This window comes from Castanea sativa, chromosome 1, assembly GCF_040712315.1.
Source record: "Castanea sativa cultivar Marrone di Chiusa Pesio chromosome 1, ASM4071231v1".
Taxonomy (NCBI): Eukaryota; Viridiplantae; Streptophyta; class Magnoliopsida; order Fagales; family Fagaceae; genus Castanea; species Castanea sativa.
This window is the reverse complement of record NC_134013.1, coordinates 73,298,500-73,366,359: the sequence shown is the minus strand read 5'-3', so window position 1 is coordinate 73,366,359 and position 67,860 is coordinate 73,298,500. Positions and strand designations below refer to the sequence as shown.

Genomic DNA, 67,860 nt, shown 5'->3' with positions numbered 1-67,860 from the left:
TATATTTTAAATGAGTGCTATTGATCTCTTAAGTTTAAAAAATGAACTGTCTTTGTCATTTTGTTAATTATTGTTATTGATATTGGTATTGCTTACATGGTTAGCAAAACAAGAACTGAACATTTTTTTTTAATGATGTAGCATTTTTTATTTTACACATCACAAGCCATTAATACCAAAATACTTGATCTGGTCATTCCCTGTTTTGATTCTAAAAGGTTCAATAAGTGTATAAAACACCTATAAACGTTTAGACCCCCAATTTAAACTTAACTGATACAAGCTTATACTCAAACAATAAATGTACGGAATAATAAGTACAAGCAATACCCAAAACAATAAACAACTCTAAACCATAATTAATCACAACACAATAGTAGTTAATATGTAAGAGTATGGGAAGAGAGATGCAAATACAAAGATAACATGGCGATGTGTTATCAAAGAGGAAATCGAAGTACTCGACGAAAAATCTCTCTGCCGCCCTCCAAGTAGTCAAATAATCTACTAAAGAATGAAGTTGGGATACATGAATAGCAATAGACCCTCTAAGCCTAATCTACCCAATGCACCTAAGCTTTCCAAGCTTCTTGCTCCAACAGAGTTACGCCGAACCTTGTCTTCTCTAGCTTACCGGATCCCACAATAAACCCATTGCATCAACCAAATGAAATTGGTCCTCTCTAAAATGCTTCCCAAGCACCAAAATACCTCCTCACTGATATGGGTATGGTTATAAAGATTTGGCAAATGAACCTCCCAAGGGTATGTCAATGAAGAGGGTGAGAGTAGAAGAATTTGGAGAATCAAAGGATTAAGATTGTGGATGAGTCAATCTTGTTTTTCTTTAGGGTTTCTCTCTCAAAATTCTCTCTCAAAGCTCTCTACATTTCTTGAGTATAAGGGTATTTATAATAGGGTACGTGAGAAATGTGACAAGGCATTTTTCATCCAAACAGGGCATTCTGGCGACTCGGCCTCGTGAGTGGAACTAGTTGCAAGTCTGAGTCGTGAGATAACTGCTAGGCTAGACTGTACATTTTGTCCTGTAGTGCTTTAACTATCGTGACCCTTCAACTCCCAGCATGCTTCACACGTGTGTCACTTTGGCGACTTGCTAGTCGCCAGATCCAGTTGCGAGACTCCTTTGAGTGCACATAATTTGAGTTTTCTTCACACACTGCCCTTACATAATTCTCACCTAAATACAGGATATCTAATTGCTAAAATACAAGCAAATTTGGCACGGAATAAAGCAAACACATGATTGAATAAATTCAACCTAACAAATTCTAAATTACAAGAGAGAGAGAGAGAGAGAGAGAGAGAGAGAGAGAGAGAGAGAGAGAGAGAGAGAACAAAGTTGCATGTGAGACCATGATTTTGAAACTCGAACCATTTAATGAACCGAAAAAGGGAGAGGTTCAAGGTTTTGAGGTCGGACCGAGGTTCAACTAAGGTCAAACCGTGATGTGTCATTTAATTTTTGAATATATTTGATACTTAACTTGGTTTATATTTATTAATTTGTCATTCCTAACCAACAAGATGTGCGTGGCCCAATAGTTTGCATGCTAGAGATATTATTTCACTTGCTGAGAGTAGGTTCAAGTCTTGGCACCATTAGCGATGGCATTGCAATCAATCCATGGTAGGGAATTATATTCCTGTTAAATTAGTCCAAAAACTTAAGCTATTAGAATATAGTAAATTTAATCATTTAACCATATACTTCTAACACTCTCCTTCACGTGTGGGCTGAAAATGTCTGTTAATAGGTGAGACCCAACACTTGAGAATTTGAATGGGAAGTAGATTGGAGGAAATAGAGATTAAACTCAAAACCTCTTACTCTGATACCACGACAAACTTTGTTAAGAGTAATTTCTCATTAACTTGATGAATAATGAACATACAGAACTATTTATATACAACTCATTAGGGTGGGAACAGAAACTAACTTAACAGCTAATTAAACTAATTCCTAGCTAACTAAAACACAACTGTATACTTATTACACACGTGCTAGGCACATATTCACTAATAGACTAAACTAAATATAGTTTCACGAACAGTACTGACATCAACTTAATATTACTTGTTGTTTAGTCTGGCTTGATGAACAGCACATGTCCTATAGTCGCGTTTACAAAAACGCAGCTATAGCTAACTTATAGCCATGCTTTTAAGAAATGCGGCTATCTGTTAAGTTTATAGCCGCATTTATAAGTGCTTTTAGCCGCATTTTTAAAACGCGGCTATAGGTCCAACCAAATAAATTTTTCTTTTTAAAAAAGACCTATAACCACATTTAAAAAACGTGGCTATAGCTAACCTATAGCTGCGTTTTTAAAACGCGGTTATAGGTTAAGTCTATAGCCACGTTAAAAAATGTAGCTATAGGTCCAGCTAAATAATAAATATTTTTTAAAGGCTGACCTATAGCTGCGTTTTTAAAAACGCAGCTATAGGTAGCACCAAAAAAAAAAAAATCAAAGCCGAATGGGTTCAAGCGTATTCTACAATATTCCCTAAAAAAAAAAAAAAAGCAGCACGAATGGGTTCTGCGCTTCCGTGTAAACAAAAACTATGGAATATGCCATAAAATATTCCTAAAATATTCTATGGCATATTCCAAAATATTCCATAAAAAAATCTGAATATTCAAATTTCAAAATCATTGGCATTTATGAAATCTCAATCTCTCCCTCTTGTGGTCCTAGCAAAGGAAAAAAAATCACTTAGTCATTCAAGAAAAAAAATATATTAATCTCAAAACTCTCTCAATTCCTCTCTCATTCTGCCACCAATCTATGTCGCCAAAGATCCAAAAAATGTTGACCCACGCTACTGATCTCTCTTTCCTACTGATGTTGTATGAATGGATTTGTGAAAATATTGGGTTTTGTTCATTATTCTTCAAGTTTTGTGTTTGATTTCTCAAAAAATATAGGAAAATATGTGTTGAGTCTTGTGTTTGATTGCATATGGGTACCGAAAATCTGGGCGGAAGTTTTGTATTTGGTTTTAGCACATAAGCACAATATCAGCAACACAATAGCACAAATTCAAGCACAGATCCAAAAAATTCAAAATCAAAACTCAAATCCAAATCAAGACATAGACACAAATATTGCTAGAATATCCACTTCATTCAAATTTTTAACATTTCCTCCATTTTCTGGATTTGTGTTTGATTTTGAATTTTTGGGTTTGTGTTTAATTTTGAATTTTTTGGGGAAAAAAAAAATGCATTTAATTTAATTTTTTTTTTTTTTAAAAAAACCTATAGCTGCGCATGCGGCTAGAGTATGTCCTATAGCCGCGTTTGAAAAAATGCGGCCATACACCCCTCAAGCCTATAATCACTGGTTTTAGGCCATGATTGAAAACAAGGCCTAAAAAAAGGTGGCTATAGGCCTGTAGAGAGGGAAAATTCCCGACCTATCACAAGCTGACACATCATACTACCAAAGTCTACAAAATACAACCAATTACAAAGCGCCACGTACTGCTGCTAGGTTTTGCCATCACTATTCAGGAACCAGTAGAAATTCGCCAAGTGTCATTGAAATGAAGGCATGAAACTGCATCAGCAGGTGTAAGCGATGACACAGGCAGCCTCGCACGTGTAAGCAGTGACACAAGCACTCAGCACGTGTAAGCGATGACATAAGCGGACCAATCAAGCTGTGACAAGTGTCACCAATCAGACTCCGCCATGTGTCGCTCACCTACCCCTAAACTCCTATAAATAGAAGCCTCCCCAAGACATTGAAGGAGGAGACAACACAGACAGGACGGAGACAGAAGGAAGAAGATATCTTGAGTTCAGAAATCCAGAAGCTCTGCCGGAATCAAACCCCGAAGCCTCCAAGAACTTCAAGAACTTCAACCTCGAATACAAACAACATTCGAAGCAAAATCATCCAAACTACTCGTCCAGATCTCAAAGTCCACTGGAATCAAGCTTAAAAGCCTCCGGAAACCTCAACAAACCACAAATTGGTGAAGCTCTACGGATTCAAGCCTCCAAAGCCCCGAAGAACTTCCACCACAAACCTTCAAATACGAAGAACAATCAAAGAGGAATCATCCAAATCATATTCCTAAATCTCAAAGTTCACTGGAATCAAGCTCAAAAGCCTCCAGAAACCTCAACAAACCATAAATCAACGAAGCTCTACGGAATCAAGCCTCTAAAGCACCGAAGAACTTCCACCACAAACCTTCAAACACGAAGAACACACGAAGAACACGAAGAACACACGAAGAACACGAAGAACAAAGAATTTCTAACAAGCTCATAGCCAGAGATTCATTGTAATTCCGTTTCAAAGATCTTCGATCCATTCCTCAGCCAAATTGAAGAATATCTTATGTTCAAATCAAAATCACATTACCACAGTGCCAATCAAAAATCTTTGAAGGAGATCGAATCAGAGGATCACTCTTTTGTAATTACAGAGAATTGTACCACACATTTATCAATACAAATTCGTATTTGTGAAACTATTTTACTTGTTTGATTTATTTCGAACTAAGAAATTTAGTCGTCTACAAATTCTGGCACGCCCAGTGGGACATCTCTGCCTCTCATCTCATTCTCCTTCAAAGAAAAAAAAATCTTCATCATCTTGCTACCAACTTCAATGGCCTCTAGCAAGAACATTCAAGCTTCAACAATAGCTACTTCAATTAAACTTGGTATAGCTACCACCGACAGTTGCATTGAAGCAATCAATTGTAGCCAACCTAAAGCTCACAATAAGCTTCAATCTCAATCAACCAATGAAGCCAAGGTCCAGACAATCATCTCCTTAGACCCTCTTAAAAGAAACAAAGTCATCAACAAGGACATCTCCATCTTGGAACACCTCAAGTATGAGGGCAAATCCCCTTCTTCCTCCACAAGAAGCTGGTCACACGATTTCTCTCTCATCAAAGGGAACCCAAAAGATGAGATTTCACGTGCTCACTTCAATTCACTTCCTTCTCCATCATCTGTGGAAGTTGTGTCAGTCATGATGACTAACACCTCTACCATTGAAGAAAAGATGGCTGAAATGGAACAAAGGGTCGTCATTCTCACAAAAGCACTTGAAGATAAGGACCTCCAAATTGCAACTTTAATGAACAAAATCGAAGTACAAGATCTTGGTGAATCAAGCCATGGTCATAAATTCGCATCTGCAAAGGATGATGAAGGGAAAGAAATTAAAAACACTCCCCGACAAGAACAATCCACCTCAATGGCCTCAATATCTGTCCAACAACTGCAGGACATGATAACAAATACCATACGAGCACAATATGGAGGTTCTTCCACACATTCTCTCATGTATTCAAAACCTTATACGAAGCGCATTGACAATATGAGAATGCCAAATGGGTATCAACCCCCCAAGTTCTTGCAATTCGATGGCAAGGGAAACCCTAAGCAACACATTGCTCACTTTGTAGAAACCTGTGAGAACGCAGGGACTCAAGGAGGCCTCTTTGTAAAGCAGTTTGTTCGTTCACTGAAAGGAAACGCCTTTGATTGGTATACAGACTTGGAACCTGAGTCGATTGATAGTTGGGATCAGTTGGAAAGGGAGTTCCTTAACCGGTTTTACAGCACGCGCCGCACGGTAAGCATGATGGAGCTTACCAATACTAAGCAGTGGAAAGATGAACCCGTTGTTGACTACATCAGTCGGTGGCGTTCTTTGAGTTTAGATTGTAAGGATAGACAATCTGAAATATCTGCTGTAGAAATGTGCATCCAAGGCATGCATTGGGGACTTCTGTACATCCTACAAGGGGTAAAACCCCGAACATTCGAAGAATTGGCAACTCGTGCGCACGACATGGAATTGAGTATCTCTTGCCATGAAAATACAAAACCTCCCATACCTGAGGAAAGCAGAAAGGAAGTAAAGATGAATGACAGGAATGCAAAAGGCAATCTCAAAGACCCAATAACTGTTAACACTACCATAGTTAAGGTTCCAAGGAGAGGAGCAAAGACAAATGAAAAACAACTTGAAGGATGGCAAAAGAACGAAGTGCGTCGTCTGACCTTTAAGGAACGTGAGCAAAAATCATATCCGTTCCCCAATGAAGATGTGCCAAACATCTTAGAACAACTATTGCAATTACAGCTAGTTGAATTGCCAGAATGTAAGCGACCAGAAGACATAGGGAAAGTTGATGACCCTAACTACTGCAAATATCATCGCATCATTGGCCATCCAATTCAAAAATGCTTCGTCTTCAAAGAACAAATCATGAAGCTAGCCAAAGAAAACAAAATTGATCTAGACCTTGATGAAGTTGTTGGGTCAAACTATGTGACCGTTGCTTGTGATGTACCGCCAACTCTCAAGCAGGGGGCAAACACCAATAAGGCTTACAAATTGATTGACAATGATGGCGTAAGGATCGGCCCCATCAATGGGAAGTTCCTCAAACACTTCTCTGCTTGAAAATCGAGAATTGCTCCTCGGTAAGAGCTTAAACTACCCACTGCAGCACTATAAGGGTACATGATGTTTTCCCATTATCTTTGAAAGTGCACAAATAAGGAGAAATTAATCCCACTTTATGTCACCATTTGTGAGTGTGGCGTAGTGGTTGGATGCCTATGTCACCCTTGAGGCCAAGGTCTCGGGTTCGATTAGAGGTGATACCCACTATTGCACAATTGGTACCCATGAAATGCCGTGGGGTGTAGGGCAAGGATTACACACGTGAGCCCTCCCTTTTTGTAAACAAAAAAAAAACAAAAAAACAAAAAAACAAAAAACAAAAAAAAAAATCATCAAAAACAAAAGAAAAAAAAAATCATCAAAAACAAAGCAAAAGAAAAACAAAAAAAAAAATCATCAAAAAAAAAAACAAAAGAAAAACAAAGAAAAGAAAAAAAATCATCAAAACCAAAGAAAAAAAAAAATCATCAAAACCAAAGAAAAAAAAAAATCATCAAAAAAAAAATTTTTTTTGAACTACGTAAATGACTTGATCCCTCTCCAGGGTACGTAGGCAGCTTAGTACTTTTCACTAAGTTCAGTCACATAAAAAGAAGAAGGACTGCCAGTCTAGCTTGAAGAGTTTGTCCAAAGGTCGTCAACATGCTTTCAAGAACCCTTTGATTGACAAGGCGTCGCTTAAGATCAATCAATTGCTCACTATATGATGTTCAAAGATCATTGTGGTAGAAAGTGATAGCTGCAAAGAATTGGTGTTACGTAGCTTTCCTTGAAATAATGATAACTGGATTCTCGGTTGTGGAGTAAAATAAAATCTTCAACCTCTGTTGCAAGGAATGGAGTCTGCATGGCATTGCTCATCTTTTGTGGACATATTCCCACATCTCTGAAGTATACTTTGCATCACTTATCTCCTGGGGGCATCTTTTTTTGTACCTTTCAAGTCTAGGCTATATTGTCTCTCTTCTAGGATGTGCCCCTTCACAACTCTGAAATTTGAACCACATCATCTCCCTTCTGAGTGGTGTTGCTTCACATCATGTCTCTAAAATCTGGACAACGTCACCTTCCTCCAACATCTGAAGTTGATGTTGCATCATCTCTCCTCTAAGGGCATGTTCGTGCAATGTCAAAATCATGGCGGCATTCTTCTCACATCTTCAAGGTTTTATTGGCATCTCTTTGCATCCTCAAAGTCTTGATGGGAGCTTCTTGAAACTTCAAGCTTCATTATAAATGCCAATATTAGTACAGCTTCTGTGCAAATGGAGTGTTGACACGACTTCATGGCAAAGATGAATGTTGGCATAGCTTCTGTACAAATTAAGTGTTGACGTAGCTTCATGGCAAAGATGAATGTTGGCATAGCTTCTGTGCAAATGAAGTGTTGACGTAGTTTCATGGCAAAAATGAATGTTGGCATAGCTTCTGTGCAAATGGAGTGTTGACACGACTGCATGACAAAAATGGATGTCGGCACGACTTCAATATAGATGAACTATTGGCCCAGCTTCGATGCAAATGAAGTGTTGACGTAGCTTCATGGCAAAGATGAATGTTGGCATAGCTTTTGTGCAAATGAAGTGTTGACGTAGCTTTATGGGCGATAGCATTATTGTCTAGCTGAATATCCTTATGGAAACGTCGTTGCAAAGACGAATATCACTAAAAGATTGTTGATGCAAGAAAAGAATGTAATAACATGAAGGCATCCGTTCTTGCAACGTTGCTATCAATGAAATACAAAGTCACCAAATGAAGGCAAACACTTCTATGAGAACGTCAGCGTGAAGTTTGATGTCAAAACCCAAAGATCAAGGAAACTGAGCTGCAAAACAAAAACAAGCAACCAAAAAAAAAAAAAAAAATGTCAGAAGAAAATCTCATTGCATGGGATAAAAGAAAAAGAAAAAGAAAGAAAAAAAAAATCTTAAAAGCTGGAGAGGAAGACTGAAGGCTAAGAATGCCCAAATGAACGAAGCCAATCTCACCTCTTATATAGAGAATTTCTGCTAAACTAGCAGACAAAAAAAAAAAAAAAAAAAAAAAGAAGAAAGTCAGCAAAAATGGTTCTACCAACCGACCAATGAAAAAAACTTATATTCACATTTCAGAAATGTGAAAACAATTGGAATTCAAAGTCAGACTTTGCAAACTCAGATGCACTTAAAATCAGAGAAGTCTGCGCTGAATTTTGAAATGAAAGAGCATCTTCAGCCATAGAGACAGAAGATAATGCAAGTCTGAATTCATGGCAAGTCACGTGGCAAGTCTGAATTTTTACATCTTGTCAGGGCGGCCACCACAAAATTGGACCAAAACGCCATAAGATTCAACAAAGACCCACGACTTTCTCAGCCGAATTTGTGAAAATCCAGACCTTATTTCAGAAATCTGACACTACAGGAGTCTTCTACAACCTTCGATCCACCAAACCTGAAAATTTCAGGCCCAGATACCTCGCCACGCGCCGCCACACATGGCCAAGAATTTTCAGCGACCCGCGAGTTTCTCATTCAAATCTGCGCAAATCTGAGAACAATTTTACAAAACTGATATCACCATTAGAGCTATCGGCCTTCGATCTACAAAACCTGAAATTTTTAAGTCCAAAAGATCAGCCACGCGCCACCACTCGCCGCCACAAGCTCGCGATGACCACCGGTTTAGTCCATCAAAACTGTGCAAATCTGTGCACAATTTCACAAAACCGACCACATAGCAGTCTTCTACGGCCTAATAGCTACAATATGTGAAAATTTCATGCCCAAAAGATGGTCCACGCGCCCCCACGCGCCGCCGGAAGCTCCGACGATGTCACACGCGCTCCCACGCGCCTCCAACAAAGCTCCACGCGCCGGACCTTCGTCACCACGCGCTACACGCGCCGGCACGTCTCACGCGCGTGCACGCGCCAAGCGCTGACGCGCAATCCAGCGCTATGACGTCATCATCCACGACCCGGTTTGACCCGGACCGACCCGGACCGGACCGCCTAAAAAAAAGAAAAAAAAAAGGAAAAAAAAAAGAAAAAAGAAAAAAAGAAGCATTGGCTAGTTGGAACTTTGACTTTGACAAAAAAAAAACAAAACAAAACAAAACAAGGCTATCCCACTCGGTTTTTCGCGTACTTTCCAATTTTGGGGTCTGTTTCTTCAACCGAGGCTCGAAAATTGCACGACAGTCCGATTTCTAAAAAATTGACTTTTGCACAAATTTTGACCAAAAGTCAAAATTTTTAAGATTGACCTGTCTTGCTCAATTTTTCGTGTACTTTCCAATTTTGAGGTCTGTTTCTTCAACCGAGACTCGAAAATTGCACAACAGTCCAATTTCTAAAAAATTTGAATTTTGCACAAATTTTGACCAAAAGTCAAAATTTTTAAGATTGACCTGTCTTGTTCAATTTTTCGTGTACTTTCCAATTTTTGGGTCTATTTATTCATTTGAGAATCCAAAATTGCTCAAATAGTGTGAGTCTACAACTATTGGCTTTGGTGTAAACTTTGACCGAAGATCAAGATATGCAAGCAAAACTTGTCCTATCAGGTTTTCGCAAAGATTTTGATTTTGAAATCCAGGTATTTGTTTTGGACTTAAAAACTACACCCGCTTCTCCAAAGTACTAGCGGTGTCCAAAATTTAAGCTCTCAAGATCATAATTTGAGATCCATCCATTTGGTCTGGATTCCCTCAAAATTATCCTCCAGACTTGATCAAGGCTCCCCTTTCAAAAACAGACGAACTCTCACAAGTATGTCTCAAAATTGAAATTACATTGGGTCACTGCTTCAACCTATTATTTTCATCGGTGCCTACCAGTCTCCAACCTAACGTTCCCATTCGGCGCCTACCATTCTCATCCACCGTTCCCATTCGGCGTCTACCATTCTCATCCACCGTTCCCACCGAGAAGTCTCATCCGCCATTCTTAACTACCCAGCTACCATTCTTCATCTTTTCGCTATAAATAGAAGGGCCGGATCCGCTAAGTCCATCAAGAAAAAAAAAAAACACATACACTGAGTCATGAAATGAAGATTTGCTTCTTTCAAATTTTCAAATCCTCCTTCTCACAGCCAGTTTTCATTATGGCCTCGTCATGCTCAATACCTAGCAACCAAAATCGCTTCATGATCAGTTTGAAATCAACCCCTTCATGGTTCAATAATAATCCTTCTCACAACATCATCACTGTTTTAGGATTCAAACAAATTTTGTTTCCCTACTTAACGACCACATTTGTTCATAAAGTTACTCATAACAAGGTCGGCATCGTTGTTCCATGCTTTCTTGGATTTGGTTCACCAGGAAATCCAAGTCCAGCAGAGACACCCGTTCCTAAGACCAGGGCTTCCGGAGTCTCTCTCCAACTGTTTGGTCTCCCATTAGAAGAAGCGGTTCGGAACAAACAGCAACTTGGTTGGTTTCTAAAACCAGGATCACAAGTTAGCTCCATCTTTCATCTTTTGTGCTTTCCCAACAAAGTTACATTAGGTGAAGGTGGTAAAACGTGTTGGGGTATCCTACAAATTGTCTCCCATCCAACACTTGTGATGACCTCCAAGGTACCAGCTCATCAAAAATTAGCCTTTGGTGTCGGTGAAGGGTTACCAAAGCCTCATCCCATGTTTCCGCCATCATGGGGTCCAAAGGTCATCATTGCCGGTACCACAAAACACACTTTCTGGAATTACTCCAACTTAAGATCAGCTTGAAGAATTTCAGAAAATATACTTCTGAAATTACTTCAACTTAATGTCCGTCAGTATGGTCCAGTCACACAGGCACATTCAATGACTTGCCGTCGGACTTCATTCAGCATGCAGCCAGTCCCACATCTGAAGGTGTACTTCCCAGAGACATCTACGCCAGAGAGTCCCTAACATGCAGGGTCAGGGCCATGGTGTCGTATGTCTCACCCATCCACTTTGCTTCATCACTATCTTCTTCACCATCAACATCAACAAACCCAAAACACTTTTTTGAAATTACCTCAACTTAACCTGAGTGATGCGATAGCACAAGCACATTCAACCACACTCCCACATGTTCTCTCTGTGATCCAAAGTATACCCTTCGGATATAACTTCACCAGAAGTCCTTAAAGATAAGAGGCTAGCTCCAGAGCTCTGCATGCTGTACCCCGCCAACATCCTCATCTCTTCTCCATCTTCAACACTCTGTGATCGCCACCAACGATCCAAAATACTCTTCTGAAATTACTTTGACTTAACCTTTGCTCAGAAAGCTCGGTCATACGAGCACATTCAAATACTGGCAGACCCCTTCTCGATCTCATCAAAGCCTTTCATATAAGTGGGTCTACTCTTCTGGAATTACTTCATCCTGTTAAAAGCTCCACCACCTTCAACTATTTCACTAGAAGAGTCAAGTATAAAAAGATCCATTTTCTTTCAAGACTCATTCATTCCCCACACTCCAAAACTGTGTGCATGAACGAGTCTCGAAGGGGCATTTGTAGAGAGGGAAAATTCCCGACCTATCACAAGCTGACACATCATACTACCAAAGTCCACAAAATACAACCAATTACAAAGCGCCACGTACTGCTGCTAGGTTTTGCCATCACTATTCAGAAACCAGTAGAAATTCGCCAAGTGTCATTGAAATGAAGGCATGAAACTGCATCAGCAGGTGTAAGCGATGACACAGGCAGCCTCGCACGTGTAAGCAGTGACACAAGCACTCAGCACGTGTAAGCGATGACATAAGCGGACCAATCAAGCTGTGACAAGTGTCACCAATCAGACTCCGCCATGTGTCGCTCACCTACCCCTAAACTCCTATAAATAGAAGCCTCCCCAAGACATTGAAGGAGGAGACAACACAGACAGGACGGAGACAGAAGGAAGAAGATATCTTGAGTTCAGAAATCCAGAAGCTCTGCCGGAATCAAACCCCGAAGCCTCCAAGAACTTCAAGAACTTCAACCTCGAATACAAACAACATTCGAAGCAAAATCATCCAAACTACTCGTCCAGATCTCAAAGTCCACTGGAATCAAGCTTAAAAGCCTCCGGAAACCTCAACAAACCACAAATTGGTGAAGCTCTACGGATTCAAGCCTCCAAAGCCCCGAAGAACTTCCACCACAAACCTTCAAATACGAAGAACAATCAAAGAGGAATCATCCAAATCATATTCCTAAATCTCAAAGTTCACTGGAATCAAGCTCAAAAGCCTCCAGAAACCTCAACAAACCATAAATCAACGAAGCTCTACGGAATCAAGCCTCTAAAGCACCGAAGAACTTCCACCACAAACCTTCAAACACGAAGAACACACGAAGAACACGAAGAACACACGAAGAACACGAAGAACAAAGAATTTCTAACAAGCTCATAGCTAGAGATTCATTGTAATTCCGTTTCAAAGATCTTCGATCCATTCCTCAGCCAAATTGAAGAATATCTTATGTTCAAATCAAAATCACATTACCACAATTCCAATAAAAAATCTTTGAAGGAGATCGAATCAGAGGATCACTCTTTTGTAATTACAGAGAATTGTACCACACATTTATCAATACAAATTCGTATTTGTGAAACTATTTTACTTGTTTGATTTATTTCGAACTAAGAAATTTAGTCGTCTACAAGGCCATATCAGGCTGTAACCACCTTTTTTGAGCTATAGCCGCGTTTTTAAAATGCGACTATAGAACCCTTTTTTTGTAGTGGTTTCAACTTCACTCACTTCTCATCTTACTTCTTCTTCCTTTAGTCTTGATTTCTGAAAATTCCTACGATAACTTTCTTTTATACAAAACTATGCAAGACCCTTTGCTAATGACCTAAAATTTAAACCATTATGTTACAAACTCAAACGGTTGACAAATACTTATGCAAAGATAACTAAAGTGTCTATTTAATGATGCTGGAATTAGGTTAACCATATTAATTAGGAAGATCCATTGAGAACGCAACCTAGATTGAGCATGGTGGTAGCACCTTTGTCAAGTGACAAATGTTTTGCTTACTCTGACGTCAATTGAGTCATCATTTTGTATATGGATGATGTGGAACAAAGAAGTCAGTCATACTACATTGTAGGTGGATAGAAACATGATTAAATTCTCACATTTTCGTTTTGTAATAAGTTCGGAAAAAAGAGCAAGTTCAATTCTGCAATGAAATTTAAAATATTATATTGAATTATAGAATTGATTTTGTATGATTTTAAGATTCTTTAGAATTGTTTCTTTATCCTTTACAAGTTTGACTTTACATATATAATCCTCTTTAATTTTCCAAAAAAAAATTCTCCTTTATTTTTTCTTCTTTTTTACACTTACAATGTAAAAAAGTTCTTGATGTTTGTTTACAAGAGAGAGGGGTTCGAATCCAAGTTCTCCGCATGGGGAAATCTGTGGAGAGCAACTAAACCATAACCATAAGGCTCTTGATGTTTGTTTACTATTGTGCAGCTTCAAAACTAGTACAAGTTAATACTGTAGATAAATATGCAAAACAATAATTAAAAAGATGAAAAAAAAAACTAGTAATAATAAATATAGAAGATAAGATGTGTTTGACAACATCTAGCGTAGTGGTACAAATTTATACATACTCATTTTACACAGAAGTAGAATGGGAAGAATTTATACATACTCATTTTACACATAAGTAGAATGGAAAGAAACAAAAGATTAACTGGTCGAATCATGACTAACCATTGCTAAAAACTTAACAATAGCAATGTTGCATGCTAGCTTTATGCAGCGGGTGTTGGATTCCCACTACACAGTGGGGCATAAGACGCCTTCAAAAGTAGATGTTGTTGTGGCTGAAACTGAAAGAAGGTAGATCGAAGTATATCAACTAATAGGCGATACTTGAGCAACACGTATAAGATTGGTACACCAGCAAATAGACCAATGACAACAAAAATCGATGACAATTCTTGATGATTAATATTCCTCAACCAAAAGGATGTAGAAAATACGACCATCATGGCGGCAATTGAGATGAAAAGTGAAGTGACTCCAATCATCAACCTAATAGGTAACCATACAACAAAGTCTTCGTATGAATAACGCGAGATAAGAATGGATAAAAACATTATTAGGGATGTTGATGAACCAAATAATGCTATTGCACTTGAAATTGAATAGGCCAGAAAAAGTTTAGGACTAAGGTTTGATTTATCAACTGCTTGGTCACTAAACACTATAGTGCCAATTAGTGTAGCAACCACCATAGATGATTTAGCTGTGTTCATCATCCACTTCTCTCCTTCCTTAAGTTCTCATGGTTACTCGCAAATAAATCATATGGTGTTTCCCCTTTCGTATTTTTCATTTCTTGGAATGCAGGTTTTACGGCCTTTTCCACCTCCTTCCATAGCATATCATAGGAAATACCACATGAGAGACTTGTCAGTCCAAAAAATTTGAAAATTTTAGGTAGAAAATTTGTGTGCAAATTGGAACGACGAACATTCTATTAAATGGTTCAACAATTACTACACAAAGTACATGAATCAGTACCTTGAACCATAACAGTTCTTGTTGCATTTGAAGAGCTGCTCCTGATATAGCATTGAGCTTCTCTTGAGGTGCCAATTTTGCAGCCAAATGCAATATGTTGCTTTCATCTTCAAATAGTCCATCGACTATTAGATCTCCAATTGAGCCTATCTCATTAAATAATTTGAAGATGCTTTCATGGTGCTTCTCAACAGCAATATGAAATATGCTTTTTTTGTCTATTGTTGTCGATAATAGATCAAAGTCAAAGACAAATAAGCTTAACCAAGAACTCGATGTTGCCTACTTCTGCTGCTTCAAACAGAACATATGAAATCACTGGGGTTTCGTTTGAATTCTCAACATCACCTCTGTAACCCTGAAGACATTTTTTTAACAATTTATTGACTTGGGAATGCTTTGAGTTTTCCTGTTTTGATTTCAACCCTGGGACCATGCCAAATTTCAATGAAATTTAATTTATTTAAAGAATCGAATAGATCTGTATAAAGAGATAATGTGGTACTAGTATATTTGTTTCCTGTATTATGGCATGCTTAGTACATTGTAATGAAATAGCTATTTTTTGCAAGGAATATATACACCTTATGTATGGTTATTAGGTTTTAGGTTGGCAGATTCAATGTTATCAAGATTAAGAGTCAAAGATGCAAGTCAAAGAAGACAAATTTTTAGGATTGCGAATGTCATTTGATCACCACTTGATCTATCAAAATCTAGGCTTCAACATGCTTTTGGCCATGTCTTGATCAATCGAAAGAGGATTCTCAAATTGTTGTTCGACAATGGCTCAATCAATCGAAAATTAAAAGTAAATAAGTGACATGTTTTAATGAAATCAATTCCATGAGTTTTTCAACCATAAGTGGAATGCCTATATAAGAGCCTATAATACAAGACTTAGTTGAGGTTGTTGGGTCAAACTTTGAAAAGCTAATCATAGAGAAAATCCTAGCCTCCACCTTCTAACCCTTGAGCTTAGAGAGTAAACAAAACTATCATCCACTTAATTTGTTGTTGATGTCATAATGTGAATCAATGCTAAAGCCACAGAGCCTATCCTAGTACATTTGCTATGTAATTAAAATCATCAAGTTGTGGGCGTCTTAGGGAGCACGTCAATAGGTTATCTATTGGGTAAAGTCTAGAGTCATTAGTGTAGACACCTTATTTTGTACTTGGTTAATAAACTTAAGTCCATGGTCCCAAGGATAAGTTTGACATATCTACAAAAGGTAATTGAAGTTATTTTAATAGTTTGGAAGTAACAACAACTTAAAATTGCTCAAGTTTCTTTGAATACGATGCTGAAAAATGACACTTGCCCACTGTTTTAACCATACGTTTTGATCCACAACTTAATTTTAAGTGAGATTTGTTTAATTAGAAAGTAGGCATCCTGGGCTTCAATTTGAACTCAAATTTTGCCTAATTTGGACTTATATTGAATAAGTTATAACCATTTAAAATTGAACCAACTGAGTAGTCGAAATTATGATTTTTTGGGGAGCATGCATACACACACTATGTTATAGAACCTCAGAACTTCATTTTTTTAGGACCCAAAGCCTCCCTCTTTGATGGGCCCCGGCCCCTAAACCTTTTGGAACATCCAAAACTCTCTAAATAAGTTTGAAAACCCTAGTTTAAATATATAAATACTCATCTTATGTCTCCATCAAAACACTAGCTAAAGAGACTATTTTTTGGCCTCCATCTTCTCTAAAACCCTATTTTCCCTTTTCAAAACCCTAGGACAGCCCCTTAGCACGTTTTTTACAAATTAAAAATCTCTCTTTAGTTAGTTCTATGGTAGAAACTAATGTTCTAATTTTATTTCTCAAAATCTCTCTTTAGTTTCTCAAAAAAAATAAACTTTGTTCTTGAGTTGTGATTCCTAAAAATTATTGTTTTCTTTAATTCCTTTGTTCTATCAATCTAATATTTGTGTTGTAAGCGCTGAGGGGTCGATTAAACAAACTTTAAACTTATAATCTTAAGCAAGGTGAGTGTTCTTATGAACTTCTTCTTTGTTTAATAGGATTCACATGAGTTTCTTAATGTAGTTTCTCTATTTGTTTTATTTGATTTGTTTGTTGATTTTAATTCTTTTGATATGTGTTAATATGATTTTAGGTTGTTTATAATCTATTTTGGTTGTTCTTGATTTATTATTTTAGTTTTATGTAAAGTTTAACATGCTTGTTTATTTAATGTAGTTTACTACTTATTGATTTGTTTCTTGATTATTTGTTTATGTAGATTATTTGTTTTGTTTTGTTTATGTTGATGCTTTGTTTTGTTTTCTTTATGTTGGTTTAGTGTTTAGGGTTTCTAACATGTTTATTTGATCTCACATGTTATATCTTTGTTTGATTAAAACTATAAAAATGTGATTTTTCAAATCTATGCTAAAGGATGAGTATGCATAGTTGAGTATGCGTACACACCCCAAATCCAGATTATGGCAAAATTCTGTTTTTATTATTTTAATCATTTTTTTTACATTTTCTTTGATTCTGTTTGACTTTGTTTAGGTTAATTAATTGTGTTTAATTATTTTCCATGTTTGTTTTAGTATTTTTTACATGTTTGGTTTATTTGATTTTTTTTTCTTGTGTGTTTTATTTATTTGTTATCTTTTCCTTTTTTAATATATTTGTTTGACTATGTTTTATTTGGTTCCTTCAATATAGTGATCTTTAACATGTGTGTTTTATTTTATTTAAGTTCATGATGTATATTTAGGTTAAGGATTAGGGCTCTTTTAATAACTTCTTTATTTGATTATGGCCTAACAACACATAATGGAGGCCGACTCACAAGCCAAGTGGTCTTGGATGCCTAATACATTCTCAAGCCATACCCAAACTCCGAACCCATAATTTAGTATGTAGACTTGTGCATGTAAGTGATTGGCCCAAAAGACCCAATATGATTCCTAGACTTAATTTAGGTGGTGACTCCGTTTTTCATCCTCCGCCATAGTCCACTCCAAAAGGCTGAGGCATACTCCCTTGCACCCATAATTAACTTGTCTCATGTTGTATAACTTTAATTCTATTAGGGGATTCATTCTTGAGATTAGGGTTAACCCTCATAGTGATTTTTTCTTGAACTATGGTCCATCATTTTCCATTTTGTCATCATATAGTTGTGTCATTTACTTCAGTATTTATTGCTAGCTATGATATTGGTGACATACTTACTAGCTTGTGGTGTTTTAACTTGTTAAAAACTATCACATGATTATTAGGGTTTGTTTGGTTAGGCGTTTTGAGAGACTGAAATAGCATTTTTAAAACCCAAAACTCTACATTGCAACCATAGCTTTTAATTTTTTTTTTTATATTTTTTTTTTACAAAAAAACTCATTTTAAACTCAAAACATGGTAGATTCTAACAACTTATACAAGCACACCCTTAATTAGATTAATTTGTTTAATTGCGTAGTTAATCAAAGGGTCTAAATGTTTCTTTTCAATTGGTATTAGAACAACTTTACTTTGTGTAGGATTAATGACTTAAGTGTGATCCTTGATCTCTACTTTTTGCTGATAAGCTTCAGAGGCATAAAATACTTCAACATGCATGACAACTTAATTCAAGATGTTTCTAATGAAGATGGTGGCCTTTTAATGGCATATAGTAATTTCTTGGGGATTGTGTTAAATATCAAAAAAGTGCTAATAAATCTCAAGAAAAATTAAATAGGGTCAAACTTTAAAAAGGAGTGATTGTAAAATTGGACGAAACCAATAAATTGATTGATATTTGTAAAAATCAATTTGCCTCTCAAGTGAACAAGAATAAGAGCTTGGGTGGGAAACTAGTTAAATTTGAAATAGTAACTAGTGTCAAGCTTGACAAAGGGCCTAACTCTAAAGACAGAAAGTTGTATATATACATACTGCTCCGCTCAAGAGGAATCATAAACAGAAGTATAAGACTAATGTATATAGCTAGGATAAACAAGGGTAAAAGACCATAAGTGAAATTCAAGTTTCAAAACCCATGTCTAGACCCCCTCCTAGGCTACAAGAAATATTTTAGTTTGTCCTTGTCACTGTTATGGTGTTGTTGGCATATTAGACCAAAATTTTCTAAGCTTAGGTCTTGGTCTGCATATATATCTAGAATTCCCTCTAGGAAGCTTAATGGTTCAAAGTTTATTTCATGTCTATCACCATTATGGTGATTATGGACACACTCATCCAAATTATTTCAAGTTTCATCTTCAAAATGCAAGTGTCCAATTTGCTTCAACCTAAGCCTCAAGACCATGTGCTTTTGGCTGATGAGTTATTAAAAGTCTTGAGCTTCTTGACTCAATTTGAAAGGAATGCATTCTATCTCTAAACATTTTATAACCTATACCTCCCCACCTTCACAGTCAACCATCTTAGTTGTCCTAGTTCTTTCTATAGTTTCTCAGATCAACTAGTTTTTTTTAGATATATATCATTGTATTGTTTTAGTAATTTATTCTGTAAACTTGAATTATTGTTAAGTTGGGTTTTGTCATGGAATTTCCAAGTTGGGAGATTGTTAGGTTTAAAGTTGGCTAATTTTATGAGATGTATGTTTTATTTGAGTTGTATTTTCTAAAATCAAAGTACAAAACCAATATCTAAGATTCAGCTCAAGAAAGGGATATGAGTATATTTGATCCTTGAAGTACCAAGGCATAGTTTGTGTAGAGAATTTTTTATTAAAAGAGTCCAAGCAACATAAACAGATTGTGAAGTCACGTTATAAGTACTCCTGGGTAGCAATTAGAAATATGAGTATATTTCAATTGTAAGATTTTGATTCTAATTTTGAATTTTTCCTTGGATTTAGGGTCTACTCCCATAGTCCTTTTATTTATTTATTTATCCGATGTGGCCATTAAGTTCCTACTTTGACAACATATCACTTGTGTGACTGTGTCATTTTTTTTTATGCCTTATTGCTTTATTTTTAAGATTTGTTTATGTTATTAATTAAAATGCAATTGAAATCTATAATCAATAACATTTAATTATGTTAAAATCAATCAACGAATCTACAATTTTCCATATACAAGAGTATTTAACTCATTTGTCTTTTTATGTCATATTGCATGATTAAGGAATATATTACCTTGTAACTTATTTAGTTAGCACCTTCTGGTATTTTCAGAATATCTAGTATTTAAATCCCAATTTCTCCATTGTAACTATCAAATTTTATTAAATAAATAAATAAAATCAAAGTCAAAATAACTCACATGAAATATTGATGTGTCTCCTCAAAACTCCCAGCTGACTTTCATTAACAAATGCAGAAGGCTTGCGAGCTAACACATGCAATGCGGTCTCTCCATCTGAGTTTGTAGCAGTGGCTAAATTGGAGTTGTCATTCAGCATTTTCAAGGCTACACCTGCATTATTTTAAACGAAAAACAAAAATTTCAAGCAAAAGTATTCATGGACGGAATTCTATAATCTGATAATCATATGAAAAAGACAAGCAACAGTTCCTCTTGGCAACATTTCCCCCTCATACTCTAGTTTTGCCCTTACTAGTGTCAGCCAAGCCTTGGAACTTTTGTTTAGAGACTAGAGAGCCATGAATATTGATCATAACAAGAGACGAAGAATCTTATATACAATATTTAGAGTGGATTGGATGTAAATTTTGTTTCTTGTTATGAATATTGATCATAACAAGAAACTTTTGTTTCGTCAATACTTTGATACCTCATTTAGAAAATGAGTGAATTGTATAACTTGTCCTTATTTGTAAAGAAATATTTTATTTTAGAAAATGATTAAGCCATGATAATGTTTTGAACTTCAAATCAATTTTAGAATGACAAAATTAATTAATAAAATCATGACTAGTTTAACTAATTGACGTCATCTTCACATAATTCCAAGACATTCAGGGTTCATACTCCTATTTTTTTCCTATTGTAACTATCAAATTATCAAAAAAACAAAAATCAAAATCAAAGTATGAAAACCAAAAAATAAATAAATAAAAGACAGGAAACATTATAATAACTTATGCTTACCGTATATGTCTTTTCTAACACAATTGATAAATATATCAACCTGCTCACTAGTATCTATCATAGTCTTACTATAAAGAAGTTCCACCATTTGACTGTGTCCTAACGAAGCAGCCATAACGAGTGGTTTGACCCCGCTACCTTCGTTTGGCAGCCCACGATCGTTCTCTAGCATCACCTCGGCAATTTTCACATTTCCAGCTGCAGCAGCGTAGGTCAAGGCAGTGTTCCCAGCTTTGTTTACATCTCTTAGGTTGCAGCTATTAGATGTCATCCAATTCAATAATTTCTTCACAAAGTCTTCCTGGTTTGCTGCAGCAGCAATATGAAGAGTGGTTTCTTCTTTCCTACTAATAGGTCTTTGAATGTTTGTCATGTCCTCAATAGAATTCCAATTACCTTTCAGCGCAGCCAGGTAAAGCCTCCCACACTCCCCATTGACTTCATGTGTAAAAAGAAAATGTTGCTAATTAGTAACAATCATAGTGCAAAGAATTTTATAGAATAAAAATCTTCTCTCATATTCTTAATGTTCCATTTTGTACTCCAACTATACTATTCAATGTCATTTTTTTTTTTTTTTTATAAGCTTTACTTATTTTATATTGAAAAAAAAGAAATTGTGCATGATAAGTTGAAATCGGTAGAATATATAATGAGATTATAAAACACTTATAACAAGAAATAGGATTTTATTGTACTGGTCTAAAATTTTGTAGCTCAACTAAGATGTTCCAACGAAAATAAGACATTACTCAATCTCTCATTGAATTATCAAGATATAGATAAACAGAGTCTGAATTGAAAATTGATCTTAATCTGAGAATGCATTCTTCAAAAAAATAAAAATAATGATGGCTGACTTTGGTGATATCTTAGTCTGAGAATGCCTACACTATTAAACGATGGGAAAGTAAAACATTTACCATCGCTAGAATTGACATCATTTGCTGCCATTGCAACTTATCAATTAGCTTTTGCGTACCTGAAAAGGAAGATTCCATATTACATTTAAATAGTGTGATGCATGACGAAATCTATCTACAAGTTCTTTACATAAGCCAAATTAGCTCGACAAGCACAAAGAGATAATTCTTATGTTTATCAAATAGGACAAACCCTATGATTATAGTTGTTTGTAATTTTGGCCAACCAGAATTTTTTCTTTTCTTAATTGGGTGTAAGACTCTCATGACTTTTTTGCATAATAATATTCTTTGGAGAATTATTTATCAAAATAGCATTGTTTGAAAGTTAATTGAAAACTACCTTTTTAAAAACAATTTAAAAAATACTCATCTCTTCGAGGTTGAGCATGAAACTCATATTTTGAAGATACAAGTTTCATGTGAATCGGCTAATCTGGTTGCCGTCAATGTGGGATTTTTAAAAAAATGGTCCACCTGAATCTCATCTCTTGAAGAGGCAAGATCAACTTATTATTGAAACAAAAGCATTAATAGATCTCAGTTGAGACAGAATCCAATATTTTGAGAATAGTATTCGTGTTTTAGGGCATGTGCTTAATTATTAGGTTTGAGTCTTAATCGGAAAATTAATTTTTCATAAACAAAATTTTTTACAATAACTGAGATGTCAAATTTGTGAATAAGAGATAATGAAGTGGTGAATTCATGTGGAAATAAACAATTTATCCATATTAGAAGGTTGTAGTTGTCAAAATAGTTGTGAAAAATATCTATGCCCATGGCATTTTTTTTTTTTTTTTTTTATAATTATCAAAATCATGTAACCGGAACCATAATACAAAGTAAATGAAATTTTAGGACGATTAAAGTAATTTAAAATTTTCCTTTGTTATTGAATCATTTTAAAATTTTAGTTTATCTTGAAATGAAAAGAATATATTTTATCCCTAAATCTATTTTTTAAATAATTTTTTATTCTCTTTTTGTAAAAAGAAATCCTCTCATGCATGTTCAAAACAAACACATATTGATAAAGCAGTTCCCCTATCATAACACAATTTTTATCATAACTCAGAGTGATAGACTATATAAGTGATGGATCATTACTTCTATATGGACTAATCTTTTTTTTCCTTTTTTTATGAAAAATAAAGTATATTTCTAATATTACTCAAACTAAATAGTACTTATGGTTTTGATACAAAATCTTATCGGGTAAATAAAGATCCATCTAGTCTCACCCTTCAGGCTATTGGTTTGAACATCAGACCCAAGCATTATAGAATTATTAATTTATTTTTTAATAGGAAGCGTTACAGATTTTGGTCTATCAACACAAAGGTGAAACTACGTACAGACTAAGAGGAAATTTAGAAATTTTAGTATATCAACACAAAAAAATTGAAATTTTGAGGTTAAAAAATCATACTTAACCCTAAAATTGAAAAACTTGCACCCCAATATTTAGAAATTTTGGTCATCATTCCAATTGAACATCATTATCAATTACATATTTTCTATGCTTCAATTAATTTTTAATTTTAAGAATTAAAACATCAATTTAGTGAAAATTCAGTATATTCGCTTATTCTTAGCTTAACTCTGCATCCTTGAGAGGCACATGTATTTATCTAGAATTGATGGTGTTTGTTTGCTGAAAAAAAAAAAAAAGTATTATCCGTAACACTTAAAGTTATGAAAAACTACTGTTGAAAATGGTAATTCGTAGTTATGAGCATAAACTTCTTCTTTTTTCTTTTTTTTTTGAGGAAAAGTTATGAGCATATACTAATATGACATTTGGACATCAAGAAATTATAAAACTAGTAAGGACCAAAAAAATTAATTTCATAACAATTTACTTTTAGAGTTGTTGTACTTATGCTTATTCAATTTCTACTAGAATTATGAAAGAGAAATTTCAATTATAAATATTGTCAAAATTATATCTCAAAATAAAATGGAGTTAGATTGTAACTCCATACATTTACAAATAAACATAACTAAATGCATATTAAAATTTTACCGAGTTCATATATAATATATAGTGTTTATATATTTGAAATTATAAAATAGTAATAAAATAAAAATAAGTTTATTTGAAAAAAATAATAAAATCAATTAAATTGTTATTTGTGAAATTCTCAATTTTAGTTTGTCCCTATTTGTATAATAATAATAAGAAGGGAAAAATTAGCGAATGCTCTTAAAGTATTGGTTTAAAAAATATTCTATGAAAAAGAAAAAAAGTAATTGATTTTTTGATAACTTTTTGTATTTCCCATAAAAATAGTATCAAAATATTCATAAAATAGTTCATTAACAAATGTCTTAAAGGTACTTGTTAACTGGACCCTAATAATAATACTATAAAAACAATAAATCAATAATGGTAATTTTTTTAATGGTTTATTAATTTTGATTCTATGGTTTTCTCATTTAATATCTCATTTAGCACCAAAAAAATTAAATTTGACTCCTCAATTTTTGTAGTGTAGTAAATAGTTGCACAAAAATTAAGAAAATTAGATAGGACAAATAATGACATAAAATTAGACTCTAATTTGAGATATAATTGAATTATATATATATATATATATATATATATATATATATATATATATATATATATATATATATATATATATCTTGTAACTCCATACATATGCATGATATATAATTAGAAATAAGCATAACTAAAGTGTATTAAAATTTTACAAAATTTATATAGTAAAAAATTAGACTTGCAGTGAAATTTAGTAAAATATTAATAATAAATAGTTTTTAGTTTTTAAAAGAACATGGACGTCCATTTTGATAGATACATATTACATATGATTTTATGTTTGAACTTGATTAACACACGTATATTGAAAATAGGATGTTTGCGTGCGAAATAGGAAAGACATCGAGATAATATATGAAAGAACCGTACTGTTTTCGTCAAACAAAATAAGAAAGAAGAATGACATGAGGAGAAACAAAAGAAGTGAGAATGCATGCATGCATAGATATGTTATATCTACCTGAAGAATGATTAAGTTCATCAAGTGGTATCAGGAGCTTCCCTCGGAATAGACATAGGCCACCAAATGTTGTTAATATATACTTGAAGGCAATTATTCCTCTACACTAGAAGTGTGGACTGTGGAATTGATTGTTGGAGAGAAGAAAAGTTTGACAATTCCAATGCTCTGGCACTCGTGCTTATAAAACTTAGGTCCGTTAATGTGTCCTTATAGCACACATTAAGTTATCCATTTATGGTAAAAAAAATTTAAAAATTAAAAAAACTGTCAATACTTTATCAATTCTCGAAATTTTTTTTTTTAAAATGAATAATTATTATGTACATTTAAGATACACATTATTAAAATCCAATCTTAGTCAAGCAATGATAAAAGGTGAAAAAGAGTTATTAAAAATTATAAAAGTATTCCAAAAGCTGGATGGAATAAAACGTACACTTGTAATTGATATTGGCAACTTCTTTGTAACTCATTTCTAGACACTTCGTGCAATTACTTTTAATGTAATCCAATTAAATTTAATTAAGAAATCTAACATATATACCAAAAAAATAGTGTATCTAAATTTTACCATATTTTTTGTTCAATTCTGATTATCAGTAATGATATCTCACATGGAAAATACTAAAGAAACTACAACTTTTATTCCATAGTTTTTACAAATTAATATGATGTTAAACAATATTGGAGCTAAAATTTTAGTTCAGAGAGGCAAAATTTTAAAAGTAAAATTAATCTAAGTATTATTAATTAATACTAATAATAAAATAGATAACCATTTATATATATACTAAAGTAATTTTCATACAAAATCTAATATGAATGTAAATTTTAATTCATTTAAACATATAATTTAAGCTAAATATATGGAATTTAAATATGTAAATTTGATTCTTTAAAATTAATTAATATCAAAGTGTTAATAATGTAGTAATGTACCTACGAAATTGTATTCTTACGATCTTGAATGCTCTTAAAAAATTATGCAGAATTCAACATTTCTTTTTTTATTCTTTTAAGTAATTAAAATTTGGGTCTATAGCCAAAATTGAGAGTTTAAAAGTGCGAAAAAGCTAAGAAATAAAAGGAAAAAAAATAGTGGAGGCTAATATAAAGAACAAATATAAAGGTTTTAGTGTGATATAAAGGGACATAAATAGTTTTTTCCTTTATTTTGACTAATATAAAGAACAAATTTCCGTGAGAGTTGTGAGAAAGGCACTCAGTAAACAAAAATTCCATGAGAAAGGCCAATGTTTGAGAACATGTGGCAAGCAAAAAAAAAATGTGGGTTTTAAGTGGGTCTCACAAAACTTTATTTTGTTTAGAAAACGACAAAATAGGTTTATGAACCTGTGGATGTGAGACAAGTTTTTTCCTCAAAATAGGGGACGTTTATATGTGTCAGTTCTTTAGAAATGCCTTTTACTTTTACAGCGTTTAAGTTTTTACTGGTACGAGAGATAAATTATTTTGAGAAAATCTTTATCTTAGAGATGAGAAAATTTGTACAATTCTTGTGCTACAAGTTTTGTCACAAATCTGTAGGTGAGAGTTTCAAATGGGCTTTTAGTTATCACTTAAAATAATATTATTAACTAGTGTTTTACATCATAATTTTTAAAAAAGAAAATTAAATTAAATTTTTGGTTTTAGAAAAATGTTAAAGGTATAATAAATTTTACTACAAAAAGCTTACAAATTGATGTAGCAATATATGTGACAAGTGACATTTTAAGGGGAAAAAAAAAATTGAATGAAGGATGTTAAGAATCAATACTCTAAATTTTACAATATAGCGCTTATAAAATTGTATTACCAATCACAAAAATTAATTCAAATATGCATTTATTAAGTTATTGAAGTCTACAAATCATATTCATTATCACATCAATTTACAAAGGTTATGTATTAAAATTTATAGTATTTCTAGCATTTTACTATATGAAGTATTTCTTATGATTGATGACACATTTATTTGTAAGACATATATATTAAAATTTGTATTATATCTAGCATTACTCAATTTTTTAGGGCATATTAAAAGTAGAGGAAAAATGTGAAACTAATAAATTTTTTTTATATCTCCAATATATATATAATCATTTTTTGCTCCACCTTTGGGGCTTTCCTCTAGTAGGCACCCTAGTCAATAGGTTAGGTCTTGCATTAAAGTTGAGGTAAAAATTGTGACCCAAAAATTGTAACCCTAAAAGGATTCTTTAAAGATATTGCTAGTGAATAATGATATAGTATAATCTGGATCATTTTAAAAAAAAAATTAAGAAATAACTTTAGAGAATGTTCCTGGCAAGTCATTTGCTACGCTCCTTTTGTCCAATCCTGGTCTACAATTGTGATTCATCAAATTGAAAACTATTTTCTAAGAAAAACATTTCTCTTTTACCAGTTGTATTTTATTTTATTTTTCATTTTAAAATTTAAAAAAAAATGACAAATCATAATTTTTTTTAGAAAATAACAAATTGTAATTAAAAAGTAATATATAAGATTTGTAGTAATGTAACGACTTTATTAGTTAATTTTCATAGTCTTGCATTATTTTTATTTTTATTTATTTATGTTTTTGGATAAAATATAGTTTTGCATCTCTTTGTATAAAAGACGCCATTCTTTTTGTAAAGAGCAACGCGTGAATGGAATGCCCATCAAAAGTAACCAAATCATCGTGAATCGTGATCCAACTAGCTAAAAATTGCATGCGTGGTCAGAGAAAGGACCAATGACTAACAACGTAGTTGCTTGTATGAGCTGGATGGATATCACAGATTCTTTCCCACTGCGGTAAGGGATTGGACCAGGCAAAGACTCATCAAATTAGCAGGGGTAGTGGCAGGTAGTTCCTTTTTTCTTTTTACTTTCTTTTATGGATATCACAGATTCTTTCCCACTGCGGTAAGGGATTGGACCATTCAGAGATTCATCAAATTATCAGGGGCAGTGGCCGACAGGTAGTTCCTTTTTTCTTTTTTCTTTTTTCTTTTTACTTTCTTGTGTCTGTGTCTATATATATATATATATATATATATATATATATATGAATAATGCTAGTGCTTTAAAAAAAAGAAAATAATGTTATAAATACAAAAATTTTTACAAACTGTTGATGTAGTGAGTGATTATTAGTAAATGAAAAAATGATACTAATGGTAAGTTTAAATGAAACCAATAAGAAGTTGGTCATATCAATATTTTGTAAAAATATATATTTTTTAGAATAATATTTTGTAAAAATATTATAAAATAATTTGTAATTATAACAAATATATATATATATATATATATATATAGTCTTAAAATAGAAAATATAGAGTAATTACTTTAGAGAGAAATATAGAGTTTAAATTTGAAGTTGTAATTTTCGAAAGATATACTTAACTCTGTGTGTGTGTGTGTGTGTGTGTGAGAATCACTCTCTTAACAATTATGTTAGCCTGCAAAGATCATATAAAAATAGAAATAGTCAATACAAGTTTCTATCTTTTATCTCAAAAAAATAGAAATAGTAAACTACTAAACTAAACCAGGTTTGCACGGATAAAGACATGTGAGCTATGCAAATTAGAGACCGAATCGGTTTTCCATGCTCTCTGGGGATGCTCACATCTTACACAGGTGTGGGGATCACTGCCTACATTTTCGTTCAGGCAAACAAGAAACTTTTTATCTATTCAGGAAGTGCTCACTCACATGGATAAAAAACAGAAAAATCCAAAGCTGCTAGCCTCAGTGATGTGGACGATTTGGCATCACAAAAACCAGGTTCACACCTCTCCAAAGGATTTCCCACTAGCACAGGTAGCACCAACAGCGACTCAAGCATTAGCAATCTTTCATAGCTTATACAGGTGTGGAGATCACTACCTACATTTTCGTTCAGGCAGACGAGAAGCTTTTCATCTATTCAAGAAGTGCTCACTCACACAGATAAAGAACAGAAAAATCCGAAGCTGCTGGCCTCAATGATGTGGACGATTTGGCATCGTAGAAACCAGGTTCACACCTCTCCAAAGGATTTCCCACTAGCATAGGTAGCACCAACAGCGACTCAAGCATTGGCAGTCTTTCAACAAGCCAATACCAATGATGCTGCACATTTCAGAGGCCCTCCTCAAACCCGGATAAGATGGTCACCACCGGCGGATGGGGAAATTAAAGTTAACTTTGACAGAGCTCAATTCAAAGATATGGGCAAAGCAGGTATAGGAGTTGTTATTCAGAACAATAGAGGACAAGCACTGGCTTCCCTATCAGAGCAAGCAAGCCTTCCTTTCTCTCAAGACATAACTAAAGCAATAGTGGCTGCTAGAGCTATTTCTTTTGCACAGGGGCTCGGCTTCACTTCATTTATATTAGAGGGGGACTTCGCAAATATTATTAAAGCTCTGAAGTCCGAGGAGGTATCATTATCCTCCTTTGGTCATATTCTCTGTTCAGCAAAAGCCATGATAGCAGGTAGCAATGTTGGTTTTTCTCATGTTGGTCGAATGGGTAATATGATAGCACATAACCTAGCTCAACAAGCTAGACATGTTAGAAGTTTCTCGGTATGGACAGAGAATGTTCCTCCACACCTTTTTCATGTACTCTGCGTCGATTACGGCTGATTTGTTTTTCTAATAAAGTTCAAGTCTTGATTCTCAAAAAAAAAAAAAAAAAAAAAAAACTAAACCAGAACTATGCTCCTTCTGAAACCAAAATAAAAAATAAAAAAACCTTGTAGCTAATAAATGCTTGAAATTTATGACGCATTCATATATTGTAGGCATTAACCATTTCAAGAAGTACTATCAACTCGTGCATTGAAAATTTAACATTATTGGATGAAAAATACATGTGAGAAGCAATTGATTCAATTTAAAAATGTGCACATTTAAAAGTAAAATTTATTTGAATTTATTAACAGAATAATGACAAAAGAATCCATTTAAAAATTTCTCAAGGACAAGGTCTTTTCATTTCAAATTAAAGAACAATGGGTCAATTTGGTTCCAACCCAAAGTTCAGTTCGTCTTTTGTACTTTTCCCTCTTTTTTTTTTTTTTTTTTTTTTTTTTTTTTTTTTTTTTTTTTTCTTTTCTTTTCTTTATTCTCAAAGCTTTAAAAAAAATTGAGTATGGAATTAATTGCTAGAGACGATATCACAACATAATGGTTGAGAGGAAATTTTGGAAAAGCCTCGAGCCTTAACCCCCCTGGTCCCCACCTCCCTCCGCCAATGTTGTCACTTATGATAGGCTAAAAACGTATTGACCCCTTGTGATAAATTAAGTTGATTAATTAGCCAAGTCATTAATTAATCAAATTAACATGCAAAGTACGTGATAGCACAAACAAATCATCAATAAACTAAAGTATGCAGCGGAAATTAAATAACACAGTGATTTGTTTACGAATGGGAAAAACCTACACTGCAAAAACCCATTGGGTGATTTTAAGGTCACCACTCCCGAAATTCCACTATTATCACAACAAGCAATTACAAGTAAAGGAATCTCAAGTACCTTACCAACTTACAGTTGAACCCTTACCCCAATACTCAAATGGACTTGTTTTGTAGTAACAATTTCTCCTTTCAATGCACAGCTCCCAAGTACGTGACTAACCAATTGCATGGATCCCAGTACGCGACTTTAATCACCAACTAGAGAAGATTGTTGGCTGCAAAGTTCGTCAATTCATCCAAACAATGAAGATCAAGAAGATACTTGGTTACAAAACCCTACGGTGCACATTACACAGCAACTTTTTCATAAGAAAGATGAACTAGGGAAATAACTTTGTTTCTAGTAACAACTTGCTTGAACAAAGATTTCTCAATACTTGTGCAACTTGTGAACTCTTTGACGGCTCTTAAAATAATCCTTTTATATGTCTAGGGTTAGGAGAAAGGAAGGCACAAAGACACATCCACGGATTGGAATCAAATTAGAACTTAAAATCTGTTTTTCTTAAACCTTGATAGATAGAGGTGTCGAGATGCTATCGAGCAGCTGTCGAGCCACGGGGTTGGAATAGCTCTTTAAACCTCGACACATGCTAGCTGTCAAGCTTTAATGATCTTGCACTATTCAGCTTGTTTCTTGGACAGACTTGATGACTTCAACACTTGATCTTAAAACACAGTTTCTTGAAGTATAAAACTTATCCTAAATCTATCCAATTACATATAAAGTGCATTTTGTTAAAGGATTAGCCAATTACATAAAAGAATGACATATGTTCTAACCAAGTGAAACACATGTCCTAACAACTTAGAATTTGTGGTAAAATTGTTGTTAATGTAACTTTGAGAAATACCTAACCCAACCTATGTATTAATTTCAGCCCCAAATTTTAAATAATGAGTTAATAAATTTTTAGCCTAACCTACCAATTAATTCCAAATACAAGTGATTAGCCAATTGAATTAAGCATGGATGATAAAACATTGCATGGATAGGCATATTAAAGCATGTAAACAGGCAACCACAGCAAACCAAATACAAAATAATACATTGATGTGTTATCAAAGAGGAAAAACCTACAAAATTGGCAGAAAAACCTCCCTATGGCTTAGACCACTGAAACCGATTCACTAAGTAGATAATTGCGGCACAAATCACTCACAAAACCCTCCAATTAGTAATGCAACAAACTTATACTCAAGCTTTTTTTCTATTTTTTATCCTGTAGATTCACAATTGTGCTCCAATTGCATCTTCAATCCACCATAAATTGAATTTGGGTTGCTCCAATAATTCCCCAATCACCAATTAACTCTCATAACTATGAATATAGTGTAGAAAGTGATGGTATAAATCTCCTCTCATGGTATGTGGCTATAGAGAAGGTAGAAAGAACATGAGTTTTTGATCTACGGTTTATTTTAGCTCTCTAACACTTCACTTGGGAGTTTATCGGTGTAAAAAATTCGAGGGAAATGAGGCTTATATCGGTGGGCAAAGGGTGGGAATGGTAGAGAAAATCTGAACTGATTTCTCTTAGGTTCTAACGTTTTTGGTCGAGCCGAGGTATTCAGAGAGAGCCAAGCTAATCACCAGGGTGACTGCTTTCAAAAATCAATTTTGCTTGATAAATTCGTTGAACATTGGAATTTCACCTGGGGCGAAATTCTTCAACTTCCAATTCTGACTTCCAATTCAACCAACTTTCACCCAATATAGAATAAGCTCCCACACAAATTTACAACACACTGTTCAATTAATAAGAATAAAAATACATCATTTTTTCATGGAATTTGCTAACAATCTAAGATCCTAACAAGCATTACTCAGCATAGTTAACATATGCACACAATGATATATTGAAATATAAGATAAGTCGTATTTTGGGTTTCCAAAATATGGGGTATGTTTGATTTTAGTTTCTCAATTTTAAAACCCTCAATTTTGACATAAATTTTTTTTTAAATGTAACAACAGATCAAGCAGATAGAAAAGGAGTTACACCTTTTTCGTGCTGAAATAAAAAAGACCAATTCTATTTACCATTGAGCAACCGCATCAGATCGTGCATAATCTTGCAAAATGCAAAAAGTAGTCCATTTTACACATTTTGAGCAAAAAAACACTCACATCAGTGAGTGTAAAATTGTGCATAAATGCACAAGTACTACAATAACCATGTAGATATGCACAGTAACTGTAACTCGTGCATTTAATATTTTAGTATTTTTTGGATGTGTTGGGTATGTGAGAGAGGGGTAGTGAGTGAAGAAATAATAAAAAATTGTAAAAGAATGAATATTTTATTGAATAGATGTGTAAAATAGATGGACTGATATAGGTGTTTTGTAAAAATATGTGTATAAAATAGAAAAAATAGTTTTTTTTTTTTTTTTGCGCAAAATAGACAAAAAGTTTGCTTGAGCTGATGCGGTTGCTCTTAGCATATTGTTACAAACATAAAGTACTCCATGATCTAGAAGTCAAGAAGATATGACATGCATAAACATTTGAAGATCTTTATACTCAGCCCTGAACCAAATGAACTGAATAACAAAATAAAGGAAGCGTTTCATTAGTTGACTTCCTAGGGTACCTAGAATTGCAACTAGGCTTAGGAAGAAATCTAGGATGGACACCCCTCTATTCAAGCCAACCCTTGGCTTAAAACTCTTCCTCTCATCAAGTTCAACAACGCCTACCTTCATTGTTGCTTGGAAACTAGCTTGATACTAATTGCTAAACTCCAAAACCTTTGCTGGGTTTTTGAAGGAGTTTAAGTTGAATCTGCACTACTAGAGAGGAGAATGAAAAGGGTATGTGTGTGTTGTGTGTGTGTGGGTGTGTGTATATATATACACACACGCACACATGCATGCCTTTGATATTGCAGACTATGCAAAACTTTCAAACGGTGTAGTAGGTTTGATCGACTACAGTTCTAGCTGGCGGAAAGAAGAAGTCTCACTATCATGAGTTTGATTGCGTAATATTTAACACCACCTAAATACTTTCAAGGGAGACTTTTGCATAACAATATATAAGGATAATATTCAGCCAAAAAATACAAGTCTTGAGGATACAAAATTTTAGAAAATGTTAAAAGCTACTATCAAATTTATGGTAAATGATTTAAAATCTAACGTGACAATTGAGTGATATAAGTAACACATTAATAACATAATAAATAATTTTCTTAATTATTTTTTGTTGTGTTTTAAAAGTTAAAAAATTAATTTATAAGATTTATATAGCTAAATTTGTAGTAACTATAGTATTATTTCAAAAAAAATCAATTTTTAAACTGTGGGGGTGATTTATTATGATTAGTGTCAGGGACAGAGTTAAGACTTGGAGTTAGGGGGGGAATTTTCCTCAATTGAAACGTTGAGATTTTCCTCAACTTGTTCATCAAGATATTCCTCAATTGAAACGTCAAGACTTTCCTCTATTGGGACATTAGGATTTTCCTCAATATTAGTGGTTGGCAATGTTGCATTGCTAGTATTAGATTCTAAATTGTTTGAAACTTTTTTTTTTAAAGATCAAATATGGCAATTGACTTTTTTATAATCTACAAATAAAACATAATTTTAAATTATCATGTTATTATATGGTCAATAATCTACAATCATTACATACAATAAACAAATACTATGCACACATGTGCTCAACAATTAACAAATAAATTTTAAAATTACAAAAAATCTCTTTAATTATTTATCTAAAAAAAGCATCTTTTTAATTTGGTAAAAGACACCAAACCACTAACAAACAAAACTACGTAAAAAGAATCTTTTTTTAAAGTTGCGTGTTGTGTTTGGTTATGCTTTTTCATTAAACAAAGAGAGGACTATTAGCTGGACAGCTTTTTATTTATTTATTTATTTTTTTGATGAACCAGAAATTTTATTCACAAAACAAAAAAGAACTACACAAAGGAAACAAAAGCCTCATCCTTATGAATTTTATTTATAAGTATGTGTAAGTATGTGTTTGTATATATATGTAAGTGCACAATTGCACCTGGACCCAAGAACGACTGTGGGCTCAGGCCCAATGAGCCTTAAACAATGAAACTTGTAGAGTGTGGGAATGAAATCTAGTTTAAGGATGTGAGGAATTTATTGAACAGGCTTAGGTACAAAAATAATTGCAAACGGTAAATGATTTTTGTAAAAAGGGCTTCCTCGGACATAAGCCGAGGACAATTTCTTTATTATTTCTCTTTCTTTCTTAGAGGTTACAATCCTTAGTTTCTTTCTTTGTAATTGATCGATACCCCTCTTCTTTGGCCTCTACTCCCCTTTAATACTTCTTCTCTTGGTTGCTTTATCCACGTGTTGCTCAGATCCTTCCTTGTCCAGAAGGTTCAATTCTACTGTTCAGGGGTCACCTCCCCATTAATGCAGCCAGGGAGGTAGGTGCAGGGTCTTTAATGTGGAGGTAGCAGCCTTTTCCTAAGATATTTTTCTTCCACAGGCACCTCTAGAGGGCCCAGGGATCCCCCCCTTTAACCCATAGTCTTTTTGGAACTCTATCTTGATCATTCTAGTGAGACTCCCAATCTTCCTGAGTCTATCCGAAGAGAAACTCATCCTCAGATGTGTCCTCGGATCCTCGGCGCATGAGCCGATTTGTAATTTTAACAGGCTTTTAATTTAGGAACAGGTCGGCCCTACTAGTTAGAGCCCAAAAGCTCAAATACCTGCTTGGGTCCTTTTACCCCCCACAATAGCCCCTCAAAACTTTATTTTTCATCATCCGAGGAGAAAAATAGGGTTTTGATCCAACGAGAACTTAACCCACACGTTTCGTAAATAACTACGCGTGTGGAAATCGTTTCGTGTTCCAAAGGATGCCATTTAGCGGTTTCAATTTCAAAAACGCATGCATTTATGACCGTAAGTTACACCTTGTCCCCCACGTTCAACAGTGAGATGAGCATCTAACGGCCTTTGTTACCCCCTGAAAATTTAGGCGGGACGAATGCAATTTCGAGGCCGCTTCCCGCACGTCGTGACGCTTTGGGAACCTGCGCCTTCATTTATTTCTTCAGAGGCTAATCCCATCAAAACATCAGTAGTTACCTTTTCTCTGCAGAAATCCGTGGAAACTCGCACAACTTTAAACTCGTAAGTTCCTACTTTTTCTTCAACCCATTCTCCTCGGATCCTGTCCTCGGCTCCCTTCTTAACCACTTTCTTTCTTAAAACTTACCCTTTTGCTTCTTACTGATGGGTAGATTCAAGTGTTTAGTTGACACCGCCGCTGGGATGGAGGGTTTTAGGGCCAAGTACCAAATTCCCAGCGACGTAGGTTTGGAATATTGCCCGACGGAAGCCGTGGCTGGGTCTAGGAAAACGGGAGAGGTTATCATTCCCATGATTGCCTTCATCGAAGGTGGGATGACTCTCCCAATGAAAAGCGTAACCAGGGAATACCTCCGTAACCATAGGTTGTGTCCTGACCAGTGCACTCCCAACGTCTTTAGAGTTCTAGGAAGCGTTGACGCTCTCAATGAGCAGATGGGCACCTCACCTGGCATGACGTCATTTTTATGTACAAATGCCACAAACTTACTAGGGTAGGCTATTATATCAAATCCCGCTCTAGTGAAGTTAGGTTGATTTCCTGTCTACCCAAGTCCAATAAAGGCATGAAGGACGACTACCTCATCGCCTCAGGCAACTGGCACGATGGCCTCTACTGCCCAGTCGAGTGGGGAGATCCAAGTGTGACTCCTTAGGATCTAACTTCCCCCCCCCCGTAGTTCCATCTAACATCTTGAAATGTGCATTTACATTTACCTAAACGTCTAACGTTAGTTTATTACATGTCCTACAAATCTAACCATGTTTGTCTGTTTTGGTGTCTTCCCTTGCAGATAAACAGCACGTGCGCCCACGCTTGAGCCACTGCAACGTTGCAGATTTGAATCGAGTGCTACGCTCAGAGGTTTTCGTGAGCGAAGACTTGCAACTTAGAGCGGCTCATTTGATATTAGGGTACGACCCTATCTCCTCTGACTTCCAAGAGATCGAGAATGCCATCATTGCGGGTGACCGGAGGCGTAGGAGGATCCACGTAGCCAGACCGCACTTCTTAGCCGACCACGACATTCCTGACAACCCCCACACCATATTGTACACACAACCTATTGCTGCAATCCCTCTCGCCACGCACTCTCAGGCAACTGTTGTCCCAGAGGAGTAAGTGTCTTCTTTGAACACGTTGGACGAGGAGATAGAACAGTTTCAACTCGAGGACGTCCAACGGCCTCGTGGAAACCCATTTGTTGTACTTTTCGATGAGGAAGAAGAGCACACCGAAACCTCTGGGATCGCGGGCCTAGTGATAGCACGTCCAGACGATAGCTCTATTGAGGAAGACATGGACGAGCTTAAAGGCCTCCTGACTGCAAGAGGCCAAAGAGTTGCTAAAAAGGGGGCGAGGGGATCCCAAGCTCCCCCAGCCTTGCCACCACCACCTCTTCCAGCCGACCCCAAACCTCCTGCTGACAATCCGAAGAAGAAAAGGAAGGCCGAGGCTAAGGGGGCTTGTGGCGAGAAGCAGAAGAAACAGAAACACCAGCTGCCGCCGGCTCAGCAGCAGAAACCGAACAAGGGCAAAGGGCGCGCCCGTTCGGTTGAAAGCGGGGAGATCAGAGACATGGCTGAGGTGCACCGAGCACCGGCTATGTGGTCTCCCGAACTGAGACTGGATGGAGAGCCAATTCCCCTCCAGTTCAACATCAGGGCGTTCCAACAAGGCCATGCCCTCCACTTGGCCGAGGCGTTGGAGCATCCTCTTCTGCTGCCCAAGGACATGGAAGCCTTGGAGAAGATGAGCCAGCCTCAGCTGTTCCTTTCATTGAAAATGGATTTAGTTCTGGTAAGTTCCACCCCACACTTATACTCTAGGTTCATTTGTAAACACTTTACCACATTTAAGCCCCTGACATTTTTCGCAGGCCATCCAAGAAGTTTTCGCTGCCGAGAAGTTCGTGGAGGATTCTCGGAAGCAAGCTGGAATGGAGCAGGAGCTACGGCAAGAGACAGAAAAGTCCCTAAGCCAGGCCCTAGCGAAAAATGGGAAGCTCACATCGCAGCTGGTCGATCTAAAGAGAGAGAAGGATGGTGCCGAAGCCAGCTTAAAGACGATGAAGAACCAAGTGGAGGGGCAACGTAAGCTTCTTCACCAAAAGGACGACGAGCTCTCCCAAGCCCAACGGGCACGCTCTGACTTGGAGAAGGAGCTTACGCGGGTGAAAGAGGAAGCTCGCACCCAAAAGCACTCACTAGAGGCCGCGAAGAAGGCCAGCTATTAGGAGGGAGTAACTGTAACACAAGAACTGTTGACAGAAGCTTTCGCGGCCTTGTGCCGAGAATACTGTCAACAAGTCTGGGGAGAGGCCTTGAACGCAGCAAGGGTTTCTCAAGCTTCCGAGCTGAGGAAGCCCGAGAACGTTTGGCTTCCCCTAGACATACAGGAGATAGAAGACACTCCTGTTGTTGCCTCACCTGCCCTTCCTCCTGTGATGCCAGAACTCCTTCCTGATCCTACAGAACCTGGAGGTTCCCATAAAGAGAAGGACGGGTTTGGAGGTGCCGAGAAGGAGCAAAGTCAGAACGTGGAGCCCCTCATTCCTTCAACAGACAAAGGGAAACAAGTGTTGTCTACCTTTGAGTTGGAGCTGAAGAGCACTGAGGCTGGCAGCAGCTCCCTCCGAGACCCCCTCCCCAAGCTTAGGGCCTTGCATAGGTCTTTTCTGTACTACTCTTTTTTTTTTCTTTTTCTTTTTTTTTTATAATGATGTATTCCCTTTGTAATTAATGAAGAACAATTTTACTCTATTTCCATCCGAGTTGTATTTATTTCACTTTGTCCTTTTTATGCTGGTCTTGAAAGTTTTTACTAACACATAGCTAAAGACAGAACAGAACAAACAAATCTAACTCCAGCAGTTGAACAATTATAACCTTTAAACAGCCATGCGCGTATTTGCTTTGCAGAGTAAAACCTCTAAGAACCTGACAAAAACTAACTTAGTTTGGATATTGTAAAAGACCTTAGCTAGAAAACCCACATGATGATTAAACTTTGTAATCTGACATATCAATTCTAATAGAATGTAAGGTCCGAGGAGCATTTCTTACCAAATTTTCGTTTAACACTTAAACATATAAAACCAAAAATCCAATTTAACAACTGGTAAGATATTGATTTCCACAAAGTGTGTGATAAGAATAAGAACAGTGACTAAGGTTCTGTTTAAGAAATGGTAAGGTATCAATTTCCACAAGGTTTGTGGTCCGAGGACCATACTTAACCAAGTTTCTGTTTGAAACTTAAGAACAGTAACTTCAAATGTTAATTTCTCCAAAGTAGAAGGTCCGAGGACCCGACATAACTAAGGTTCTGTTTAACAAATGATAAGATATCAATTTTCACAAGGTTTGTGGTCCGAGGACCATACTTAACCAAGTTTCTATTTGACACTTAAGAACAGTAACTTCAAATGTTAATTTCTCCAAAGTAGAAGGTCTGAGAACCCGGCATAACTAAGGTTCTGTTTAACAAATGATAAGATATCAATTTCCACAAGGTTTGTGGTCCGAGGACCATACTTAACCAAGTTTCTGTTTGAAACTTAAGAACAGTAACTTCAAATGTTAATTTCTCCAAAGTAGAAGGTCTGAGGACCCGGCATAACTAAGGTTCTGTTTAACAAATGATAAGATATCAATTTCCACAAGGTTTGTGGTCCGAGGACCATACTTAACCAAGTTTCTGTTTGACACTTAAGAACAGTAACTTCAAATGTTAATTTCTCCAAAGTAGAAGGTCCGAGGACCCGGCATAACTAAGGTTTTGTTTAACAAATGATAAGATATCAATTTCCACAAGGTTTGTGGTCCGAGGACCATACTTAACCAAGTTTCTGTTTGATACTTAAGAATAATAACCTCAAATGTTAATTTCTCCAAAGTAGAAGGTCCGAGGACCCGGCATAACTAAGGTTCTGTTTAACAAATGATAAGATATCAATTTCCACAAGGTTTGTGGTCCGAAGACCATACTTAACCAAGTTTCTGTTTGACACTTAAGAACAGTAACTTCAAATGTTAATTTCTCCAAAGTAGAAGATCTGAGGACCCGGCATAACTAAGGTTCTGTTTAACAAATGATAAGATATCAATTTCCACAAGGTTTGTGGTCCGAGGACCATACTTAACCAAGTTTCTGTTTGACACTTAATAATAGTAGCTGTGAACCCCAGATGTATTCATAACTTTGAACTGATAACTAACAAAAGCACCTTTTATTATTAATAATACCTTCGAAGGTTATTTACATTCCATGGGCGTGGTACAATTCTTTCATCTAGGTCAGCTAGCCGGTACGACCCTATGCTAACTACTGAAACAATGCGATAGGGACCTTCCCAATTGGGTCCTAGCTTACCTCAAGCGAGGTTCTTAGCAGTGCCCACCACCTTTCTTAGTACAAGATCCCCACGTGCGAGTGGCCTTAGCTTCACGTGGACATCATATCCCCGCTTAAGCTTCTGTTGATAATAGGCCATTTGGACCATAGCTGCCTCGCACCGTTCCTCAACTAAATCCAGGCCTTTCTCCAGGAGGCCATCATTATTCTCCGGGCTAAAAGAACTCGTCTTTAGGGTGGGAAAACCAGATTCCAGAGGTATCACCGCCTCGGCTCCAAAAGTCATAGAGAATGGAGTTTCTCCAGTGGACCTGCGCGGTGTAGTCCGATACGTCCACAAAACATGTGGTAGTTCTTCTACCCATCTACCTTTCGCATCGTCCAACGTTTTCTTGAGCCTACTGACTATGACCTTATTAACGGCCTCGGCTTGCCCATTTCCCTGGGGATAAGCTGGGGTGGAGTATCTGTTAATGATACCCATATCACCACAATAATTTCTAAAAGCCTTGCTGTCTAATTGAACGCCATTGTCCGAAATAAGTGTGTGTGGTATTCCGAATCTAGTGACGATGTTTTTCCAAACAAACTTCTTGGAATCAACGTCTCTGATATTTGCTAAGGGCTCAGCCTCGACCCATTTAGTGAAATATTTTGTCCCCACGAGCAGCCATCTTTTGTTTCCTACAGCCCTCGGAAATGGCCCTACTATGTCTAATCCCCATTGTGAGAAAGGCCAAGGACTGGATAGAGGGTTAAGAACCCCTCCAGGTTGATGAATATTAGGGGTGAACCTCTGGCATTGATCACATTTTCTAGCATAGTCCTGAGCTTCCCTCTACATATTGGGCCACCAATAACCCTAAGTCAGGGCTCTATGTGCTAAGGACCTTCCCCCAGTGTGGCTCCCACAAATCCCTTCATGCAGTTCTTCTAGAAGCGCTTCCGTTGATTCTGGGTGCACACATAACAAGTATGGTCCTGAGAAGGATCGTTTATACAGTTTCTAGTCCTCGGACAACCAGAAACGTGGCGCCTTTCGACGTATCTTATTTGCTTCAGATTTGTCCTTAGGAAGGACGTCGTTCTTAAGAAAAGATATGACCGGGTCAATCTAACTAGGTCCAGGCCGTATCAGATGGATGCGAGCTGCGTTGACAATGGTAAGAGTTGGCTCTAGCAAATCCTCTACAAGGATGATCCTGGGCAATCCCTGAGCCAAGGACGTTGCTAACGTTGCCAAAGAATCTGCATGGGTGTTTCCACTTCTCGAAACATGAGATAAAACGAAAGAATCAAGTTTAGCTTGCTGACGTTTGACCTGGGCCAAGTATTCTTGCATTCTCGGATCCCTAGCCTCCATGGTTCCCGTGACCTGGCTGACCACTAACTGGGAATCCGAGAACACATGAACTTCCCTTCCACCCATCCTGTGTACCATGTTCATGCCCACCAAGACTGCTTCGTACTCGGCCTCATTATTAGTAGTCGAGAAGGCCAGTCTCAGAGATTTCTCGAAGACAATTCCCTCAGGGGATATCAGGACAAGTTCGACACCAGACCCTCTCTGATTAGCTGCCCCATCCACATACACTTTCCAAGTCGGAGGTGCGACGGCTGTGATCACACCAACTGATTTTTCATCCATGTGTGCTTCCCTCAGAGTTTCTTCTAGCAATGGTTCGGTAAACTCTGCCACCAAATCAGCAAGGACCTGGCCCTTCACTGAGGTGTAAGGCATGTATTTAATGTCAAAGGCTCCCAATACGGTTCCCCACTTTGCCACCCTGCCAGAGTAGTCGGCACTGCATAACACCGCCTTGAGAGGCAATTGGGTTAGAACCACCACAGTGTGGGACTGGAAATAATGAGGAAGCTTCCGCGTGGCATGAATTATGGCCAGAAGTGCTTTCTCCAAGAGTAGATAGCGCACCTCGGCCTCATTCAAGGACTTACTAACGTAGTAAACCGGTCTCTGCACGCCACTTTCATCCCTTATGAGGACCAGGCTGACCACGTGGACAGCTACTGCTAGATAAGCAAACAGGACCTCGTCCACCTCAGGGCGAGACAAAATGGGTGGCCGAGAGAGATACTCTTTAAGCTGTTGGAAGGCTAACACGCAGTCGTCGGTCCATTGAAACCCTTTCCATTTATTTAGCAATTGGAAGAAAGGACGGCACCGGTCGGCTGACCAAGAGATAAATCTGCTTAGTGCAGTCTTCTCCTGATCCTCCAATGCCAATGAAATTTGATGGTAACCCTGGAAGGCATCTAAAAAACTCATACGAGGATGTCCAACAGTGGCGTCCACAAGTTGATCAATACATGGCATTGGGAACGAATCCTTCGGGCAGGCCTTGTTTAGATCCGTGAAGTCTACACATACTCTCACGTTCCATTCTTCTTTTTTACCACAACTGTGTGCGCCAACCATTCAGGGTAGAAAACTTCTTTAATGGCCCTAGCCCTTTTGAGCTTGAGCACCTCCTCTTTGACAGCCTCGGAATGTTCCTTGGAAGAACGCCGAGGTGGCTGCCTTCTCGGAACAATGGCGGGGTTGACGTTCAAATGATGACATATGAAGCTCGGGTCTACGCCCGGAGCCTCGTAAGGATCCCACACAAAAACGTCAATGTTGTCTTTCAGAAATTGCAACAAATCCATCTTCTCTTGGTGTGGCAGGCGTATGCCAACTTGGAAGAACCTCTCAGGGTCATCCGCTATCAAAAAATTCTCTAAATTCTCACAAAGAGCCTCCTCTCCTGTCACCGCCCTAGGTGCATCCGGAGCTGTTAATTGCTATGAGTCTTTGATGATCACAGTTGATGACTCGGCTTCCATCTGATGAAGCACTGTGGCCGATATGCACTGCCTGGCCACCGATTGGCTGCCAAGGATCTCTTCAACATATTCCCCCGAGGGGAATTTAACCTTAACATGCAAGGTAGAGGAGACAGCACCCAAAGCATGTAGCCATGGCCTAGTAAGGATGGCCGTATACGGGGAATATGCATTGACCACAATGAAATCCACCTCAACCGTTTCTGAGCCAGATTGAACGGGCAAACGAATCTGTCCCTTCGACACAACGGCTTTACCTTCAAAGCTTATAAGTGGCGAGTCATAGGGAGTAAGATCCTCAAACTTCAACCTTAACCCTTTGAATAAATCAGGGTACATGATATCTGCACCGTTGCCCTGATCAATCATCACTCTCTTCACGTCATAATTCCCTATCCTAAGAGTGACCACGAGAGCATCGTCATGGGGTTGGATGGTCCCAACCTTATCCTCCTCTGAAAATCCCAAGACAAGCAAATTCACCTTCATCCTCTTCGGCCTGCAGCCTACCTCTTCGACTTGAGGATGTGAAACTGCCATCACCTTGGTGGGACACGAACCGGTCCTGCCAGGTGCAGCGAAGATAACATTAATTGTTCCCAATGCCGGCCGAGATTGACTATTCTTCTGATTATTTGAGCTGGACTGACCGCCCTGCCCATTGGGTTGATAAAGGTGCTGCTTCAGTTTTCCTTCACTGACAAGCTGCTCCAAGTGGTTCCAATGGGTCCTACAGTTCTTGGTAGTATGGCCCACATCCTGATGGTACTGACAGAAAAGATTCTGATTCCTCTTTGCGGGGTCCCCTGCCATCTTACTAGGCCACCTAAAGTAGGGCTCCTTACGGACTTTCTCTAGTAACTGGTGTACAGGTTCTCGGAACACAGTGTTTACGGTCTGGGGTGCTGCCGAGCCAGGCTGCCCTATATAATCTCTTCTCGGCTTGTTGTTGTGGTATCTGTCCGACCTGAAATCCCTTCTCTTTTGCGGGATAACCTTCTCCTTACCCCTTCCTTGCTGCTGGTCTTCCTCTACCCTTTTGTATTCATCAATACGATCCATGAGACGTCGTACGCTACGGACGGGCTTTTTGGTCAAGGACTTCCTCAAGTCGTGATCAGTAGGAAGGCCTACCTTAAAGGTATTGAGTGCGACCTCATTGAAATCACCATCTATCTCATTAAACATCTCCCAATACCAGTCAGAGTATGCTTTCAACGTCTCTCCTTCCCTCATGGCCATAGATAACAGTGAGTCCAATGGTCGAGGCACTCTACTACACGTGATAAACCACGACGCAAATGCTCTAGTAAGCTCCCCAAACGAACCTATAGACCCCGATTTAAGGCCGTTGAACCACCTCATAGCAACTGGTCCCAAGCTAGAGGGGAAAACTTTACACATCAGGGTCTCATTATGAGAGTGCACCGCCATCCTCTGGTTAAAATGACTCACATGCTCCACCGGATCAGTCCAACCATTGTAGATGGTAAAGGTGGGTTGGGTGAACCTCTTGGGTAGCCTCCCCTTCTCAATCCTTCGTGAGAATGGCGATTTAGAGAGTTGGTGTAACGCCCGACTCATAGCATCGTTCCCCAAGCCCCTAGAATGGAGCTTCTTGTGCCTGCGAGCTGGCGAGTCACTCTCCTCACAAGAGGACGTTATGCTAGGGGGCGACCATGACCTCGAGCTGTAACTACTTCCCCGGACCTCGACTGAAGAAGGATTAGATGAAGACGGTGAATGCTTGTGTCTGACGCGGCGCAACTTCCTTTTCAAATGCTTAATCTCCTTCTGCATGGCCTTAGCACCATCCTCGTGGGAGGTGCTACTCCCGCCATGAGTATGGCTTGCCCTAGGGTATTCCGTATGAACGCTTCCCTCTCGATCCCTTCAACGCTCAAAACGCTCGAAGAGATCCTCAGGTTGTGATCCTTGAGACTCTGCATGGTGTGAGCCTGGGCCTGCCATAGTATCCCAGCTCCTTCCAGACTAGATTCCCACAGACGGCGCCAGTTGTAAGTGCACAATTGCACCTGGACCCAAGAACGACTGTGGGCTCAGGCCCAATGAGCCTTAAACAATGAAACTTGTAGAGTGTGGGAATGAAATCTAGTTTAAGGATGTAAGGAATTTATTGAACAGGCTAAGGTACAAAGATAATTGCAAACGGTAAATGATTTTTGTAAAAAAGAGCTTCCTCGGACATAATCCGAGGACAATTTCTTTATTATTTCTCTCTCTTTCTTCAAGGTTACAATCCTTAGTTTCTTTTTTTTTTAATTGATCGATCCCCCTCCTTCTTTGGCCTCTACTCCCCTTTAATACTTCTTCTCTTGGTTGCTTTATCCACGTGTTGCCCAGATCCTTCCTTGTCCAAAAGGTTCAATTATACTGTTCAGGGGTCACCTCCCCATTAATGCGGCCAGAGAGGTAGGTGCAGGGTCTTTAATGTGGAGGTAGCAGCCTTTTCCTAAGATATTTTTCTTCCACAGGCACCTCTAGAGGGCCCAGGGATCCCCCCTTTAACCCATAGTCTTTTTGGAACTCTATCTTGATCATTCTAGCGAGACTCCCAATCTTCCTGAGTCTATCCGAAGAGAAACTCATCCTCGGATGTGTCCTCGGATCCTCGGCGCATGAGCCGATTTGTAATTTTAATAGGCTTTTAATTTAGGAACAGGTCGGCCCTACTAGTTAGAGCCCAAAAGCTCAAATACCTGTTTGGGTCCTTTTACCCCCCACAATACACACACACACACACACACACACACACACACACACACATAAATTTAATCATTGATTAAAGAGAGAAAGATGAGTTTAGATTGTAGGAGTTTGTTTGGTTAGAGGGGCGGAAAAGCAGAAGGATAGAAAATGGTGAGAGGATAGAAAAGTGGGAGGATAGAAAAGATTTTAATTTCTTTCCTTTTTGTTTAGTTGGGAGTAGAAAAGTTGAGGAATAGAAAAAGTGAGTTTATATAAATTTACTCATATACCATTGTTAAAAAATTATGGTCAATTAAAATAAAAATGTGACAAAAAACAAAATACTATCACCCAATGTATTAAAAAATAAAAATCATGTCCCAAAAAAAACAAAATAAAGCAACTATGACACTCATAGCCCAGGAATTTAAAAAAAAAAAGAAAAAAAAAAAGAAAAAGAAAAAAAGAACCGGACAAATTGCCAATGTGCAAGCATTTTTGTCCATTAAGCAGCTCATTTTCTCCCCATTTTGAAGAGAAAACTTTTGGTGGACTCGGTAAAAAAATACCCGAGTCCCATTATTTATTTTTCTTCCTTTTCACCCAACCAAACACACTCCAAAAAAGTTTGACTTCCCATTTTCTCTTCAAAGTTTTCCATCCACCCTATTTCACCTTCAAACAAACACACCCTAGAAGTTCACCTTTTTGGTTCTCTCTTTCACTCTTTCTCTTTAGTCTCTTCAAGACAAAACTACCGTCCCTGTTTCTATGTCTCTCATCTCTACATCTCTTTAAATTTTCTTCACAATTTAATCAAACAAGCATTAGTGATTCAAGAGGGAGGGATACAATATTCTCATCTAAAAAAATAAAAGAGATTGGATATAAATTATCGGGCTTGGGTTGACAAGGGCAAGACTGTGTTGTGGTGGACTGGTGGTGGTCAATGGCATTAGGCGTGGTGTGCTAGTCTACCTCTGCTTCTGCTGCTTGTTGTTGCCCAACTCCTCAGTATGAGGTCTTCTGCGTTCTGCCTAAAGTTAGGTTTTGTTTTTATTTTTTATTTAGTGGCTTAGAAATTCCCTTCTTTTTCCCTTTCATTATATGTGTGACTTGCCTTTGGGTGTTTTCCTACTTTAGAATAGTTAGATCTATGGTTAAAATTGGCTTTGGCTTTTTTGCTTTTGTTTGTTTTGGGGTGTTGTTTGGGCTTAATTTTTGCTACTGGGCTAATATTTTTTTATAACATTTAAAAAAATATCAACAATATTATTGAGGGGGTAAAGTGCAATTTTATTGAAACAAATTACTAAAAATAATATATTATATATATACTAATTTTTTTTTTAAAAAGATGTAAGGGGGACCACTGCCCCCCATGTCCAACAATAGCTCCGCCCTTGATTAGTGTATAATAAAAAGTGATATTGGTAGTTGTGGACTAATGTGAAAATAATGTTATTCTAATTAATTACATCTTAGCAAGTTTTGAAACAATGGTATTCTTAGCATTGATCTATGCTTAATCAAGCCAGGTGTCGTGTATGTGAGGTTGACATAGCTGCATACAACATAACCCTCCTAATTAAAGCTAATTTTGGGGTTATTTGAGGTTCTACTTGCCAATGGCGGCTCCAAGCCCAACCCAGGGGGTTCAAATGAACCCCTGACCTGGTCCAAAAAAAAATTATATATAATTTTTTTTGACTCCTACAATAAAAATTTGAACACCTTAGCTTTAAATTTTTTGTTAAACCCATAAATAAGTTTGAACATGATTAGTTTTTCTCTATGTCTGATTAAGTATTTTGATAAGTGCTCTACACATTTCCAAGTCCAAGAAATCTTTTACTATTTACTCCAATTTCAAGAGAGTAACAGCATGCATATCTAAAAAACCATACATTTCAAAAGAAAAATTTATTACTAGAGTATTATTTTTCTTAGTTTCACGCTTACTCCCAGACTCCAGGCCTACTCCTAATTGTGTTACTATTCTTATTTATTTAATCTTTTTTTATTCAATTGATATAACTTATAAATATAAATTATATAATAAGTTATTATTAATTTGATAAAATTGTATAATTAGTTATTTAATTCTATTCGTTTATACATTGAATGATTGTTATCTTAACGATCTTTCGAATGTTAAAATTTTTTAAAATTATTGTATAGTGTAGTTGTGTTGTATATAACATGAAAGTTATATATACACACACACACACAGAAAAAGAAAAAAAAAATAATCATTTTATTTTTTACTCACGCCTCCCCCGCCAATAAATTCATGGCTCCACCATTATTGACCCCTCTAAATAAAAATCCTAGAGCGGCCACTGTACTTGCCCACACTCACTCTATTTGATACATTTTGTCCGTTTAAGTTAAAGCATGAGGCCACCTAGGGGTGAGCAAAACGTTACCAGAGCAGACCCAACCAACCAGCGCCGACGACACCGTCCCAACACTATTGCCGACCGAATGAGCGGAGGCCGGCATTTGGAGGGTGAAGCCTGTTCTGATGCCGGTGCGGTGCTACCATCGGAGCTGCAAATCCAAAACTGATTTCATTCCCGAACAGACCGATACATGGCCTGACATTTTACTTGGTTTCTTTTTTTAACAAAACATGGTTGCTTCACTTAGTAATTTAACCCAAAAAAAAAAAACATCAAAATGGTGTAGTTTTAAGCTAGGTTTTCTGATTTCTGCCTACTATAAATACATATTTTTCTCATAAGATCACTTAACTCTCTCAGTCTCAGATGCCTCAATCAGTCTCTCTCTCGCTCTTGCCTCTCACCGCTCTTGGCTTGGCTGGCTCACCAGTCACCACTAGCTACCGCTGGCAACTCTATTCCTTTTAATCGTTCTCTATTGCTTTTAATCTTCAGTAACCACTGTATGGGTCATGGGTGAGTGCAGAAGATCAATGTCAAAAGCGCTGGTATTTAGAATATGATATTTAGTAAAACTGGAATAGGTCCACGGTTTGCTATTAAATTCTGTGGAAGTTACAAATCTGGACTTGTCAATTGATCACGCTTGTTTGTAGTTTTAAATTTCTAATGCATTTGCTTATATATCAATTGTTTTCAAGTTGAGTTATTTGGTTGCTATCATGTCGTGGTTGTTGGTCTTATCCGCTGTTTGTAGTATTGCTTGTGTTGTGTTTTATTAGTTTGTTGTAGTTGCTATCTCCTCCGTTTTATGTGTTTAGTTTTGTAAAAACTCTGTTGTGTTTATCTAATAAAGCCTCTGTTATGCACACAAAAAAAAAAAAAAAAGGAGCTGTTTTTTTTTTTTTTTTTTAATTACATTTTTTTCATCTAAATAAAAAAGAAGTTTGTATAGATGTACAGGTTTTTTTTTTTTTTTTTTTTTTTTTTTTTTAATGTGTGAACAGGTTGATGTGTGAAAATTTTGTCAATTAAACATTTTGTGTGAAGTCTTGGACACATTGTGTATTGATATTGGGCTTGAAGTCCAATTTTATTAATTAAAAAAAACAATTTTTTTTTTTTAATATTCAAATGACCAAACCAATTAAACCGACCGTAAAAACCGCACTGTTATAGATCGAAAAACTGACAGTAGTCGGTGTGCGTCGGTTTTAATTATGAAAAAACCGATCTTTATCGGTTTGGTAATAAATTTGAGAAAAAATCAAGCTAACTGAACCGTGCACATTCCTAGCCACCACCTGTTCCAACTCCAACTAAACCAAAGGCCCCAAAATGGCAAATTGACTAAAATACAAAATCAGAAAGATATTAGAATCCCATGATTAAGCTAAAGTGAAGCGCAGAAACCTTATCATTCTACACCAGGCCAGGCACACACACATAAAAATGAATTCATTATAAACGGGTTGTTTAACCATACCATAAAACAATATTTTTAAAACATTTAATGGGTATTAAGTTATTTGAGGCCAGGTGGTCACCAACTGAAGTCTGGTTTGGAGTTCGACACTTCTTTTTTTTTTTTTTTTTTCTTTTTTCTAAATGTTCAGAGATTGTGGTTTGAAATAGTAATGCTATTTTACAATATTTTTACAAATTATTAATGTTATTGGAATTCATGTAAGCCCACCATTAGTATCACTTTTCATATACTAATAATTATTCATCACATCAACAATCCATAAAATTTGTTGTAAAAAAGTTTGTACATATTTCTAGCACTAATCTATATTTTTCATAACTTTTGGTATAAAGAGCTATAATTAGGACAATATTACTTTTGCATTTTCTATTCATTAACATTTTTTTAACGCATCATAACAAAGTATGTCATCACTCATCGAAGAGAAAAAGGCCGAGTAGGTGGCCCGTTTAAAAGAAGTATGTGAAAATTATCTTGTCAATAGACTTACTGGGTTTGAAATCAACTTAAAGAGAAAAAGGCCAAGCAGGTGGCTCGTTTACTCACTAGTCTTACGACACTCGCCCAAATCCTGGCCTTGTTATATGTAACAAGGGCTGCATCTGGGCTGGCCTTAATTTAACACTAATGATTGTGGACAGTTGGTAATGAGACTCCCGGTCTCATCCATTCAGAATTATAGAACTGCTATTGAATGAGCTAAATGGAACTCAAATAAGTCTCAAAATTGATCTAATCTCGTTTCAAAGTAGCTATAAAGGTGGCTGCTTTTGTTATAGCGGTGGTTTTAGATACATGAAACTAAAATAATAATGATAGCCCACTTGAGTATTCACACATGCAGAGAACCATGGAAAGCTATGGAGTTTGATCATTCTTTGTTATTAAAACATCTCATGCACAGGGTGCAATTTCAAAACTAGTACAAGATAACACACTGCAGATAAGTTTACCAAACAATAATTCAAAAGATGCATCAGAAGAAAATTAAATTAAATGCAAAAGATAAGATGTGTTTAACTACCTCCAGAGTTATAATACAAATTTATTCATAGTCATTTCACATATGCAGAAAGGAAAGCAACAGAAAGATTGACAAGTGGCACTTGATTGGCCATTGCTAAAGTAGACGTCGATGTTTCTGAAACCGAAAGAAGGTAGATCGGACTATATCAACAAATAGGCGATACTTCAGCAACACGCATAAGATTGGCACAGAAGCAAATGAACCAATGACAACCAAGATCAATGGCAATTCCTGATGATTATGATTATCTGACCAAAAGGATGCAGAAAATGCAACCATCATGGCGGCAATTGAGATGAAAAGTGAAGCCACTCCAATCATCAACCTAACTGGTAACCATACAAGAAAGTCGTTGTATGAATAACGAGAGGTAAGGATGGATAAGAACATTACTAGGGATGTTGAAGAGCAAAATAATGCTATTGCACTTGAAACTGAAAAGACCCGAACAAGATTAGGACTACCCTTTAATCCATCAGCTTTTTCTCCAGGAAACATTATCAACCCAATTAGTATTGCAACCACCATAGAATACTCAGCTGTGTTCCTCATCCACTTCTCGCCCTCCTTCCTTAACTCCTCGTGGTTCTTCGCAAATAAAACATACGGTGTATCCCCCTTGTTATTTTTCATTTCTTTGAATGCAGGGCTTACAACCTTTTCCACCTCCTTCCATTACAAATCATAGGAAATATCACACGAGAGACTTGTTAGTCCAAAACTCTAAAAAAATTTAGGTAGAAATTAAATCTATGTGGAAGCAAGAGTGAACATTCTATGAATTGGTTCAACACATACTAATCTAAGAATATAATAAGTACCTTGAACCATAATATTTCTCGTTGCATTTGAAGAGCTGCTCCTGATATAGCATTCAGCTTCTCTTGAGGTGCCAATCCTGCAGCTAAATGCAAAATGTTGCTTCCATCTTCTTCTATTCTATCTATTATTAGATCTCCAATTGAGCCTATCTCATTAAGTATATTGAAGATGCTTTCATGGCGCTTCTCAACAGCAATATGAAATATGCTTTTACTGTTTCTTGTTTTCCATAATAAATCAAAGTCAAAACGAATAAGTTTAACCAAGAACTCAGTGTTGCCTACTTCTACTGCATCAAACAGAACATGTGAAATCACTGAGGTTTCGTTCAAATTCTCAACGTCATCTCTGTAAGCCTGAAGACAATTTTCAAACAGTTCATTGGCTTGAGATTGCTTTGAGTTTTCCTGTTTTAACTTCAACCCTGGAATTGACAGTGAAAAAAGAAAGTAGTTGTACCCCAATGAGAAATAAATAATCAAAAGAATCAAACAGATCTAGAAAATAAGAGTGAAGTGCTACTAGTCTTGGGTCCTATTCTAATCTTGTATGAATTAAGAATATTGTATCAATTAAGAAATTTAATCAATCTATAAAAATATTATCACTAAATTCACTGAGCCAAGATATCAATTATACAAAAACACATTAATTTACATGAAAAATTACTTTTCCTTAAAGAAAAAACTACCAGAAAAACTCCTAATAAATCCACTATTATAAAATCAATATCTTCTTAAGTTTTATACCTAATTTTAGATCACACAAAATACAATAATATCTTCTCTCTAGACAATGATATAAACTCACCTCGAATCTTTATCAAGCTAAGATATCAATCACACAAAAATACAAAGATTTACCTAAAAAATCATTTCTCTTTAAATAGAAAAAACCATGAAAAAAATCTAAATAAATTTACTATTATAAAATCAATTACAATTTCTTCTCTACTATCTCCTACTTACTTTCATACATTTTATCAATTAAATAAAACTTACTTTCATATCCCATAAAAAAAAAATAATAATAACTTACTTCCATACATGACGCAATATTAAACAAATTCCTGGCTTTGTTTAATTAATTTTGTTGATGTTTTGTTTCACGCATGTGCATTAGAAACTTCACGTGTCAACCCGTACATGAATAACAAAAAGCCCTCGCGTGTGAGCCCTTCTTTCAACACAACATCTGACATCTTCATTCCAGCAACAACAAAAAAAAAAAAACCGTCTGACAACTTGAGAAAACAAACAAAAATAAAAAAGCAAGGTGACACAAAGCAACGAAATGTGACTTAGTCATTTGGGGCTAGCGCGGAGAGAACGAAAAAGGAAATTAAAAGATAAAAGAAGAAGAAGCAGCAGCGGCAGGGACCCCGTTGAACTCACCTTTCACTGCACATGTATGAACTATTTCTTGAAATAATTATTGTATCATACTTAAATTTGCTTTTATATACATTCTTTATTCGTAAAATCTTTATTTTCGCGCCCAAACAGAGGTCTTTCATTTCCAGTTTGGTTATTAAAATCTACTTTTTGAAGAAAACCGCCACTGTTATCAATTTTGACATCTTTCTTAGGCTGTTAATCAGAAATCATCACTTACGTGTCCAATATCTTCATATTCTCACTATGTTTTGAGTTTTTTTTTTTTTTTTAAGAAAATAAGTAAACTGCATACTTTAAAGAGATTTCTTTGAAAAACTAAAATGATATGCAAATTAATTACAAAAGAATAATTAGGCTGAACTTACCTTTGAATTTGATTGATTAACTATTCTGGCAGGAAACCCAAAGGCGATTGATCCCGGAGCTCTTCGGATTTTTTTTTTTTTTATTATTTCATGAAAGGAAGGGGGAAAATAGATTTTTTAATAGAGAAAATGACATTTGAAAACCAAATAATATAAATGGGTTAAACGGTGTTGCATGTATTTGTTTCAAATGTTGCAATTGCGTACAAATACCTATGTTTTTGTTTTAAACGTTGCAATTGCTTACAAATACTTATGATTTTTTTTAGATCAAATTTTTAGTCTGGCATAATATAAGTGTATATGTGTGTGAAGTTCTCTTCTGAAAATTTGAATCTTAGCTCTTACCTTTACACCCAACAAGTACTTTTACTCGTAGAAAATAACCATTATGCTAAGAGTGCACAGTACTAACGTACGAATACATATGTTAGTTAGGCTTGAATGGGTACATTTGATATCCCAAGTGGCATAATAGGAATGAATTGTGGATTAGATTTCTGCAATATATATATATATATATATATATATATATATAGGCAAAGCTTAGAGTACATTCAATTAGATTTTTATTGGATTTTCAATTTTGTACCACATTTAATTTTTAATTTTATGTCAAGTAAATTATTAAATGTAAAAATCAAAGAGTTCAAATCCAATTAAATTTTAAATTAGATTTCAATTGAAGTCAAATTTTTCACCACGTGTCTATCTATTTTTTTTTTTTTATAGCTAGTGAATTATTGAGTGTAATATCGAAGAGTCTAAATCAAATTAAATTCTAAATTATATATATATATATATATAATGAGAAACCATTACATATTTTAAAAATATATACTTTAAAAAAAGGCTTTTGTTAACGGGTGCTAGACAGCACCCGTTAAGTCTACTTAATTTTACTAAATTAGCTCTACTTTAACTAGGAAATCAAGAAAAACAACCTCACATTAATGATGCGTGTCAAACGGCATAAAAAACAAAAAATATTACATTCTTTTACTTCAATACCCTTTCAACCATTTTTTCCATGTTCTTTCTGTCACCCCACCGATTAAAATATCTCATCTTCTCTCTCTGTCACTCTCTATCTCTTCCCTAGGTCGTTCCTCGTGTGTTCCCCTAGATCACTTTCTTCTCTCTATTCTCTGCCTCCACTAGATCGGTTTATGCTCAGATTGTGCTCCGTGGAGATCGGAGTGTTGGGCATCGGCGTGGACTTGCTCCAATTGTGCTCTGTGGAGGTCGGCGTGGAGATCTATCCAGTTGTGCTCCGATTCGTGGGATCGTGTTCCGATCTGTGCCCCGATTCGTGGGGTCATGGATTAATGGGTCGTGGGTGTCGCCGTCGTTCTGGCCGTGGGCCGTGGTTGTGGTGCTTGTTTTGCCGTGGTGCTGGGTTTCTATTTTTGTCTTGGGTTGCTGTGGGTTTCTAATTGATTTGTAAGGTGCTCGATTGTGGGTATTGTTGGGGCGGTATCGGTGCTCGATTCGTGGGTTTGGGTTGCTGGTGCTAGTGGGTTTTGGCTGTGTTTTCTTGGTCTGAGTTGCTGTGTTTTCTGGGTTTGGGTCTGGGTTTGCTGTGTTTTTCTCGGTTTGGTGCTAGTGTATCAGTGATGGAGAAATGAATTATTCTGGGTTTGGGTCTTGCTTTCTCTGTATCAGAGATGAGAGAATGAAGAGGAAGAGAGGGAGAAATAGATGAGGAATAGAGAAAGAGAAGAAGCAACAGAGAAATGAAATGGATATTTGCTATGTTTATGGGTGTTTGGTGTGGGTATTTGCTATTTGATAATGGTGGTGGCTGGTGATTATGGCGGTGGGTATGGCAGTGGTGGTGGGTATGAGTCTCGGTGGTTAGGGAAGTGGCGGTGTTTGTTAAAGTCAAAGAAAATAAAGGGTATTTTGGTCTGATTACAAAATAACTTGACTTTTTCAATAAAAAGCTGACACAGATCTAAACATAGGCAGTTTTTTCCTAATACCCATAAAAAAAAATGAGTATTTTATTGTATTTTATATCACGGGTACAGCACCGTTAACAGGATTTTTAAAAAAATTGTAAGTTAAAAAAATTGTAAGTTAATATTATGTATAATTTAAATTATTTTTTTTAAAAAAATTTATAATTTAAACTGTATAATTGTAATTGATTTTAATTATATCCGTGCATATATACAAGACTGCACGCTAATTATATATAATTAATTAATTAACTTAAATAATTAGTTAATTTATAACCTAACACATATGTCTAAGAATTTCAGTCTAAATAACTCACATAATAAAAAAAAATTTAAAATAAAATAAAAACTCACATGGTTGAATTCCACTAACAAATGCGGAAGGATCGCGAGCTAACACATGTAATGCAGTCTCTCCATTCGAGTTTCCTGTGGCAGCTAAATTAGAGTTGTCCTCCAGCATTTGCAATGCTACTCCTGCATTATTTTACACCAAAACAAAAATTCCAAGTAATAATCTTCATCGACGAAATTCTTTCTCTTCTCCGTGTGTTGTAGTATTTAGTTATGTTTTATTGATAAAATAAAAAATATTGAGAAGGAACATGTTGAATATTTCTTTCATGAAAGATATACTAGGAAAAGCATGACATAAGCGTATGACAAAAGACAGACAACAGTTTCTTTTGACAAATTTTTTCTCCTCATGCACTAGAGTCCACCCAACTGGTGTTGGCCGGACATTGGAACTTTTGCTAAACATAAAAGTGCGCTCCCACTTTTAGCTAATATAATATCATATATTTATTTATATATTTTAATCAAGAAAAAAAATTTAACACATTTTATTGATCAATTGAATGCATTAAAAATGTCCCACTATATCCCAAAACATAAAAAATTAAAGAAATAAACAAAAATATTCAAATTATGACTAACAAAATAAAATCTAAATTAATAGAAGATAATTATTCTTGAAATCTACTAAAATGAAAATTAATACTAGACATATTTATTAATAAATACAACGTAAATATATTGAAATATACTAAAATAGAGACTATAAATCTCTAAAAACAAAACAAAAATCTCTCTACTTCGTCTTGATCTTTTTTTTATTTTTATTTTTTATTTTTTTTATTTTTATAATCTTCTTGTGAAGCTATGATGGACTCTGTGCCATGTATGGACACAATAGCTTCATACTAATCTGATTAATGCTATGTTAATAATTAGTCTTTTCATTTTTATGCTCTACTCTCTTTTAAAATCTCTCTAATTTGGGAGAATTAAAAATAAGGCGTTAGAAATAGTTCAAACATCCCCAAACCCCTCTGTGGGGAGTAAAAAGACCCTGATGGAGATATGGGCCTTTGAGCCGTGCTAAAGAAGGCCGACCTGCTCTTGAGTTTAGAACTTGTTAGTACTACGGGTCGGCCCATACGCCGAGGATCCGAGGATCCAGCCGAGGGTGAATTTCTCTTCGGACGGACACCGGAGAACCTGGGACTTCATGATAAACGTTAGGCAATGACATGGTTAAAACCAGTGGATAAAAGGGGTAAACCCTTGAATGTCCTGGAAGCACCGATGTAAGAGAAACACCAAGGATAAAGGCTGTCACCTCCACATTAAAGACCCTGCACCTACCACCCTGGCCGCATTAATGGGGAAATGACACCTGAACAGTGGAAGGGAAACTTCTGGTTACTATTCAAAGGCACTGAGAAAAGAAATATCTAGGCTAAGGGGGAGTTTGGGGCAATACGTGTACAAAGCGTCAAAAAGAAGAGTATTTAAGGAGCAACCTAGAACAGAAATAGGGGATCCCCCCTTCTTTGTAACCTAAAAGAAAGAGAAAAAAGAGAGAGAAATAATATAAGAACAGTTCTCGGCTTACGTCCGAGCAGGTTGATTTACAGTATTTATTGTTGTTTTCAAGTGTTTACCATCTTTGGCTTGTCATTTAATCCTCAAACACTTCTAACTTGGGTTTCAAGCCCACGCTCTACAAATCATATTGTTTAAGGCTCATTGGGCCTGAGCCCGTAACTGTTCTTGGGGCCAGGTGCAATTGTGCACTTACACCCTCCAAATTCCTCCCACTCCTTCCTTAAAAAAATCCAAACAAAGTGATTAAATTACTCTCCCTCTCTCTGCTCTACTCCACCTCCTTCACCTAACAACCAAACATAGCATAAGGTAACCTCTCTCTCTCTCTCTCTCTCTGTGAAATGGAAGACACAGGGATTGAAGAGTACTGTGATAACTATGGTATTTGGGGCTTTATTCAATATTATATATATATATATATATATATATATATATATTTTATAAGCACAGCACAGTTACATCACTAACAAGTTTTCCTTCTTTGCTTATATTTTATGCATTGCACAGTGCACTATGCACACAGTCACACACTATAACTTACTCACTAACCTGCTGACATACGTTTTCGCTTTTCACTTTTATTATTGCTAAGTTTTTAGACCCCTTAACCACAAACATATTAATCTAGTTATTTAGTAAAGCGATTAATTTAGGTAAATTATTTAGATTTAGGTTAACACAAGTAAATCATATCATTAAAACAGTGCAGAAAATAAAGAACACAACAATATGATAACCTAGGAAAACCAAACCGGTAAAAAACCTGGGGAGGATTTAACCTAGCTATCCTTAAGGTAAAACAGATCCACTGTGAAAGAATTGAAGTTTTACAATAGTGACTTAGACCACTAACATCCTATTAATACCTTGAGTAGAAAACTTACTACCTTTAGTAGAAAACTTACTACCACGACCACGTAACAGCTCCGAGTCCACGGATTACTTCTTTCTCAAATTCACAGCATCCACAAGTATACCACTTGTTTTTCTTTAAGCTCTTTATGTAGCAACTGAAATGATCACCAAGCTCTCGATATCAATCTCGATCTTGATAACCCTAAGTGTGTATAAAGGCAAACACCTCTAGATCTCACAAGAGATTCACACACACAACATAAACAACCACCTCAAAACGTGGCTAGGGTTTTTCATTTATACTTAAGGCAAAATATAAAACTCTACACGTCATATTAATTTGGGCTGAGTTGAAAATTCTGCAAAAGAAAACATTCTACACAAGCTTCAATCGATCGAACCTTGCAGAAATTGAACAGTAATTTTCTGCAATTACTCGATTCCAACTTTACACATACATCACTTTGAGCAGCCTAAATCTAGACTCTAAGCTTTGATCAGGATTTGACAACATTACATATTGAAGTTCTAAAATAATTAGATCTTAAATTCTTAGAACCTATTAATTATTTTTAAAAACTAACAATAGTGAATAGTCTAGATTAGTGTCTTTAGCTTTATCACGTCAACTCATTTGTATTACAGGAATAATAATTTATTGAATTATATAATAAATCAATTTTTATTTGTATTGATTTAGAGTATAAAATGGTCACAATATTAAAAAAGTTGTAATATTATTTTTGATAAACCATGTTTCATTATCCCATACTTTAAATTTGATTTTTTGTTAAATTATAATTTTTAATTATCAATCATATTTTATTTATTTATAAATATTTGCTCATTATAAATGTTTACTAGAAAATAACTATATGGATATGAAAAACTTCAGAAAAAAAAATTTTGAAAAACTAATTGAATTTCAAGAAGAAATCTCAAAAAAAATTATTTAATTCATATTTTAATATATATATATATATATATATATATATATATATATATATATATTAAAAAAAAAGGCCTCACTTCAATCATTCGCATTAGGCCCCAAAGTTCTTGAGCCAACTTGTTATGCAGAGGCATAATTTATCTCAATCAGATAAAATTATATTATGAGGAATCTCATTCACAATACAGCAATTTATTCGATACTGTAGTTTTAAGAAGAAAAAAAAAGCATAGTAAAGTTCAACGAAACTTAAAAATATAAGCATTGAGGGGAAGATGACCGATCAGTATATGAATCAGTACCAAAATCTCCAGTCCATCAATACTTTGATACCACATTTAGAAAATGAGTGAAATTGTGAAACTTTTCCTCATTTAGAAATTAAATGAACGATTTAGATTGTGTTAATTTAACAATGCAATTTTCAATGTTTAAACCATGATTAATGTTTTGAACTTCAAATTCTAGAATGAAAAAATCAAACCATTAGCATTATGATTCCCCTCCCTAAACAAAACAAAAAGGCAAGAAACATTATAATTACTTATGCTTACCATATAAGCCACTCCTAACACATGCGATGAATAGTTTAGCCTGCTCTTTGTCATCCCACTCGCGAACTCTCTCTTTAGTATGAGAATAAAGATAATTCGCCATTTGTCCGTGTCCTAAGGAAGCAGCCATATAGAGTGGCTTTATCCCACTACCGAGGTTTGGCAGCTGATGATTTTTATCCAGCATCGCCATGGCAATATTCACATTTCCAGTTGCAGCAGCATAGGTCAAGGCAGTATTCCCAACAGTGTTTTCAGCTGTTAGGTTGTCTTTAATCATCGTCTTCAATAAATTCCTCACAAATTCTTCTTGGTTTGCTGCAGCAGCAATATGAAGAGTGGTTTCTCCTTTTTTTGTAATTTTTCTTTGAATTTTTTGTATGTCCTTGATAGATTTCCAGTCACCATTTAGTGCAGCCCGATAAAGCCTCCCACGCTCTATACTGACTGCTTCATCTGTAAGATGAAAATCATGAAATTCTTCTCATTAATTAGTAAAAATCATAGTGCAACTATTTTATGGAAGGAAAATTATTGTTTAACACGAATTTGTATTCACTGTTTACATATTCACAATTGATGCGTGAATGTCTACAATTTAACACATAGAAGTGGACATGAAAGAAAAAAAAAAAAAAAAAAGTGAAGAATCATATATATATGAATGCTAACTTTGGTGATATCTTAGTCAGACATAACCATTTTGTTAAGAACTCATTGAATGCCAACACTATTAACCAAAGGGAAAATTAAAAATTTACCGTCGTTTGAATTGAAATCCTTTGTTGCCATTTCAACTTATTGATTGGCTTCTGTGTACCTGAAAAGGAAGATTTCAGTATTACATATAAATTGTGTCATGCATGACGAAATCTGTGCAAGTTCTTTCCATCTACCAAATTAGCTCGACAAGCACAAAGAGATATTGATTTTTGGGCATGTTCAAACAGGTGTATTACACATACTGTGTATTTTATAAACTAAAATCGTGCCTTTAAGTGACTAAAAAAGTCATGGTTTCATTTTATATAGTCACAATTTCAATTTATAAAATACAGCGTGTACGCACTAATATTCTTGATTTTTTTGTTCAAAATGACAAACCTATTATTATAACTAGTATGTAACTCTATGCAAAAACATGCATGCATTCAAAATTAAACAAAATTTTTATTATAAAAAAATAAGTAATTAGTCAAATTAATTTTTTTTAAAGCATGTAACACATGTATATATACATACATATAGATACATTTAAAATTAAACACAATTTTTATCATAAAATATAGATAATTAGTCAAATTATTTTTTTAAAGTAAACGTAATTAGTCACATATTAAAATTCTTATCTAAATTTAATACTACTTATGATAATTTTTAAATTTTTAATAAAATAGAACGTGTGGTGATTTTTGTTATATGGTGATTTTTATTTTATTTATTTTTTGAGAAACATGTGGTGATTTTTATTGAGTATATATAATTGTTTTTTTAAAAAAAAAATTTATAGTTTATTAATATTAGATTATTAGTATTTTGCATTTAATAACTCACTTCACACAAAGATTAAAAAAACTTAAGTAGATAATTATGGTGTAGTTTCCACATAAATTTAGACACATGGTGTGAAATTGGATTATAATTTTAAATTCTAATTCAATTTTCTCTAAAATTTACCTGTTCATATATGTATAGATGACTTATAAATTTGAATTTTTTTAGTTATATAATTATGTTTTTTATGGTTTATTATATTGGACTCATCGTTTTTTACACTAAATTAACTAATTTGGCACAAAAATTTAAAAATTTAGATTAGATGGGACACGTGGTGCAAAATTAAACTCTAATTGAAATTCAATTTTTACACTAAATTAACTCACTTGACACAAAATTCTCTAATTTAAATTAAATGAGACACATGGCACAAAATTAGACTCTAATTAAATTCCAATTTAAAACTTAATTGGATTTTCTCTCTGCTTTACCTATTATTATATATATAGATTAGTCGCAGACTCACACGATACATGGGAATAGATAATTATTTTGTAATTGTAATATAATGTATAATTTGTTCTCTAAAATTGTTGAAGATAATTTTTTCTCTCTAAAATTTAAACAATTTCTAAATTTTTTTTTCATCTTTATATCTCTACGAATATATCATTATATTGTTTTGGTGTGTTTGATTAATATTATTCCTTTATGAGGTATCCATATTCTTTGAAATTATGTTATAGTATGTTATGCTTTTTTTCCCCTTTTATTATACAACTAAACTTTTTAAGTTTCAAATAAATTATTCAAATCATTTATTCTCTCAAAGGATATTACTATGATAATCAAATTTCATAACAAACTTATACTGAATATGTATAATTTATTCTCGAAATTTGATTGTAGATAATTTGTTCTCCCTCAAAATTGAACAATTTCAAAAATTAATTTTCATCACTTTATTTTTATGAATATATAATTTTATCATTTTTTAATTTTTATGATTGATATTATTCTTTTTTGAAATTGTCCATATTCTTCTAACTATTGTCATTATGCATTATATTTTCCTAATTTTTTTTTGGTACAACTAAAATTTTTAAGTTTCAAAATTATTATTTAAATTCTAATTCTTTTAAGGAAATTATTATGATAACCAAAAATTATCATATAATTACAATTGATATTACTCAAACAATTGATAATACTCTTAACCGAAACTTGTCTTCGCCCATTCTTAAGTAATACCCCGAATTGGACCAAAGTAAACAAAAATAGAATGTTCCCATTCTTAAGTAAGTACACCAAATGGACCGAAGTGAACTAAAATAGACCAATTGGACACAATAGACCAAATTATACCAAATGGACTGAATTGGACCTAATATACCAAAGTGGACTGAATGGACCAAATTGATTGAAGTGGACTGAATGGACCAAGTTGACTGAAGTGGACCGAAATGTATAGTATGGACCAAAGTGGACTGAATTGGACGGAAGTGGACAAGATGGAACAAATTGGACCGAAATGGACAGACGTATACCCAAAGGACTTCGACTGAATTGGACCAAATAGCGAAGTGAATGGACTGAATAGGTTGAAGGCCATCAAAGTAGACTAAATTGGACCGAAGTAGACCAAATTGGATTGAATTGGACCAACGTGGACCAAAGTAGACTGAACTGAACTGAATTGACCAAAATGGATTGAATGTTGATCTATAATTAGGATAGCCAAGATTTTGTTTTGATAAAAATTCAAATTCTTGCATCCAAAATAACTAAGAATGAAATCAAACCAAAACAGAGAGAGAGAGAGAGAGAGAGAGAGAGAGAGAGAGAGAGAGAGAGAGAGAGAGAGAGAGAGAGAGAGAGAGAGAGAGAGAGAGAGCGAGAGAGAGAGAGAGAGAGAGAGACTACTTGTGATGAGAAATTAACAAATACAACAACAAAACATGTGAACCTAAAATAGAGTTTAAAAATCACAATGATTCATTAACCTAAAATAGAGTTGCAAAAAAGAATAAAAAATCAAGAGAGAGAAAGTAGCAACTTTTTCAAGAGAGAATAAGATGAGAAGAAAAATTGAAAAATAAAAAATATAGTAACAAACACTAAATTATCCAAGTCATGTTATGAAATAAAATAACATTATATTGTTATATATTATCTTTATAATGCAATAGGATAACATTTATGAAATCAAAGAGAAGAAAAAAAGATAACAATTTAAAAGTACAAAACTTAATCACATCAATCAAAAGTAGAGTTCCAAATAATAATAAAAATTTATCAACAAAGTAGAGATGCAAGAAAAATAAAAGTTCTACCAAAGAATGAAAAAGAATTGCAAGAGAGAGAGAAATTTAGAAAAATAACTTTTTTTGTATATGAAAACTATGCATATAGAATAAGAGAGAGAATTTTAAATTTATAGTAGGATTATGGGAAAAAGAAAAACCAAAAATAAAAGAAAATAAAGGGATAGAGGAAAAGTGATATTAAGGTAGATAGTAGTGGGGAGATGAAAAAGTAAAAGGGATAAGAAAAAATAGGAGAAAATGTAACAATAAATTAGAAAATTAATAAAAGAAAAAGAGTTAAAAATGAGAGAGAGTATATTTGTTTTAGGTGGATGATATGGCATCTGATATAGTTTAACAAAAACGTTACAACAATAAATACTACACTTTAACTTTTTTTTATTTATTTATATATAAGATAGAATTTCTACTCTAGTTTAATCTAAGTGTATATGTGTGTGAAGCTCCCTCCTAGAGACTTGAACCCCGCCCTTGCCTTCTACAGTACCCCACAAGCACTTAATACCTATGAAGTGACCATCGCACCAAGGTTGTGCGGTGGTACTACACTTTAACTTTTAAATATATAGATATAGATGATTTCTACTTTTGTGCAACCAGAATTTTAATCTTTCTTTTTCTTCTTTCCTTAATTTTGTGAAAGGCTTTTGGGCCGCCTTCTTCGAAATGTTTGTTAAAACAAAACTGTCTGAAATTTAATTGAAGAAATAGCGTTTTTGACGTTGATGTGGTGTTTTAAAGATAAAATAAATAAATAGTAATGGTGCATCTAGATCTCGTAGGCAAGAGACAAAAAGAATTAAATAGATCTCAATTGAGAGAGCATCCAATATTTTTTAGATTAGTATTGGCATTTAATTTCAGTGATGTGTGTTTGATTATTAGGTTTGAGACTTAAGTGTTTTTTTTTTTTTAAGAGAAGCTTGAGTCTTAAGTGGAATAATAAGTTAATATTCACAATTTTTTTCCTCCTAACAACTGAAGATGGCAGATTGTAAATAGGAGTCAATAAAGTGGATTATACAAAAAATTGTCGAAAAAGGTTATGCTTATAGTGTGTGTGTGTATATATATATATATATTAAAGTAGGTGACTTGCAATACAAAGTAAATGAAATTTTAGAAAGATTAGTGTATTTACTTTGTCATCGGTTATAGAATTATTTTTTAAAAGTTTAGTTTGTTATGACATGAAAAAATATATATTTTATTCCCAAACACTTTAAAAAAAATATTCTATTTTTCTCAAAAAAAAAATATATATATCTCAAATGGTTAAACCATGAATGTTCTAAAGCAACACAAATATTAATACAACAAGTCTTCTACAATCACACTATATACCACAACTCAATGATGTAATCAACTATGAATAATGAACAATCACTTTCAAATGAACTCACAATTTTTTTCTTTACCACTCATAGTTGATCACATCATAATTGTAACAAAAGTATGTAATGACCCAAGAAAAAATGTAAGTCACATTTGCACTGTACTCAAAAAGAATTAGACACAATTGAGGTTCATTGTCCTTGTTAATAAAACCCATATCAACCTAGAATAAGTCCAATGTGGAACTCCTCCCACTCACACAATATCCAATCAATTTTGAGATATCACACTAAGGCACAAATTTGATATTGTCCACTTTCACAAATCATACAATAAATTTAGGTACACACCTTTTTTTTTTTTTTTTCATAACTAATAACATGACATATTCTAATTGGTGCATAATAACAATGGTATAATTGGTGTATTAGCGTACCTTAATAAAGTAATGTCACTATAATCATAAAAATTGTAAAAAATATTGTATCTTTAACATTACTCAAACCAAAAAGTTATTTTATACAATATTATTATGTTCATATTTTGTTAATATAAACTAAACAGATGGTAGTATATTTCTTATTTTATGTCTATCATTTTGTTTATATTTTATTATTATTTATATAGCTTTGAATTTTAGTATATTTCTTATTCTTAAATAAGGTGGAATGTTTTTTCTAAACTTTGGCTCCCAAAAAAAAAAAAAAAAATTCTCGCCCTGTCCTTTTGCCAATAGTATTGATGAAAGCATTGGGCTCAATATTCTCTATAAACTGCTTATGTAACAAATGTATGCTGAAACAAGGTGTCTGCGTGCGAAACAGTAAAAACCAAAAACACCAAGATGAGATAGTGCTAACAAACCGTACAGATTTTCGTCCAACAATATAACAAAACATGAAAGAAGAATAACATCAGGAGGAACAAAAGAATTGAATGCATGCATAGATGTTATATCTACCTGAAGAGTGATTTAAGTTCAAGTGGATTATGGAGCTTCCCTCAATATAGAGACCACCAAATGTTGTTAAGACTTGAACGCAACTCCTCTACACTAGAAGTTTGGAAGTGATATTCAGCAACCAAAAAAAAAGAAAAAGTTTGGAAGTGATTGTTGAAGAGAAGAAAAGAAATGAAATGATTCCCATGCCCCCTTTAGTCAAGCAGTCAAAAGTTACTGATACTGGCAACACTTGTTTGTATGTCATTTGGAAAGGAATTTTGTCCTTTGATGGAGAACTGAGATAAAAGTAAAGACACTGTTTTTCGTCCTTTCCTTGTTGGCACTTTCGAAACAATGTGTAGTCATTTGGAAAAAGATTTTTTTTCCCTTGTCCAATCCTTATGGCTGTTGGAAGGGAGCTTCTTGGTCTTATTGAGATTCGGTCCTTTTGAGATTCAAGATAAGGTACTCACCATTTGGAACCACGATTCGAGATTTGGATATTTGCTTTAAGTACAGCACCGTTAATATGATAAATATTCAGATAAAATATTCATGTTTTTTTTTAGAGGTACGGAAAAAGCTGGATATCTATTACCCGTGTGTCAGTTTAGATGGAAAAAGTCAAATCATTTTGCGATTGGATCAAAATGTCATTGAACCCAAAATTTAAAAAAGTGTGTTTTTTATCTCTAAATTACCCTCAGCCTTATTATGAAATCCCAAATTTATCCCCACTTTATAATCACAAAATACACACAGAAAAGGCATATAGAGAAAATCATAGCAACATCTAGGTATGGAGAAGGACCTCCATCGGACCATCACTGATCTCACTCTAACATCAGATTTGAATCTTCTAACACCATTGGGTCAAGATGACGAGGAGTACCTCCGATAGACGTGGCAAAATGGGCGGGTTGGGTCGGATCAATCGGGTTTGCGGGTCAATAGGGTCACAAATCATTTTTAAACGGGTCAATTAGGTTGCAAATTAGGTCGGGTTGACCCGAATTTTTCAAATAAGCTTTTTTTTTTTCAATTAAAAAACAATGACAACCTGTTTAGAGAGAATGAATAAAATGAATTTGCACTTAATGCCACTTGTTAATATCCTTTCAAATATGACAGTTTTGAGCATGACAAAAATTATTTATAATCATAAATTCATGATGAAAAAAGTCTTCAATGTTAATAGTTCACTGTCAAAATGCATATAATTACAAGTTTACAACTTCAAAAAGAGATAGATCTTAAAACAAACAAGTTTACATCACTAATAATATCATTCCCACAAAAAAAAAAAAACAAAAAAAAAACTAAGAAAGATTGTTCTGAATATATGCCGAGAAAGAGAAAGATTGTTCTGTAGAGCAGTGGAGTGTGGAGCATCCGAGCATTTATGCCGAGAAAGAGAAAGATTGTTCTGAATATTTAAGAACTGAAAGAACTAAGAAGAGAAGATTAAAAAAAAAAAAAAAGAGTAGAGGCACAGTCACACAGAGAGAAAAGAGTAGAGGGCAGAGATGGAGAAAAGCTGAAAGGGTAGAGGCAGAGGCGCAAGCTTTGTGTGAAATTGAAAAAGTGTGAAATGTGCGAAAGTGTGAAAAGAAGGGCAGAGTCGCAAGAGACAAGAGTAGAGAACCACATTTCAGGGTTTCACGTTTGTGCCTTTGGCTTTGGAGTACAGCTAGTCTGTTTTTTTTTCTTTTTCTTTTTTTTTGAGATTGGGAAAACTGAGAAAGGTTGCTTCGTTTGGACTTTGGAGTACAGCTAGTTAGCTAGTAATTGAATGAGATTTTTTTTAATGATTGTCTTTTGTGTTGTCTTGTCTCATTCTCTCATGTCTGCGAAACTTTATTGGTTGTGAAACTATTGTCGTGTCTTGTCTGTTGTCTATATCTATAATTTATTGATTATTGATTTTGGTGCTTTGTGGTTTATGCACCTAGTATCAGGATGTAGTCTAAATATTTTTTAATAGGTCGGGTCAAGGGTTATCCGGGTTAGGTCGAGTTGACCTGCAAAAAAATCGGGTCGGATCATGGGTTAACCCGTTTTTGCTTCGGGTCAAAAAAATCGAGTTCGAGTCAAGTATTTTTCTGATAGGGTCGAGTCGAGTAAGAAAATTCTGACCCATTTTACCATGTCTAACCTTTGATGCATCCATGTAACTTCAATTCTAATTTGGTTTTGGGGCTACAGAGTGAGAGAGGAGTTGGTCTTGGGTAAAATTGAGAAAAATTAACTCTTAATGCTTTTCAATTGGCAGGTAAGAGGATGAATGAGAAATTTGAGAGAGTGGGTTATTTGAAGATGCGTGTGCGTGAAGGAAAATGGAGAAATGTAGAAGAAGAAAGAAAGAAGATAAAGGTGTGGAGGAAAGCAGATAAAGGAGATGAAGAAAGTGGATATTTGAGAAGAAATTGGTGGATGAGAAAACAAGAGGAAAAAAAATTAAAAAAAAAGAAAAGAAAACAAAGGGTCATACGTGGGTGGGTGTTGGGTAAGGGTATAAAAAAAACCTTTTATTTAATAAAAAAATATAATTGAATATAATGATTGATGGGACTCTGACAGATATA

The 67,860-nt window shown here is 35.3% G+C and overlaps 3 protein-coding genes across 3 annotated transcripts; 1 reads left to right on the top strand and 2 right to left on the bottom strand.

The window, feature by feature from the left end:
- Nucleotides 1-14,054: 14,054 nt before the first annotated feature.
- On the bottom strand, nucleotides 14,055-25,130 carry LOC142630373 (uncharacterized). The gene is made up of 6 exons (XM_075804364.1): nucleotides 24,978-25,130; nucleotides 21,949-22,007; nucleotides 21,026-21,463; nucleotides 20,237-20,389; nucleotides 14,986-15,411; nucleotides 14,055-14,833 (listed from the first exon to the last, which is right to left on the bottom strand). The coding sequence occupies exons 2-5, from the start codon at nucleotides 21,977-21,979 to the stop codon at nucleotides 15,230-15,232; spliced, it is 804 nt and encodes a 267-aa protein (XP_075660479.1). The 5' UTR covers nucleotides 21,980-22,007; nucleotides 24,978-25,130; the 3' UTR covers nucleotides 14,055-14,833; nucleotides 14,986-15,229.
- A 2,593-nt stretch (nucleotides 25,131-27,723) lies between these two features.
- On the top strand, nucleotides 27,724-29,608 carry LOC142634046 (uncharacterized). The gene is made up of 3 exons (XM_075808318.1): nucleotides 27,724-27,785; nucleotides 27,881-27,952; nucleotides 29,104-29,608. Exons 1-3 carry the CDS (start codon nucleotides 27,724-27,726, stop codon nucleotides 29,606-29,608), a joined length of 639 nt encoding a protein of 212 aa, XP_075664433.1.
- A 20,711-nt stretch (nucleotides 29,609-50,319) lies between these two features.
- LOC142625525 (uncharacterized) lies at nucleotides 50,320-65,497 on the bottom strand. The gene is made up of 6 exons (XM_075799163.1): nucleotides 65,294-65,497; nucleotides 59,935-59,993; nucleotides 59,174-59,629; nucleotides 55,274-55,396; nucleotides 51,193-51,617; nucleotides 50,320-51,040 (listed from the first exon to the last, which is right to left on the bottom strand). The coding sequence occupies exons 2-6, from the start codon at nucleotides 59,963-59,965 to the stop codon at nucleotides 50,465-50,467; spliced, it is 1,611 nt and encodes a 536-aa protein (XP_075655278.1). The 5' UTR covers nucleotides 59,966-59,993; nucleotides 65,294-65,497; the 3' UTR covers nucleotides 50,320-50,464.
- Between the last annotated feature and the right edge of the window lie 2,363 nt (nucleotides 65,498-67,860).

Excerpts from the sequence above, each read along its gene's own strand:
- LOC142630373 (XM_075804364.1), bottom strand. The coding sequence starts at position 21,979 with ATGGCAGCAAATGATGTCAATTCTAGCGATG. Across the intron at positions 20,390-21,025 it reads TGTTAGAAAAGACATATACG|GTGTAGCCTTGAAAATGCTG; the intron begins GTAAGCATAAGT and ends AAAATAATGCAG. Across the intron at positions 15,412-20,236 it reads GAGACACATCAATATTTCAT|GGTTGAAATCAAAACAGGAA; the intron begins GTGAGTTATTTT and ends GCATGGTCCCAG.
- LOC142634046 (XM_075808318.1), top strand. The coding sequence starts at position 27,724 with ATGACTAACAACGTAGTTGCTTGTATGAGCTGGATGGATATCACAGAT. Across the intron at positions 27,786-27,880 it reads ACAGATTCTTTCCCACTGCG|ATTCTTTCCCACTGCGGTAA; the intron begins GTAAGGGATTGG and ends TGGATATCACAG. Across the intron at positions 27,953-29,103 it reads TCAGGGGCAGTGGCCGACAG|AGGCCCTCCTCAAACCCGGA; the intron begins GTAGTTCCTTTT and ends TGCACATTTCAG.
- LOC142625525 (XM_075799163.1), bottom strand. The coding sequence starts at position 59,965 with ATGGCAACAAAGGATTTCAATTCAAACGACG. Across the intron at positions 55,397-59,173 it reads TGTTAGGAGTGGCTTATATG|GAGTAGCATTGCAAATGCTG; the intron begins GTAAGCATAAGT and ends AAAATAATGCAG. Across the intron at positions 51,618-55,273 it reads TGTTAGTGGAATTCAACCAT|GGTTGAAGTTAAAACAGGAA; the intron begins GTGAGTTTTTAT and ends TGTCAATTCCAG.